General features: G+C 47.7%; 3 protein-coding genes across 3 annotated transcripts in view; 2 read left to right on the forward strand and 1 right to left on the reverse strand.

Annotated features, from left to right (window-relative positions):
* PDE6H (phosphodiesterase 6H) overlaps window positions 1-911 on the reverse strand; it is a gene marked incomplete at both ends in the record, with an annotated part of 2,279 nt that extends 1,368 nt beyond the window's left edge. The window contains one exon of the mRNA XM_081997926.1: window positions 772-911. Within this exon, the coding sequence (XP_081854052.1) occupies window positions 772-911 (140 nt within the window). The remainder of the gene's footprint in view (window positions 1-771) is intronic.
* Window positions 912-20,701: 19,790 nt separating this feature from the next.
* On the forward strand, window positions 20,702-25,110 carry ARHGDIB (Rho GDP dissociation inhibitor beta; the record flags this gene model as incomplete). The annotated part of the gene is made up of 5 exons (XM_082014442.1): window positions 20,702-20,879; window positions 21,456-21,539; window positions 22,366-22,442; window positions 23,919-23,982; window positions 24,911-25,110. 5 exons carry the CDS (start codon window positions 20,702-20,704, stop codon window positions 25,108-25,110), a joined length of 603 nt encoding a protein of 200 aa, XP_081870568.1.
* A 1,087-nt stretch (window positions 25,111-26,197) lies between these two features.
* ERP27 (endoplasmic reticulum protein 27) lies at window positions 26,198-44,510 on the forward strand (the record flags this gene model as incomplete). Its single annotated transcript, XM_082013985.1, has 7 exons — window positions 26,198-26,549; window positions 26,763-26,863; window positions 29,705-29,842; window positions 33,306-33,419; window positions 36,431-36,556; window positions 43,561-43,758; window positions 44,466-44,510. The coding sequence occupies 7 exons, from the start codon at window positions 26,198-26,200 to the stop codon at window positions 44,508-44,510; spliced, it is 1,074 nt and encodes a 357-aa protein (XP_081870111.1).
* Window positions 44,511-70,768: the final 26,258 nt, after the last annotated feature.

Genomic DNA, 70,768 nt, shown 5'->3' on the forward strand with positions numbered 1-70,768 from the left:
AAGGTAACACTATCAAATCCACCCCTCAACTGTGTCCCTAAGCGTCTATACGTCTTCTAAATACCTCCAGGGATGGTGACTCAAGCCCTGCCCTGGGCAACCTGTTCCAGTGCTTGGTAACCCTTTCAGTGAAGAAATATTTCCCAATATCCAATCTAAACCTCCCTTGGCACAACTTGAGGCCGTTTCCTCTTGTCCTATCACTTGCTACTTGGGAAAAGAGACCCACACCCAATTCTGCTACAACCTCCTTTCAGGTAGTTGTAGAGAGCAATAAGGTCTCCCCTCAGCTTCCTTTTCTCCAGACTAAACAAGCCCAGTTCCCTCAAACACTCCTCATAGCACTCGTTCTCTAGATCCTTCACCAGCTTTGTTGCCCTCCTTTGGACGCGCTCCACCATCTCAATGTCTTGCAGTGAGGGGCCCCAAACTGAACACAGTATTCAAGGTGTGGCCTTTACAGTGCCGAGTACAGGGGCACGATCACCTCCCTACTCCTGCTGGCCATGCTATTTCTGATACAGGCCAGGATGCTGTTGGCCTTCTTGGCCACCTGGGCACACTGCTGGCTCATATTCAGCTGGCTGTCAACCAGCACCCCCAGGTCCTTTTCTACGGGGCAGTTCTCCAGTCATTCCTGCCCAAGCCTGTAGCGTTGCATGGGGTTGTTGTGACCCAAGTGCAGGACCCGGCACTTGGCCTTGTTGAACTTCATACAATTGTCCTTGGTTTCTTTTGGCATGGTTTCTTTCCTTTCCAAAATGACCTTACCCTTTTACTCCTTTTTTAGGAGGCTTGCTCTTGAACTGCCTTGTCTGTCTTTGCTTGAACTTGGGAGGCCCCTTGCGTGGTGTAGTGGGACCACTTGGAGTATCTCCAGTGTTGAGGGTGGTGGCTGGTTTCTCACTCATGGCTGGGCTGCTGTGTGTGGCAGGCGCACGCCTCTCTCAGATCCCTCTGTCTGCAAGATAATGGCAAGGACTGATGCAACACTCTGATTATCATTTCTAGGTAACAGTAGTCAGGTGACAGAATTATGGAAAGTATAATTATTAAAGATAAAGATGTTAAAGATAAATAAAGATTGGAATGCATACAAAGTAAGCAGGATAGCACCACCTTTCATCTGGCATGCTTGAATTAGGATGCCAAACAAGGGATATTTGAGCTAAGGACTGGTTCAGGATATGACTGCTAGGAGCCATAAAGACACACTTAGGGCTCAAAGAAATATCCTATCCTTGGGAATCATCATGATATACTTCACCTGTTCTTATACTTGTGCCTAAGCAGTACCTTTTGGGCACTGATGGAAGTGGGATGCTGTGCTAGGCAGGCCCTTAGTCAGGGTGCAGCTGCAACTAGGGCCTCGTGTTTGTCAATATCAACCTTAAGGGAAATAGCACAGTATCTTTAAAAGATTGTAAAGAAGGCTAAGGCAAAGCATTGGAGACTGTATTTTAGACAGAAGTTGATTTCTCAGGATTTAGGAAAGCAAAGCGTGTAACTTTCCCCAGGATATATCCATTTTGGTATTTTTGAGTATTCTATTACACGCATTGACCTCCTCTGCACCACACTGCACATGAGCCAAGCTCCGTTTCACAGGGGCTAAATAGTTATCAGGGACCAATTCTTGTGTGGGAGACACCTCTCCTGCCTCAGACGGCAGAACTTCTGCACTTAGAGCCCTTTGCTTCCTTCCCAGAGAGGACAGCAATAGCTCTCACCAGTTCCCAGGGGGGAGCTTCCAACCCTTCATCAAATTTTGTGCTAATTAGTATGCTAGAATGATCTGACCAAGTGCATATATGGAACATAAATAACTGCCAACTTTTTCTCCCCTCCTTGAAATCACGTTCTTCCCCATGACTATTACATAACTCCTGTCTCCAGGTGTTCGTCCATGTGCAGCCAGGCTGATGGAATTCAAGATTTGGTACTAAAGACTAATCCCATTATGTCACCATAGTGCTCTGGCCTAATCCCCAACATCACCTCCAATGACACTCTGGACTTTTAATCTCAGGATTATAAATGCCATCAAAGATGGGTATTTAATTTCTTAGTCTGAAGACAGCTCATGTCTTCGACAGTCCTGAAATAGCCAGAGAAATTGCTGGAAAGCAAAGCCTGAGATGCAAGGAGAAAGACCATCCAAGCAATCCTCCTGTGTCCCTTGCACATCAGTGCAAGGCAAAGAGCTGTGTTTCTGTATCTGTGGCAATCTGGGAATACTGCACCCCTGACATCTTTCCATCTGTGCTGGCAGTAGGATGGATCCTAATGGTAGCACCTAGAGGCATGCAAGTTCTTCTGTTGCTTGCGGTCGGGCTCCTGTCTCAGCTGTAATATCCCAAGCAGAAGACTGGACGGGTTCCAGCAGCCCCAAATGGAGCAGCAGATGGTTGTGTCTGCAGCTGAAATACGCACAGATGCTGTTCCCCCGCCTGTAACACAATGCTTCCTAAGCACACACTGTGCCTACAAACACAGGGATCAGCTCACATTGTAGAAGTTACTTATTTGGCTGCCATCTCTGAAGCACCTGAACACTAACCCAGTATTTACAGTTTTATCCTCACAGTGCGGTGGCAGGACAGACAAACACTGTCACCTGCATCTTTTACAGAATGGAAATGGAAGTGCAGTGATCCGTATGACCTGGACTGCACAGCTGGGAGGAATGAAAAAATTTTTTGACTCTCAATTTTTTAGGGCCAAACTGAGAGGTGAAGGCAGTTTGGCTCCAAACCAGAGAGAGAATTTGGTGCCTTACTGGTCCTCAGGACCAGTGAGGAATTCAGATGGTACTACCCTACAGCAAAATGCTTTGCATTGGAAAACTGCTCCATGTCATATTTGATAATGCCTCAAAATATAGTATCATGCCTCCAACTCAGGAGCAGTTCTCATCAGTAAGGTGTCTATCTCAATGCTAGGTACCCCTCTTGAACTGCGAGAGACACACATCCACTTCTAAGCACCTTCAATTCATCTGACGTGCAGAGATACTTGGCACCCCTCTCACAGGTTACCCCCAGAAGTACAACAGAAGAAACAAACCAGCTAACAGATTTCCAACCCTTTGTCTTGACATCCAAAACATGTAAGAGGCAGCTGAGCTCTGTCTCCAAGTGAGTTCCCAGCATGGTACCTTAACCACAAAAACATATTTGAGTGTCAACTCCTCTTAGTTCCTTGAGTCCATGCCTTGTCGCTGTCCTTCACTCAATAGAGAAATAGCTAATGGGAAGACTCAGTCCTTGGAGTTTCCCTTTCCCCCAGTCTGAAGTATTTATATCCACCTGCCAGCTACTTGATACCTGGGATTTGGTAGGAAAAAGAATCTGCCCAAATCACCATTCATCTTCTTTCTCACCTGCATTAATTCAAGAAAGGGCACTCAATGAAACTAAAAGGGACAAATTCTAACCTCTTCTTTACCAACCTCCCTCTACCTATTCGCCCACACATCACCAAAAGAAAGGGCAGAGGATGGAAAGCAACCTTAATGTCAGAGAACAGCCTCTGTCTTGCAGGAGGAATCAAGCTGTCCTCCCACCAGTTTGTTGGTGGGACTCACCTGCTATCACATGCAAGAAAAGATGTCTCCATTCATGCTGGAGAGGGTCCTGCCCCACAGCAAGAGAGCTGCCCCAGTCCCCACGCCTCGAGAACCAGCTGCCCCTGCACACAGCCAGATATGGGTGGGCAGGCAGACCGACGATCACAGATGCAAAAGAAACACCCATGGCAGCTTCCCAGAGGAATTTCCCAGCATTTTGCCTCCCCGTACCTGGGTACTTGGATCGTCCTTGGGACCACACCAAACAGATAGCTTGGCAAACGCTCGGTGCGACTGGGTTTCCTTCTCTAGCTCTCTGCAAGTGCTGTGCTGCCTCACCCCAGTGCTTCCCAGGCTGCCAGAGCTCTTCTGCTGCCGCCGGCACTGGGATGCAGCTGCTGGGCGAGAGCTGATGGCTGTGGATGCAAAGGCTGTTGAGGAACAAGATGTTCTTCCATGCACTTCCTCTGCCCCCTCCTCTGATAGGGTGTTTCCTAATTGTCCCTGACAGCATTTCTGCTCAGTCCAGGGTTTAATCCTCTGGGTAAGAGCTTTGCTTGCGTCCAAATGCTAATTATACCTAATACGCGGTAATGGGCTTAGCTCAGTTGCGTCAGATATCTCACCTCTGGTTTGCTGACGAGTTTAATCATCTTTCTTTTAGTTTTCTTTGAACTTAAAGAGGCTTGAATACTACTGACAAAGGCTGATTCTTTAATCTGCCCCCTCCTTAATCTCTGGGTCTCTATGGAAAATTTCCCTGACAGATAATGCAGGTGCCTCACTTGACCTCTTCAGACAGGTTCAGTGTAGGATCTCACCTTCCCCTGTCTGAAACCGTCAAAAGTACAGACTTCTCCGTGTGCACTTGTCTTCATGGTGCCTCAGGGGTGTCAGACACAGAACCCCCATGGGCCGTGGCCCTCCACGCAGTGATAAGCTGGGAGAAGACATCATCCAGGAGGAAATACCCTTGTTTTTACATTCCTTTTGGTGGGGTTATTGCATGCTCAGCTTTTGACCTCATGAGAGCCACTAGCATTATCCTTGCAGCCAGGCTTTTGTCAGGGAATATTGTATCCAGTGTAAGATGCCTGTGAGGAGTCTCACAGCACCAGTCTCAGTTGCTTGAGCTGGCTAATCACAGCAATAGAAAAAGTCCACACAGGTTCAGCCCTTCCTAGTCCTGTGTTTTACACAGGTTCTCACACCCTGTGTTCTAGCAGCAGTTTTAAGACCACCAACAAATGAAAGACGATGCACTCTAAAAGGCAGAAACTCTTTTCAAGTAGAACTATATTCCCACAACTGCTTCCTGGATGGGGATCATTGCAAAGACTATCCCAGTTGAAAGAAGGGATTCAGTAACACCGGAGGTACAGCATCACACAGTATAAACTCCCCACCAACGTGTCCTGCATGTACGGCTCGGCACCGGAGCAGGAACGACCACATGCCTGTCCCGACCGCTCCTCCGGAGGCCCCCGGCGCTGCTCACATGCCGGCTTGGCCAGCTGAGGACACAAGCCAAGAGGGTGCCAGGGAGCCCCGACCAAGCGGTGCCCGGCGTGAGAAACCGAGCGGCCCCGCGGAGGGCAGAGCTGCGCGCACAGCCGGGGAGCTTAGAGACAAACCTCTGCTGCAGCACTTGCCCTAATGTTAGAGGAAAAAGAAAACAACCACCCAAGAACCACAATTCCCTCTCTGAGCTACTAAGTCTGCTCACATTCTCCAAGCACAAACATCCGAATTTTTCCCTCATGGGATTCCGTCAGGACTTTTCCCTCCTCTGGGTTTTGCAGCCAGTTCCTCGTTCATCCCCCTGCCACCCTCGCTACTGCTTTGAGCTCCTGGGAAATACTTACAGTGCCAAGGGCTCTTCTTGCAAATCATTCAACTCCCGTCCTCCAGCCTGCGTAGAAAGGGTCTCGAGGTGTCCTTTCTCCTCCAGATATACCCTGCCACCAGGTGACATCAGGGCGCCGATGGTGGGCGGGCCCCCGCAGGGCGGGGGGGATGTGTGGGGAGCGCTGTGACCCCTGTGCTCTGCAGGCACAGCTCCAGCGAGGCCTGGGGGAGCAGCAGAGCCTTGACACGCTCCTGAGGGGTGACGTGACCCTTCTTGCAAGAAGAGGTTGTGACTTCTCTGGAGCTCCTGCGGGGTGATGTCTGGAGAAGCAAAAAGGAATAAGGAAATCACCTGCCCTTTGGGCATTGCCACTGCTTGTGAACACACACACACACACACACATGCCTGCACATACAGGGAAGGGAGGAGTTGGTCCTAATCACCCCCGGTCCCTCCCCTGTGCTGGTGAACACATGGAGAGGCTTCCAGCAAACTTCTAAGCTGTGCCGCAGGGGTCAAGACGCACCTGACAGAGCAGTGCACATGGTCAGCCTCGTGCCGAGAGGGCTCAGTGCGCTCCAGGGAGTCATAGGGAACGCTGCTGAGATGCTGCTCAGGGCCCTGGTGAATATTTAACTGCATCCAGCAGATGGGATGGCAGGGGAAGAAGGGGGAACCTTTGTGTTGCACATGGGTGGCCAGCTAGAAGGGTGGCCTGTCACCTCCGAGACCCAAGGTGTTGGGCTAACGGTAACAGCTAGGTCACATCTGGGTACCAGTAGCACTGCTACTGTGAGGGGCTGTCTAAGAAACGGAAGAGCTGGTGCCTCAGCCCAAATTCCATCCTAACAAAACTCCGTGGATAGTAATGCACACTGTTTTGTCAGATGCTTTGTATCTCCGATGCATTTTAAGAGCCCGTTGTGACTGCCTGGGAGATCAGTGTCAGAGATGTGGAAAAAGTGGGAGGAGTGGCAGGATGAAAAGAGAAGGTCCAGGGCCCTGCTAGAAGGTGCTGGAAGATCATCCTCACCCTCAGCTGCAGCAGCACCTCAGTCATGGACTGTAGCTGTCTGGCTTGAGGCATAACCACAGGGTTGACAATCCTCTGGGGTCTGTTGGCTCTGGTGAAGCACCACTCACTTACCCTTGTTGGGCGTCCAGCTCACAACATGAGATAAGGGCTGGCAGGGCCGAAAATGGTCCCAGAGAAAGGAGCTGTGCTAGGAGCATCAGAGCAGCACAGGGGCAGAAGGAAACCAACGAGTGGGTTTGTGTAGTGATGGATGGGCTTCATCTTTGGGTGAGGCTGGAGGAGGGGATTTTGGAGCAGCCATGCCAGCCAGGGGTGTGACTGCACGTGACTGAGGAAGGACAGGCTCCCTCTGACATGACAGACCCTGGCAGTGGGGACCAGTCCAGCACTGCTCAGGTGCTGAGAAAGAGCCCCACAGCCGAGGCCTCTGGCCTTTCAGATGGACGAAGTTAGATAAGTCCCTCAGCGAGACTCTTAGCTTACATTTAAAAAATCTATAAGGTCCTAGCCCTTGAGTGGGCACAGAGAAGCTGGGAAGTAAATCCTAGATGCAGCTGAGAGGCTTTCAATCTAGCAGAGAAGCAGCAAACACACTTAGCAGTCCCATGTGTTTGAGGGCGATCACACAGCTTTCAGAGGCTTGTGTGATAATTTCTGGGCACAGGAAAGAGGACGGGGGCAGAATCGTGTTGGCATCGTCTCTTCCCTGTGATGACTAGAGCTTGTACACCGATGCGCGGAGATTGATTGCGCTCAGCAGCTCCTGACAGCAGAAGTGATTACTGTGGGTAGGGACCTGCTTGTGTAGATATAAAGAGGTGCAGCCTTCTGGCAGCAGACTCCGCTCCCATCCCCGCTGCTCATTCCCATGCCTCCATCTGCTGCAGGCAGGTTTCCGGGGGCTCCCCCTCCCCTCCTGCCTTCTTCTATGTAGGTAGAGTTGCTGGGGAAATCAGCTCTACAGCCCCCCTACTCCTCTTTTCTGAATCTTAAAATTTTACTTTTTTTTCCAGGCTGTCTGTTTTCAAAACACCCCCTTTGTTTTCCTGTTTCCCCAATGAAATCTGGCTCATTTCTCTTTAACAAAAGTGGACAGGTGGGAAAAAAATATCCATGGTGTCACATGAAGCTATTTTTTGGCTGTGAGGAAAAATGGCAGAAACTCCCTAAATGGCCCTGCTTATCATGTTCTTTCTTATCTCCCATGATTATCAGGCCATTTCCCCTCTCCTCCTCTCTTTCCATCCATCCTCTCTTTCTCACTTCCCCTCAAAAAGCGGGTAGCATTTGCTTTGCAGTGATGCAGGTGCAGGGCTCCTTTGCAGAGCAACAGGCACCAGCTTTGTGTCAGTGCCCGGCTGCCACCCCGCATGGATGATGGGTTCTACCCATGGACCGAATACCTGATCCGTGTCCCTCCTTGCCCTTGCCCAGCCTCTTCCTCCCCCAGCCCCGGGAAAGCCTTTCAGGCCACATCAGTTGGCACCCAATCCAGACCAGAGCTGCACCAGAAGCCGTGGGGTCCAAGTGGCAGCAGAAGTGCAGTCCCTGTGGCCCCAAAGGAAAACCCATGAGCTTTGTTACTCCTGGCCAGATTATTCTTTATTCCTTATTCCAAGGAATCACTTAAAAAACATATCCAAGGTTTCTGACCCTGTTTATGAGCTGGTGTAGCCATGGTAACTGTGGTTATACCAGAAATAGCGGCTCACTTGAACGACAAAGAAAGCACAAGTTTAGAAGACAGTGGCTTTTCCAGGGGCTGGCTGAGCTCATGGGACTGCGGGAGGAAATCCCAGCCGATGCGCAGGCTCGGGGATGCAGCGGGTGAGGGCTGTGGCTGGCGTGGGCCACAATAACTCTTTTGAAACATATCTCTCCAAGCTCGTGCCAGGTGCTTGGGAGACTTTGTGCTTTATTGATAGAGCTTTATCACTTGCCACAGAGACATATCTGACTGGAAACGAGCAGGGAGTTTCCCAGGCATCTGCAGTTAAACCTCAGTTTCCCTCCTGCAGACAGGCAGCCTACCAAGTGCCTCTGCATTCCTGGCGAAAGGAGGACAGTGGCAGGACCTGGATTTGGAATGAGATTGTCTATTTGTCTTGTAGAAGGTCAGTGAGGTTGCTATGTCAACAGCATTTTGGTGAGAAACTCAGTGTACCAAGGTGCCTGCAAAAGAAGATTCGCATGCTGTAACCCTCCTTTCCCAAAGTCCATCATGTTCCTAAGCTGCCTGTCGTTTGTGCTAGTGAAAAAAGAAAAACACATACAGAGGATTGGGCTTTGCCTGGCACAGATATTTAGCTGTTTGAATACATGCAAATCAGTCCATCAAAGGTGCAGAGAAGAAGGCATCCTTATGGAGAGCTTTATTGCTCTTACTTCAGGAAATCAGGCACCACTATTGTGGTGTCAGGATTAAGCATCTGTAACAGCCTGCAATAAAACAGGTGTACTGACTTTAGGAATCTGCACCTGCTGCCGGATACAAAAATTACGTTGAGTGTGTCTGAGCTCAGCTTGCAAAAGAGCCTGGTCTTGACTCTCATTTCCACTCATGCCCTGGAGGCTGCTTTGCCTATGGGGCAGACATTAAAGACGCTGAGGTCTCTTTTTGACTGCCAGGGCTCTAGAGAGAGATTTCCATGGTCAGTCTGGAGAAAACGGTCCTTTGAGGAAACATAAATCAAGCTGATTTATGTAAATTTTAGCTGAGCTATCAGCAGTGGCCCTGTCTGTGTTAGAAACTAGGCAGCGCTGGGGACATGACTAAGTCCACAAGCCAAATGGCCATTGCCAAGGCTTCTTCAGGAAAAATAAAGTCTCTGCTTTTCTCATTCAGTCTAGGGTGCTCTATTTGTGCATGTCAGAACATCATTACAGTCCCCAGGCTTTCAGGCACCAATGCTTTAGAACATCCTGGGGCTTTTTATAGCAGATGACATAAACCCCATGTAGCCTGTCATACACTTAGTTACCAGAGAGTTACGTTTTCTTCTGAGCAGTGAGTCTGGCCTTTCTTGGAACAGATAACCAAGTCTTACCATCTAATACCACAAGACTGTTACACTGGTATGATTTTATTACAAACTTTTCCCTGATTGGCATAAAGTAAAGGAAAACCAGAATGAACCCTCTCTTTTTTAGATAGCACTTTTCACCCACAGAACTCAAAACACAGAGCTAAATCTTCATCATCCCTATTTGTAAATAAGGAAACTGATGTACAGAAAGTTCATAGACCTGCGGATGAGACGCAGCCATCTGCTGTGGGGACTTATGTGCTTGGCCATGCAGCACAAAAAGTTCAGTACTTCATAACTGCTTTGTGATTCATCGTTTAAGAGCATCCCCCTGATCATTGCAGAGTTGTCCCACGAGAAAGCAGTAACATTAGTGAGTGTCCTTTCCCTGCTCTAACTTTGCTTAATGTCTGCATCCAGGCTGTTGATAGTGCTGCAATGGGATTGAGTTTGTTAGATCATTTTAAAAAGCTTTTTCTCTTTCCTGTTTTCATACTGCCCACAATTAAAATATCTGTTTTTTCTTTTATGAGATTATTTTTCTCCTGAATGCCATTTACAGAACATGCTCAACATTAATATAGTGAACCATGACCTAACTTTTTTTCGCTTTTTTTGATCAAACGCAGGTAGTTAATCTTGGTATCTGTGTGACTGCCAGAAAGCAGAGTGTGTGGTTGCTCTTAAAAATGTACCTGAATAACACAGTTTTCATAGTATTGTCTCAAGATTTTCTTTTTCCATAATTGATTCCTTCTCTATGAATTACATGCCATATACCTGTGAACAGTGATTAAATGATCCACCAGCACTCACTAAAATGATCACACGTTGAACTAAACAGAGAAGTAATATTGCCTTGTTTAAAAAAAAAAGACTGCAAGAGGGTGTTTTTATTTAAATGGAAATCAGATAACTCCAGAGCTTTATTCAGTTTAAAACAGTGAAGGAAATGATTCAGTGTCACTGGGCTAAGAAGAAGAAACTGTACACAAGTCAGCTCCAGATGTCTTCTTTCCTGACAGCTCTTTTTCTCATCTTCTTTCTGAACGATCAATTCTTTCTCCTTGGCAACCAGCAGCCCAATAAAGAAAAGCTCTTCTAAAACATTTTGGTAAAATGTTTCTTTCTTCTTAAGGGGACACATCTCTTCCTATGGCTTTCACACCATGCTACAGACATACTCTTCTTTCCTCCGCCTACCAGATAAAAGCACCGCTGTGCAATCTCATTCAGTTCATCTCTTTGCCACCATTGTTAAGATTTTTTTCATGTAACAGCTGAGGCTTTCAAACAGACGTGATTGCTTCTGGGGAGCATCTTGCACTCTCCTTGGGAACATTCAGCTAATGGGCAGAGGAGGCAGCTCTTTCTGCTTCATTATCTTGTCTCTTGGGTGGCTGCTCACCTCCCAGACACATGGATGCTAAATGCCCTGGCTGCCATGAGATAGCAGATCCCTGGTGGAAATAAATGGGGAAGGAGAAAAGCCAGGGGATGAAAAAGTGAATTTTTTTGGTAATTTAAATTTTCTCCTTTTATGCTCAGGTATATTGCCAGGTACTAAGCCTTCTGTTCTGCCCTCAGGATCTTGCAAATGCACAGGGCTTAATGTTTTAATGTTTTATTTTTATGGCCTTTCACTGACAGATTCCAACCTTTCTTTTAATTTAGAGCCTCTACACTCTTGCTTTCCAGTGGAGGTACACACCTCTACAAAGTGAGTTAGAGCCTCCTACTGGGACGCCCTTAAGGATATTTCTGTGCCAAGAACCTGGAACTGCAGCCCACTTCTGGGGTCCAGTCAAGCATCATAAACACATCATAGACTAAGTGAACTGGGTAGGAGCCATGGTTCTGTGCTGGGCGAATGTGTGTTGCCCAAAGGATGTTCTGACAGTTTCATATACGCAAAGATTTATTTGTGGGGTCCGTAGCTGATGGCATAGTTTGACTGTAATGGTGAAAGTTATTTCTAGAGAAAAATGAAAATAAAGGAAAAGGAGAGAGAGAGAAAAAGGGGAAATTTTCCCCAGTGGCCAGCTGAGAAGGGCAATGATGGGGTCCCACAGGAGCATCCTCCGCTGAGGGATTTCTCCAGTGCAGCAAGTGATGACAATGAAAATGATGAAGAGGATGATTTCTCACTGTTCTTTCCCATGGTATTATATACTTCTCCTATATACAGGACCCACTTAAATTTCCTGTTGGTTATTCCTGGTAGTGATTCTGTTAGCTCTGGGAGGAGAACGCTCATCACATGCAAATGTTGAATGTTCATTGCTTGTTAATCTTCTGTGAATATATATTACTGGATAATATTTATTGAGAATTTAAATAGCTGTTACCTGCTTTGCTGAGCACCACATTTGTTTTTCACTTCTATGTACTAAAGTCTACAAAGCAAGAGATAAAGAAGGAGAGGGAGAAGGGGCAATTCTCACATTGCTGCTTTCCACAAGAATCCGCCACAATAACGCTGTGGGGGTTTGCAGAGGTAGGGCTGTGAGAGCAATAGTATGGGAATAGCACAAGTGCAATAAAGGAAAAATGTTGCCAGAGAGACGCTGATAATTACTGTCTCATGGCTTTGGAGGGAGGCTGTGTAGCTGCAAGCAGCATGCCCTGAGCCCTGCTAAAGCTAAAGCACCAAGGCACATAAGGCACCTAACAGCTAGCGGGAGCCTGGACACAGCCTGACACGGAGCCATGAATTCCAGTATAAAATCAAGGTCTCTGTTGAGGGGAGTTTAGCACAGGCAGGGCAGGGTGAAGCTGGCAAGGGAGATTTTTCTAAGGCCAGCAGAGGAGGAGAGGATGGCACAGCTCTCCTCTGAATTTAGTCCCAGCTTCAGCTCTGGCTGTTTTGGAGGAAAGTCACTACACAAGGAGGAGTGCTTGGATAAATGTCTCCTAACCCTGCCTGGTGAGCGGCTTAGGGCTGAGATTTCATTACACTTGGTGAGGTTTGACCTTACATAGCCACGTGTTTTCTAAAAAGTCCTAAAATAATCCAGTGCTCTTTCAAACCCATCTCTGCTGGGTGACTTCCCTAGGACACTTTCCCCTGCAAGACACCACAACATCTACTGAGAGGGATGGAGGGCAAAAGCTGCTTTCCTGCATGCTGGGCTCTGGAGCACAGTGGGTGCAGAGAAGAGACCCCTGCCCCACGGTGGCAGGGACCTTCTCCCCCCCCCGCCCAGCTCTGTCCTTTCACTCTCCCCCTTCTACCCGCATAGCTCTCCTTCTCCTTTACGGGGCTGCTCTGTCCATCCTCAGCCTTTCTCAGGTTAGCCAGCGGAGGAAACTGTCTCCATTTTGCCCCTACTCTCTCATCCCCAACCAAATCCTTTTTGTCTCTCTGTCTTGCTGTTCTACTTACTCCCCCAGGGTAGTCAAGTCACCCAGAAGTGACATGTGAAGTCTTGGTGCACCTTCAGGCTGGAGATGGGGGTTATGGGATTAGCATGTTAACCAGCCTAAAAGCTGCTTAGACAAGCATTAAATCTCCAATCTTCTCTCCATCTTTCAAGGAAATCTCTTTTGGAGGAGCTGGAGAGATAGAGCACCCAGTCACGTTTTCTGGGTTCAGCTCTCCCATCTGAGAGCCCTCAAGTCCTGTGGCCAGGTGCTTTGAAGGGATTGCCATGGAATCGGGGGGTGGGAAACTCTATGGCTGCACCCCAAAGTGCCTTCTTCCTCTTTGCTCTCCATGCTGAATATTGGCTCCCTTGTCTGGCACCGTGTCCAGCCCCCATCCCTTTCCTCCCTTCCCGCCCCATCGTCTGCGCACTCCCTTGCAGCATTTTAGGAGGGCTGAGCGTCACCGAGTCGGAAGAAGACAGGCACCACGTGTGCTAGGCACAACAGCACCAATCTTAGGATGCTGCCTTTTAAAACAAACCCTGGGACACCTTGTGCCTGCGTTTTATTCACGTGGAATCGATCCATGCTTCTTTGCCTGCATCCCCCCGCCCCGTTCATCCCGCTTAACTGGGAGGCGGAGGAGGCAGCGCTGGGTTTACCGAGGAGTTGGGTGGTGCCTCGTGATGCGGTGAGCACCCTCTCATATGTCAGGGAAAGGCCTCGTGTCTGAGCTCCCTGACCTGTCACCTTCCCCCATGCTCATCACCTCGTGACTGCCTCAGGCCCGGATTACCCCCTCCCATCCCCGGAGGAGAAAGGGTCTCTGCACGCAATGAGGGACACCCCCCGGAGACACCCACTGTGGGGGACGGCCACGGCCAAAACTGATGCTCGCCTTGCAGCAGCTGCTGACACGAATTTGCTGAGATTGCCTTCCCAGCGTATCCCTGTAGTCTTCCTGGAGACTGCGAAAAGCTTGACAGGGAGGCAAAGTGACAGTGACAGGATCCGGCAACATTATTCATTAGACAGTAATGTAAGTTAATAACACTATGTTCTCAGTTCAGTGCGAATGCAAATGAGCAGCTCCAAAACAAACCACTTTACAAGAGCAGTAGAAAAAAAAAATATACTATTGGGCCTCTTACAATTGAAAAAATGGATTCCCTGCCCAGAATAAAATTTCTCTTTATTTTTCCCCCTCAGAGCTTCCAGCCTGTGAAATTTCATCTCCAAATTAGAAAGTTCTGGAATTAAAGAGTAGGTGAAAGTATAGGATTCTAACAGGTGAAGGTTTCCTGAATTAGTCACTTCTAAAGGCCATGAAATAGGTCCTTTCCTCAAATGCAGCCACCTCTTTTGCAGAAGGTGGAGATGACATTTAGCAGCATGCAGCACCAATGTGCCACCAATCTAGAAAATTCAAACCCAAAAATGCTGGACACCTTATGGCAGCAAATAGAAAAAAAATGCCGTGCTCTTTTTTTTTTAAATCTTACAATTTTTAAGAAATCTCAAGATTTGTTGGGTCCAACAAGGTGCTATAGAAGGCATATGACTGTTGAGAGTAAAGCTTGTGTAGCTGAAGGATATCCATTTTAAATTTGCATAAGCTTTTGGCTATTTACTTGAAATAAATTTAGACAGTAGCAGTTGAGCACATGCTTTAAATGTGGTCAATTAATTGTACAACGTGGGGACAAAGTAAATAAGACCTCATAATAATATTTTACATGTTTGAAATATTACCGTTTCTTTTGCAATAAAGCAGATACACTCTAGCTGTTGTCTTTGCCTCCTTCTGTCACAGACATAAGAATTGGCTGGGGTTGGACAAAGTCTGCCAAGAGATGAGCTTCATTGCATGGCATCAGTTTGTCAGATATGAAATACTCAGTGATAGGGATTTGCTTTCAGTGATGTTCTGCTCCAACGCAGTTCAAAACCTGCCTTTCTTCCAGCAGATTAGTGACGTCGTTCCCCAGCGGGAAGGGATGACCCAAAGGATGGTGCCTGGCTTCTAAGCTCCCATCTGCTCGGCATGGTGCGTATCCAACGTCTGCAGCTCCTTCTCACCCCTCTTATCAATAGGAAGATGAAGCATAGAGCAATGACATTTGCCCACGATTACATACTGGCTAACTTCTAATCTAGGAGTAAAATCTGTCTCTCCTGCATGCTAGGCAGATGTGCCAATATAGGCTGAGTGTACATACCTATGATGGCACACAGCTATACATCCCTATATATCTATGCACATTTGTGGATATACTGGCTGATGTATGCTCACAGATATTTACAAATAGTGTGCAAATAGCTGCACAGAGACACAGGAAGTCTGGTATCTATCTCCAATGGAAAAAAAAAAAAAGAGACAAAGCTAAACCCAAACATCCTCCAGCAAAAATTATCATAATAATGCTAGACTTATAATTGCACTGGTCTCTCTGTAAACAGCTACTAAAACCAAGGCAATCTCAAGCCAAACCATGAGCGAACGGTAACCTCAACCCACACACCCTCCCAGCCAAAAGGGTGTTCTGGTCTCCCAGTACAAATTAGGAAGTCTACTGAAATCAGAGAGTTAGTCCAGACAGCACAGGAACCAAGACTAGAAGTTGATACACAAGATGCAGGGGCTGCTTAAGAAGATCATTTCCTCAAAGCACCCCATAGTTAATACATCCAACTTTTCATACCTTTCCCAGGCCAGGACTGGGAACATGTTACATGAACAGTTTAAGCCACTATAACTTGGCACTGTCATTGAAAGAATTTGCTCTGTCCTTTCTCCTTCCCTATCCCACACAGCTCCTTCCCTTGTGCTGGCACAAGGGTTTAGCCACATTTGGCCATCATGAACAAGGATCAGGAAACCCACTGGGTTTAAAACTCACTGGGTATATACATATGCATTTTGCTTACATATTTTTGCCAGGTACGTTTTAAACTCAGCTCAGTTCTCTTGTGCAGGCCCACGGGGAGGGTTAGCATAGGAGTGAAAAAGAGCAGCAGCGAATAAAATAATTTCTCTTGGTGGTGAAGCTCATTCATGGAGGCTTAAAATGTTTCTGAGGCTACAGCCCCTGCTAAATGGAAATCCACTGCCAGCCAGACATATGCTCTGTTTGTCCCTTGAAATGCATGAGGTCAGAATCAAAGTGCTACTCGTAGCCTAAATGAAAGCAATGGTAGGCTGGGAAAATCAGTCCCTCTCTTCTGAGATCTGTCTGTCCCTGAAGGAGAGCCCTCTTATCCAGTTGTTTGCAACTTTTAAAAATTTGTGTATAGTAAACATTTTCTAATGGACATGTAGATGTGGGGCAGTGAATTTAAGCCCGTGGACAATAAATTTGCTTTGCTTATTTTGCTTCTGCAAATGCATAAAGAGCAGTCTATCAGTCATTGCAGATCTAGATTTATTGTTTGCAAACCAATGTTCTAATTTGTTCTTAAATTCTGCACCGAGGATTGTGTGTGTGAAGATTATGTGACTAAAGAACTAAGTGGGCACTCCATGAGTAGAAAAGAATGAGAAAATCTGCTGATATTTCAGAGAGGAGATGATGTAAAAATATTTCTGAGCATCTAAGCATACCTGAAAAATGAGAGTTTGTTCTTCCTGAGGTAGCTGGTATTTGAAACTGCTTGTGTGAAAATGGCTGGGAGTTGGGAACAATTAGCTGATTAAGTGCAGCAGGTAGCATCTGTTAACCAGGAAAAATGAGGTTCATCTACAACGACCTCCGTTTGCGCGCACCCCTCCATGCATACAGGAATGGCGTAAATCAGGGCCAGCTTTTGAAATCGACCGTAATTACACCAAGAAAATAAACAAAATAAAAACCCGAGATGAAAACCACCCCACCCCCCGCGCTCGCAGGCACAGCAGCGCGTACCGAGAGCCCGGAGCCGCGCACGGGTGAGCTGCTCCCGCGTCCCCAGCCGGGCTCAGCCCCGCAGACAAAGCCCCGCGCACCTCTGCGCAAAAAGAGCGCAGCGCCGGGCGGGCGGGCGCGCAGACAAAGCGGGGCCGGCAGCCGGCGGAGCGCTACAGCATGCGGAGCCGCGCAGGGCTTCCTCTGCGAGTGGGCTGGTGGCGGCTGGGTTGGGGTTTTTTTTTGTGTGTGTGAGCGTTATTTTTTTTTTTTTTTCTCTCTTCACCAACTTCCTTCCTGCTCCAACTGCCAAAGCTCAAAGCTGAGCGCTGAGAGAAGAGGAGGACCCCGGCCGCAGGCGCCGCTCAGCCGGTGAGTACGAGCCGGCCCAGGGGGGCAGAGCCGGGCCAGGGGGGCAGAGCAGGGCAGGGGGGCAGAGCCGGCTCCCCCTCGCCCCCCGCCCGCTCTCCCCTGGCGCCGCGCAACTTTGCGCCTTTGTTCCCGGCGGCTGGCTCCGCTGCCCAGCCTTGCTCGGGGAGAGGGGCAGGCCCCTGCCTGCATCCGAGGGGGAAGTCGGACTCCGCGCTGTGATGGGGTGGAGGGGCAGAGAAAGGGGAGGCAGCCCCCCCGCTCCCCCCCGCCCCCGGGCCCACAGCGGGGGACGGCGGGTGTATCCCTGCGGAGTGGTACCCGGCGGGTCCCCGGCGGATGACTGGGCAATGGGGTCCCTTTCTGCTCTCGCACCTCGGGGGGTGGGATGGGGAGGCCAGGGCCGGGGGCGCTGGTGGGGCTGGTGTTTTTTTTCTTCCCCATCATGGAAAATTGTTTCCTCCCTGCCAAACCCGCTTTCTGGAGATAAGCTCTCCATCAGGGGGTGGTTTGGGGCGTGAATTTGATGCACAGAGGGAGGACAAATAAAATGATGACCCTGTGACATCGCTCTTTGTGCCCCTTGGCATCATGGCGGGGGGCAAGGAGGTGCCACCACACATCTGGCTCCCCCCTCTGCAGCTGCAAGGGCAGCCACACACCCCCGGCACAGGCAGAGCCCAGCTGAGAGACCCTGGCATCCCTCGGCAGGGCATGATTCCTCCTTTGCCTCCTGCAGCCATCTCTTTCTGGCGGGGGGTCCCTAGCACTGCCCCTGCCTCTCTCCCCACTACTTTGAGGGTGCTGCCTGGCCTTAGAGGTGCAGGTGATAGATGACTGCAGGCTGGGGCTGCAGGAAAGGAAGAGAAATGTGGCAGGACACAAATCACCCAAATTTCTCCTTGCATAGAGCATTTATAGGGTTAATTTTCTCATTTTTAATGAGGCTTGTGGCCTGAGGCCATGGGGGGTCTCCATCTTAGCCCAGCCCTTGGCCTGGGCAGTGATACTGGAGCTCATTGCACTCTGACAGTGGGATACCGACATGCTCGTTCTGGGGAAGCGCTGGTGCCTGAGCCCAGTAGCGTATCTCAGCTTGCAGAGCTGGAGCGAGTAGAGCAGGGACTGCTGAGATGTGAGCTTTCCTCTTGGTCACCTCCTGTCTGGGATTTTGGCAGGAAGGCGGGTCATGTACACAGCTTGGGGAGAAATGCCAGAATTGGGTCTGATTGGTGCCATCCTGAGGTGCGTGTGAGCCAGGGTTTGTTCAGCCCAGGCAGCGTGGCTGGTGCTGTTCCCCAGCAGGCTCTGGCTGTTGGCACAGCAGGCTGCCTGTCCACCTCTCCGGGAGGTTTTTGAAGCCTAAAAGCATCCCTCCCCTCAAGTGAGCCCCCTCATGGGCTGGCAGGGAAAGTGTCTGCAGCGTGTGTGATGCAAAGGGAGCGTTTGAGGGATGGGGAGCAACCAGCTGGTCTAGCTGTGATTCTCTGCGTGTGGCCGGAGATCGATCTCTCTCCATCTCCTGGGTCTCTCCCTCTCCTGCGATAAACCATAAAACCCCTCGTGGAGGATGGGGGCAGGCAGGCAGCTCCGCTTTGTGACTGTAGTAGAGGCCGATGCAGCCTAGCATCACGAGAGAGCTCGGGAGGGTGGAAATGACTCCGATCTGCAACTGGAGCCCAAGTGGGCTGCCACAACTCATCACATCCTCTTCCTGTGCCGGGTGTGGGATGGCACTGAGGGGATTGTGAGACTTTGTAAGGTGACTGCGCTGGGGCTGCAGAGCAGTGGGACATGAGCAATCATTGCTTGCATGAGGGAGCTTCTGGTTTCCTTCCTCATGAGGACAAGCTTAAGGGCCTTTCCCATGGTCTGTAGGTCCCTCACACTCCTAGGGCTAGGCATGAACTCAGCCAAGGTTATTCAGCTGCTGGGACGTGTTTTCTTTCCTTTCCATTTGAGTTGGGATTCCCTTTTATTTCCCAGCTCCTCACTCTGCATTAATTCCTGACGCACCACAAAATGCCATTGCAAAGTAGTCTTGCATCAGAGCCATTGCCCATTAGCATGCTGGACTGAGTTGTCTTGTTCCTGTGCTGCTCAGTTCTTCTCGGTCCCTTTGTAACATGCCGATACGCTGCTCCTTGATTATATTTTTTTTTCCACTGGAATTGCATTGGGAGGTCTGCATATTACTCATTGCTGCCTGATTCCACTTGCTGATTCACCCTGAACTGTTGCATATATATTTATTTCCTTTCTGTTTTAATGAGAAAAGTATCCTGCTAGCTCCCAATTTAACTTTTGGGAGCAGGGGCAAATGTTAAGGCCACAGCTGCAGAGAGGGATAAAGGACTTACCAGGGAAATTGCAAATAAGCAGGCAAAAGGGGAATTTTTAGCAGGAACAGCCTCTGAGAAGGAGTTAATATGAGGATAAGCTGAAGTGAACTGAATAATCTATATAGATTGACCAAATCCCTTTGCTGCCCAATGGCAAGGAACGGCTTGGCCACTTGCAACAACCACCACTGCCCTAGGGTGCTGCTCTGTGTTTCGGCCCTTCTCTGAAGAGTGGGAAGGTGGCTAGGACCATGCGCCTGGCTCCACGAGGCAGGCGGCTGACTAAGGGAGACCTGGCACAGCACTGCTCACCTCTCCTGCCTTTGTCTCCTCTTCCCCATTCCCTGCCCTCCGTCTGGCTGCCCGTCAGTCCATCTCTCCCCACTCTGGCTCCCGTTTGGGATGCCACCCAAGCAGCTTCGCTGCCCTCCTGCGTTCAGCAGCGTGTGGCCTGGCTGCGCTGGCTGCATGGCTGTGGGCTCCAGCCATCCTGCCTCTCCTCTCCGAGAAGACCCACCAATGCAGCACAGGTACGCAGGGCTGCTCTGCAGCCGGGCTGGATGCGGTCACCGTCGTGCCTCCTTCCTCAGTGGGAAGGAGACCTGATCGGTGTGTGAAGTGAGCTGTTCCTGGGAGCAAGCACCGGGGACGCCAGCAGATAGACTGTAGCGGGTTGTGTTTCCTTGGGGGCTTCAGCTAACTTGCTAATAAAAAGGAGTTGCTGTCAGGTATGTGATCTCTGTATGAAGTGCTGTCTGACCATGACTCTTAGCCCGTTACGAGAGGGTGAATGAAACCTCTGGCCTTGGCTTTATTCGTGTCCGTGTGTGGCAGTGGCTCTTTGTGCAAGATAGCTGGCGAGCGCTGAAACCTTGTACGGTGGCTCGTAATTGCAGGGTTGCCGGCCAGCAACTGCGCTGCAGAGTGGCTGTAAATCACTCCGATTTCAGCCTCCGCTCCCGCACCTCCTCCCCGGGAGGGAAAAATGGTGAAGGTCTGCGTGTGCGCATGGTGCCTGCAGGGAGCGGAGCGGGGGCAGCGGGGGGTTGTGTTCAAGCCAGAATATCAGCATGGCGGTGTCAGGATTGCAGCTGATCGCTGTCGCCATTTGCCTGTAACGATCCCTCTGCATTTGGCACTGGGTGGGTGCCTGCCTGGGGGACTGAACCACACTGTGCCCAGACTGAGTGTCCCCAGGGACACTACCCCCCTGCAGAGCAATCCCAATCACTGCCCCCTCCTCTGTTACCCAGACCAAGTGATCATGACTGAGAAGACCCAAGAACCTCATGTGGAGGAAGATGATGATGAGCTGGATGGGAAACTCAACTACAAACCTCCTCCCCAGAAAACACTGCAGGAGCTGCAAGAGTTGGACAAGGATGATGAAAGCCTCGCTAAGTACAAGAAGTCCCTGCTGGGAGATGGACCTGTGGTAGTAGGTAGGCTGAGGTGTCCTGATAGGAAGGGACTGGGGAGATGCATCGCAACAGTGCGCTGTGGGGATGGGGCAAGCTGACCTCAAAGAAGAGGGAGCTTGTTTGACCAGGCATATGCACTGCTTCTGCTGGAGGACTGGGGATGGGCAAGTGGAGAGGTGCATGTAAAGGAAGCACGGAAGATGGCTCTAGGCATTAGGTGTAAGGTTACTAGGGAGCGCTGGCATCCGGAATGGACTTGTGGTGGGAGGGCCTTGGAGGACTCCTGAGGGGTTAGAAACATGAGGGGACCAGCCTATGCTGGAAGGGGACCTTGCTGCTCAGAATAGTCTTAAGAGGGGAGTCTCCTGTAGTGGAAAGACCTCCTCTAGGTATTGGGATGGAGGCTGGAAGTATCCATGTTGAAGGACTAGGGTAGATGCATGGTCCTATTGTGCTAAGAGAAGCCTGGCATTACTGGGTGTTAATTAAAGTGGAGTTTCTGTGTGGGAAAGCATGCCTGTTTCTTCAGTGTCATTCCCCTCCCGCTACATTTAATTTCGCAAGCTGACAGCTTCGCCCTAAATTTCCTACCTGCAGACCCAACAGCTCCCAACGTGGTGGTCACCCGACTCACCCTGGTATGTGACTCTGCTCCAGGACCGATCACCATGGACCTTACAGGTAGGCAGAGACTCTGTCCTTGGGCATGAAGGGTATCAAGCCAAGGCCCTGGCATGCTGCAAATGGAAAGGGAGTTTGTCCTTGGGATGCTACAGTGGGTTACAGAGGGTCTCTGAGGGCATCTTAGCCTTGTTTCTTATTTTAAGGTATACAAGTATGAAAAAGAAAAGGAGTTGTAATTGAGGAGAGTGTCAAGGATCTACGAACTCCTAGGTTTCTCCTGCCTTCTCTTCCTTTCAGTGAGACCTCATGAGCACAAGGGATGTGTATGTGTTCGGGTAACAAGCTGTTTTTAAACTTCATAATTGAGCAGTACTGCAGTTCCGGCTCATGGGGGCATGGGGAGAGAACCAGGCTTCACCTTATATGGGCTTTTCTGCAGAGAGAGGAAGCTGGGCCCGGAGGAGCGGAGAGGCTTCCTGTTCCACCGAAACCATGCAGAGCCCAGGCAGCCTCACAGGCTGGGCTGGAGCTGCGAAACATGCTCCGCTCCCCCCAGCCTGGGGCTGGGCATGGATGGAGCATGCACACGCTCCTGCAGATGCCCAACAGCGAAGTCTGCACATAAATATATCTGTGTGTATGTGCCCAGACCTGTGTTTAGTCATTATCTTCATAGATGTGGACGCAGACACGTGATACACCCAGGCGTTTCTGTGTATGTGCTCTCACAGTGCAACTGCTTATACGGACCTCCATATACTCATTTTGCAGGTGCGCTGTCTTTCGAAGGGACACTCACCTCTGACACCCAGCCCCATCCTACTGTGTGTGGTTTCTTCTTGCTGTGACACCTCTAGCTAACAGCTGAATCCTCTCCTTGCAGGTGACCTTGAAGCACTCAAGAAAGAGACCTTCGTATTAAAGGAAGGAGTGGAATACAGAGTTAAGATCCACTTCAGAGTAAGCTGTTTTCCTTCTGGTTGCTTCTAATCAGTTGCTGCAGCCAGTCACCAGCAGTCTATCGGATAACTAGAGCCAGGCAGCATGCCTGCTCAAAAGCTGGGCCCTTGTAGAGCTCCCCTAGGTTCAGGTGGTGTTCTACTCAGCAAGGGACCTGGTATTTCCAGGGAATTGCTCCTGCTTGCTCACCCTTTGGAAGAAGTTGCTTTCTGTCTACTCACAGTGGTGAACAACAGGTGGTTTGGAAGCCAGGTGGGTAGTTTGGCTGAGTTTGGCTTGGCTTTTCAGCCACCAGAAAATATTTAAGTCATACAGAGTGGGAATGGACAGAGAGGAGAAGAGATAATGGCTTTCCATGAAGTACTGGTTCAGTCTGCATTGTTGAGCTTCATGTATGCATAAAAAAGATTTAATACTGTAGCATTTGGCTGGTGACATCTGAGTTCTTCTGGGTCATGATATACCCAAATGGGCTCATTTCTCTCCCTCTCCCGTTAACCAGTGTGTCAGGCGTTTCTTCTGCTTGCGGCTGAAAATGAAACTTGGCCGCACTACCGTGTGGCCCCCAGGACTGAAGTGATCATCTTGGCATGTTTGCTGCAGACAAAGCTGGCTTTGGCAGAGAAGGCAAAAAGGGATGGAGGATAGTTCTCCTGAAACAGAGGAGACAGTGTTAGTGTTGTGGGTTCTGTATGAAAGATTTCCCTTCTTCTCTGAGGCTTGCTCACTGTCTCAGAGATGACTTTGTCCCCAGAGACACCTCCAGCTCTCCTTTGTGCTATGAAATATTTCCATCTGTATCTGAGCCCTGTTGACAGGAGGTGCCTGGAGCCAGTCAAGTTATTCTAACTCCCTCCTTCAGTCCCAAGGCTGGTAAGAGCTGGCACCATGTGAATTCTCCCCTGGGATGTAAAAGGATCTGCCAGTCTTGTTTCCAGATTGAATAGTGCTGCAGTGGGGCAGTGTATGCTGGAGGGGGACAGCAAGGGATATATCCAAGATATCCATGGGAGATTTGAGGAAAGATTATGAACAAAACCGTGTCCCTCTGTCTCTTGAAGAGAAACTTGCCACCTCCCCATATAGCTTAGAGGGCAGCTGGGAGTGCCTAGCTAATCTTGCCCAACTGTGCTGGAGGGATGACCCATTTCTGGTTTTCAGTATGAAAATTGTTAACTGAGAACTCCCTGCCTCACTTTTCTTTGTCCTCATCAGCCTGTCTTGCAAAGCTGACTGATGTACTCCAGTCAACTTCAAAGTCAGGGAAAGGATGGGGATGTGCAGGAGATGCACAGAGGATGCTGTAGGTGCCTATGGAGGAGTCATGTTAGGGCTCCCCACAATGTGTCCTGTGCTGAGCCTTGGAGAGCAGTGGTGTAGGGAGCCAGGATGGGTATGTCTCTAAGGAGAGAGAAAACCAGCAGATACAGAACCAAAACCCTTCCGTTGACACTCACTTCTGGTCCCTTCTTGCAGGTAAACAGGGACATTGTGTCAGGACTGAAATATGTGCAGCACACCTACCGGACAGGGGTGAAGGGTGAGTAAGAGACCTTTGCGTCCTCCACACCAGTGCTCCTACCATGTTCTCACTGCTCAAAGTGTTCCTGCAGCTCTGGGCTGGGACAAAGCCTCCCTTGACTCCAAGGGTCCCCCCTGCACTGCCACACAGGAGGTGAAACTTCTCAGCAGAGTGCATTAGCCTGCACTCTGCATCACCCAGGCCAACTGTTTCCCATTCCTGTGCAAACTCAATACAAGCCAGCTCTGGTATCTGTATGCTACACCACTGTCTGCAGCAGCAAAGTCCCCAGAGGCACTGTTTAGACAGTACTTGCCACAGATTTCCTTTCCATAGAGCTCTTCACCTCCCCCCCAATACAGTGGCTCAGCATGTGTACAGCCTGGCTCAGCTTCCCACCCCCTGAAAGCTCTTCCAGATGCACTTGGTAAAATTCAGAGCTGCTCTACAAAGCTTCCTGCTGTCTGCAGAGCCCTGTTTGCCCATGACCTCTCCACTACTACCAGAGCTACCCTGTCTGGACAAAGCAGAGGGAAGTCCCATTTTGCACACAGACATCCCTTACGTGCTTTTTTGCATGCAACCATCTCTAAGGCTCCAGTGTTCTGTTCAGCACACGTAAGTGGTCTCTTTTCACCAGAGTAGTAGTGGGGGATCAAGAGAGATCTTAAGCCATATGCTGGGTGGACCCACTCCCTTCCAGCAGCACATACATGTGAGAGGGTGCAGATTGAGTTGCCTATCCATCCATTTATCCTTCCAGTTGTCCTTCTGCTTCGCTAACCCACTTCTTCCACTGATTCTGTTCCTCTTGCTGACATGGACTGTCCCTTTCTCTCCCCACTATCTCCTCTCTGTCTGTGATCTGTGTTCATGCTTGTGGCTTCTTCTTTACTTTATCATTTCCCACCTGAGGGGCTCATCCCTGTGGATTGTTTTCTCCTAGTGGACAAAGCCACATTCATGGTTGGCAGCTATGGGCCACGGCCAGAGGAGTACGAGTTCCTGACGCCTATTGAGGAGGCTCCTAAGGGTATGCTGGCTCGAGGCACCTATCACAACAAGTCCTTCTTCACGGATGATGACAAGCATGACCATCTCACCTGGGAGTGGAACCTGTCCATCAAGAAAGAATGGACAGAATGAGTTCACCCAGTTTGCCTTCCCCCTTCCCATCCCCTTGCCTCCTGCACCAGTCTCCAGGTGGGCCATGCCCACCACGCTGCTCCTTCCTGCCACCATGGCTGGCCACAGCCTTGGCAGCCCTTCCTGTGGGTACCGGGGTTCTGTGCCAGCCTCGGTTGATGCACAGGCCTGCAGGCAGCCTTTGCTGCTGCTTCTAATACACTGAAAATAACCTGCCCATTCTCACCACTGCCCCATCATGACACATAATGGGTTAAATTGGGAAGCATCTCCCTTCCTCTCTCCCAGTACTTCCTCCTGCTGCCTCCATTTCTCCTGTACCATCTCCGGTCCCAGAAGTGCCTTTTCTAGGAAACAAGATCACCTGGCAGGGCGGACTGGTCCCTGAAAAATCCCTATGTGAGTTACACTTGCCATGTGCTCTGACTCATTGTAAATGGTTACTTACCTCCCGTGATGGTCTCCTGGTCTGTGTCTGGTGCCCTACCCCATTAAAATCCATCCTTGTGCAGGCAAAACCAGTCAGGGGGAATGCAGCTAGATGCTGTAACAAGACTTCAGTGTCTCAAGAATAAAACCAGTTTCTTTCGTCTTTTCTGCATGAGTGTCACATTCTTTTCTGGGGTATGTTTTTCAGTGAGATGGGTGTGGAGAATGCATTATAGGAAGGCTTAAGAGCATGTTTCAGAAGGGGAAATAGCCCTCCTCCTTCAAAACATCAGCCTAACTCTATAGGCAAATTATTTTTTGCTGCTTCCTTCAGGGGTTTAATCAATCCTTCTTTGAAGCCCAAAGTCTGGCCCGTAATGGGGGTAGAGTCCAGGGGTAGACAGCCTTTACTTCTTATCCGGGGTGGCAGCTGAATGAGCCCAGGGAGCTGTAACATGGCCTCCTCATGCTTAACACTTAACGTAGGCAGAGCCAATGCAAGAGCTGCATGTCCCCATGGCTGCCCCACTGGCGAAGCACAAGGGAACATCAGCCTCTCTGGGACCCAGCGCTGGGAGAAGTGCAGTGGCTCCTTCTGCATAGAGGGATGTTCTTACCCAGCTGGGGCATCTGGTCACACAGGTGGAGAGTAGCTGAGATGTTCAGTGCTGTGGGTGTGGGCACGCTGCTCGCAGTGTTGGTGAGGCTCTCCAGGGCTGGTGGTGTCTGCACAGCCCGCAGGGGCTCTATCCCAGCCAGGTGGTTATCTTGGGAGCTGAAGGCTTCACCCTGGGCCAGCTGCTCCCTTCCCACTGCCCCCGGGAGTGACTGCGGGGCCCTGCAGCTGCTGACGTGTCTCTTGCTGAGGAGAAGACCGGTGCAGGGTGGCCTGGTGAGGAGAGAGCAAGCTGGCACCATGGGCACCTCTCTCTTCCCGTGCCTCTTCGTTATCCTGCTCACCGAGGGCTCCCCAGCGGGGTGCGCTGGAGACAGCAGCTCTGCATCCCACAGTAAGTGAGCTTTCCTCCTAGGAGGATGGGTCTGCCGTGGGGAGTCCTCCTTATGCTGGGTCTCCTTACCCAGAGTGTGCTGTGCAAGCATGTTGAGCTTGCAGGAGAGGTGTGTGGGTGAGCATGTAAGGGGTGGGATGCTTGCATGCGTGTTGGGGGAGCCTCAGCTGCTCTTTGTGTACCCTCTGTCTGACCCTGACCTCTCCTTTTCAGGCACAGCTGGCACTGCAAAGAAACCTGTCCTGTTGAACGATGTCACGGGTGCCGAAGCCTTCATCAGTGGTGCGGAGGTGGCAGTTATTGGATTCTTCCAGGTGTGTTCATAGCACCTCCCCTCCACCATCCATGAGCTCTATCCCGCTCTGACGGGAGCCTGAGGCTGGATATGGTGTAAACACCTTCCAAAGGCAACTCCTGCCCCACGAGGTGTGGGGACTGTGACAGGCCACAAGGCGAATGCAGGGAATTCGGTCTGTATGTGGAAGGGGAGGTGGAGCAGGGGAGGAAGGTGGAGGAGGTCATAGGAGCCCTGGAGCAGAAGAGAGGGAAATGCTGCAGGGGAAGCATAACGGGAACGTGGGCGGCAGAGAAACAGTGCTGGCGAGGGGTGAGTGGGAACGTCAGTTCTTTGCTTTAGTCAGCAAAGGCAGAGCAAGGCACTGCCTGCATGGTGGGGCTGAGGAAGGCAGGTCTCGGGGAGCAGTGCTGGTGCGGGTCCTCTGAAGTCCAAGAGGCTTTGGGCTCAAGCTGCAGCCTCCTCCCAGGGAGGGTGTAGGCACGGTCTCTCTGTCTCACTGCTTTGTTCCCCAGATACCCTTGGGATCTCTCCACTCTGTGTCTAAACTCAACTGAAATCAGCCAGAGGTGTTAGCGTGACTGATGGGTATGAGTCCCTTGTCCCCAAAATGGCATGAATATTTTTCCATAGGAAACAAGAAAAAAATATTTATTGATTAATTAAATTAGAGCACCATAAAACAGAGGCCCCTGATAGGATCCTCATTACTTTTAAGGTCCCCAGGTTGCACCTTTTCCCCTTTTTCCTTGAGCTCTGCCCTGGTCTTCTGTGGCCCATACACTGCCTCATGGCTTCTGTCCAAGAAGATTTCAGCCTTTCAAAAATAACTCCTTTCCGCATGTTCCTTCCTCCTCCTGCCCTGTGCTTGGGGCCACAGGACAACCTAGGGAGGGCATCATGCTGTTCAGACAACGGCACCTCGCAGCCCACCACAGAGCGAGGACTGACGGTGCTGCCTGGGCAGCGCGGGCAGCGGCAAGTGTGCGAGCGCTGGAAGTCTTATGCCCCAGGGGCCGTGCTAAGCACTGATCACAGATCACCTTCAGCGCCTGCAGGCACTCAGAGCTCTTCAGGGGTTGCTCTTGCAGCGCTACAGTCCTGCAAACCAGCGAGGCAATCTGCACACGCAGAACGAGAGGGCTCAGAGGCCTCCTTTCCCCGGGGTAGCTGGCCGAGCTTGTGGCAGGGCTGTACCCGGGCGCAGAGCCTCGTGCCAAGCTGCGGCAGGGACCGTGGCTTCTTGCTGGGCGAAGCAACGCGCTGGCGTTTTGTGCCACCGCGGCCTCCCTCCCGCTGCAGGGTTTCATTCCTTGGGGTCGACGGGAGGCTGCTCCCATGCGGCACGCGGGGTCCCGGGGCACAGAGGGGTGGCTGTGTGGTCCTGCAGTGAGGGGACAGCCCCAGCTGCCAGGAGCACCAGCGACGTGTTGGGCATTCAATGCCTGAAGCACGGCAGGGCTGCATTTAAACAGTAGATAAAGACGTATGTGTGCCATGAGGGCTTGTCTTGGCCCTCTGCCTGAGAGTATATTCATCCAAATAATGCCCATGTTCTCTGTTCGCCATGAATTATTTCTCTGCTGCAGCCTTTCAATTCACTGCAGAACGTGGCTCGGCAAGCTCCCTGTATAATGAGCACGGCCTCCCTGACTGGGAACAGCATGCCATGATGGAAAAACAGCACATTGCTCCAGAAACCTGTGTGTGCGCGAGGAAGGGCCATGCTTGGCCTGATTAAACCCCAGCTTTCTTAGCAATGCTCCAAAACTTATTGAGCTTATTCCCACCCCAGGCTTTAGCACTCTCACCAGAGCCATGTCGATGTGCTGGCATTTCCAAAACAGGTCACGAGAGTTGTTTTTCTTTTGAATGAAGAAGGAATTTTGTTTTCCATTCTCTCTGGGCTCACAAACAGCTGAGCTGACGGTTCAAACCAAAAAGAAAAACAAACCAATTTCCAAGCGGAGACTGTGTCTTGAGAAGTTGAATCCAATAAGTAGAAGTATCAAAAGTACATCACAAAAGAAAAGTTGGGAACGGGAATAGCAAGAGAGGCTTTAATATGGGCTAAGGCTGTAGCTAACGCTCTACTGCAAAAAAGAGACCAGACCTCAAATTACTGAGAAACTGCACATTTCTATCCTTCAATGTACCTGCATTAGCTACTTTTTAAGGGACATGTTTAAGACATCATTTTAAAGGGAACCAGGATACTGCTAATGCAAGGTGTTTACAAATTGCAAACCCCTGGCTCCAGAATCAAGGTTATCTTAAAAATTATGTTTTTATGTATTTATTATACACATATATACATACATACATGCACATATACATATATACGTGTGTGTATATGTATATTTAAGCATGCTACATCCAGATTCTGGGTTCCTTCCCTCTTTTTTAAGAGCTCTAGGGCTTTGCATCATCACCGCGTTACCTTGTTAGCGTGGGAGTAAGAAGAGAGGTTTAAGAGAAATGGAAGGTGAGGGTCTCAGGGCGCCGCAGCCGCCCGCGCGCCGTGGCCCTTAGACCCGCCACAGACATCGCCGCCGTGTGACCTCCCCGATTTTGGGAGGAGGGCTGGCTGGGCGAGGCGAGGCGAGGCGAGGCGAGGCGGAGGGGGAGGGGGGCGCGGGGACGGATATCTGCGGCATCCCGGCCACGCCGGCCAGGTGAGAACAGGAGAGCCAGGCGCCTACCCCCGCGCCCCCCGGGGCCTCCCCCGCCCTTCGGCTGCCTCCGCCTCCCGGCCTCACGCTCTGCCGGGCGGCCGCTAGGTGTCGCCCTCGCCTCGGGGAGTGCCGGGGGGGCGCTCCGCGCTCCTCACCCCGCCACACACGCGCTCTCTCCCCCGCAGGAACCGGAGAGCCCCGCAGCGTCCCAGTTTCGCCTGGCGGCCGGCCGGATCCCGGAGGTGCCCTTCGGCCTCAGCACCAGCCCCGCGGTCCTGGTCCACTACGGCGTCGCGGCCAACACCGTCACGCTGTTCCGCAGGGTGCGTGGGCCCTCGGCGTGGGGTTTGGAGGGGGGGCGGTACCCACGGCGCCGTTGCCGTGGCCGGAGGACCCGAGGAGCCAGGCGGGGCGAGCCGCGGCTGACCCCGAGCAGCTCCTCCCGGGTGCACACGACGCCGTGCGAAAGGCGCTACCTGCAACACCGACGCCCCGGTTTCGGAGTTCCCCTGCCCGCTGGTCCTGGTGAGAGGGGCGACTCGGGCAACGGCTTAAAAACTGCCCACAGCCACGGTACAGAAGTGACATCTCCGGGTAGTAGTGATAAAGAAGAAGATTGAAGCAGCTCATCTTTCCTTAGAGCAAGCCAAAAAAAAAGCTTTTCATTGACAGTCACTGCCTGCCCACCTAAAAGCACATCTGTAGAGCTGCCCGTCCCAAAGAGGTATTTCTTGCTTTTCACTTGCAGAGAGCCCATCGCTGAGACATGCAACATTTATTACACCTGATGAGATTCTCCATTTTAAGAAACACTTAAAATGCCCTATGGATCTGGTCCAGCACCCAGTGCTTTGCAAAGAACGATGTCTGTGTTTCCAAGTGACCTGCCTGGAGCTCAGTGTTACTTGGATGGGGTTTCTGTGGTTTTGGAAAGGCTCCTGAGACACATGAAAAGCATCTAGAGGCCATGTTACAATGGATCAACACAGCAGGCTTGATACCAAATCTTGCCAAGTGTCACTTCAGGCAGGCAAAGCTGTCTCCCTGGGCGCACAACTCTTTGGTCGTGACTGCAACCAGATCCAGGCCAGGTCTCTCCAGTTACAGATACTCCGCCACCAAGAGGAATCCCAAACACTCTCTTCTGTTTTAGGTCCTACACTGTGGTTTGCAGAATTACTCCCTAAGTAGGCCTTGGGCGTGGACCCATTAAAAATGTTACTTTGCAGTTTCTTAGGGATGGATGTGGTGCAAGCTCAAATCTTTGTTGGCTCCAGCCGTTAAGTGCTGGTGCCTCTCTCTGAATCTGAAGCTATGCTTGCTGAAGTTTAAGACGACAATATTGGGAGAGGCCGTGTACTTGCTTAAAGAGTACCAACAAAAGCTAAGAGCAAGTATTCTACCAGTTATATCAATTTCCTCGTGTTGCCCCTTCTCACACAAGTATGGCACTTGAAAACTGGGGAGAGAGGTGTATCTGAGGAAGAGAGGGGCCCTAGGTAGTACAAGATGTCCTAAAAGCCAGTGAAGTGTTGTGTCACCAGAGCTCTAAGCACATGGGGTGACTACATGCACTAGAGAAACTAAATGCTGCAGCTTGGCCAAGTTCTAGGTCCAGGCTGTACAAGGATTGAACAAAGCCAGTTTGTTCCCCTTTTTTTCCTCATCATTTCCTGCACTGTGTTTACCACTGGCATTATCCAAATAATTCAAGGTGAATGATCTAAGAGTGAGCAATAGGTAGGCAGGTCCTTTTATTTAACCTTTTATTTGCTATGCGCAGATGTACCAACACCCATCTCAGTTTTGGTTCTTAGTCATGGTGGTTTTCTTCCAAAAATATTGAAAAGATCCTTTGTTTTTGTGCTGTGGCAGATAGTGAGGATGACTGCATTGGAAGGATGTTTGATAAAAGAAAGTGTCTGGATTCTTGGAATTTGGATTATATTGAATCTTCTTTGTTCGCAGTCCAGTTTTTGCAGCTGAATTCCTGTTTAATAGGAAAAAAAAAAAGCATGAAACAAATACCCTAGTCAGGTTCAAATGTGGTTGACAATTCCCTTGTCTAATTATCAGTTTTTCTTAAATTATTCAGACACCTTATTTTTCCTTTTATTCTGTGCTGAATACTGTGTAGGAGTAAGGGGTCAGAGCTAAAAAGGAAAAGAAAAAAGAACTGAGATAGGAGTTGGAATCAAATGCTCATTTGAAGAATGCAAAGATGCGTGACCAGGACAGCAGTGAATCAGAGGCATAAACTCATTTTCCTTTACTTTTGCAGAGTATGAAACACATATAATGCTTAAAAGTTTAAACCATAATTACAGCAGTAGGAGGGGCTGCTGTCAACTGGTGAGACTTCTTTGCATATAGTGGAGGAAAACTGGTTTATTCTAGTGAGGAATCTGGCCTGATAGACCTAAAAAGAACATAATTAACAGACGCTAATCTAATTATGTGGAGTGATGAAGACACTCTGATCAGAGCTTCAGCTATTAGATGCAGGATATTTTTCAGCCTTACTTTCCTGAAATCATAAATGTTGAGTGCAGATTTAGGATATTATTATCCCAAAATGGAAATCAGGTATTTCCAGAAGCCCATGAAAGACAAGAACAGACTTTGTGTGGAGTCTGGGCTGCTTTAGATTGGCCTGTCTGATCTCACCCGCCCAGGTGTTGCACTGCCCTGATTCCGTTTACTTGGGTAGAGCTGCCCTTTCATTTTATGCAAGAGCAAATCTGTGAGAGGAATCAGGCTGCACAGCCTGAAAAGCACCAGTTTGGGTTGCCAGACAGGGCGCTGTGGCTCCCTACCAGATCAAAGACCTTGCCAATGACCACAGAACAGCAAAAAGGGCTTTAGATGTCTGTACACCACTGGAAAAAATAACACCAGCTCTTTCAGAGGTTGTACAGATGCAGAGAATAAAATCTAGGGTGTGCATGTGGACCTTTCCTCAGCCCCGAGAACCTCATTCAACATATGTATCAAAGGCCTTCAAATCCCAAACTTTGATCCTACTGCATGTCAGAGCCCAGTGTCACCATGGCTCAACTCAGTCACATCCTATGGTGGTTACTGCACAGCAACTCTGCCCTTTTGGGTGGTTTAGCTATTATTCAATGGTTGCCTGCTTTTTCTCTGTTTACTAGGTCATGAAAACCTCAATAAAATCACACCATTTGGGTGGGGGGATGTGTGGCAGGGTGGATTTTCCTTTAAAGTTAAAATGTGCTGGGCTTGATTTTTTTTTAACTTTTTCTGCGGTACTGGGAAAAAAATCCTCTTTTTATTGGAGTGATTTCCTGCTTGCACAATGTTTCCAGGAAATCCATATAAGCTCATGCCAATGTTTATTACTGGTAGAAGAAACAGAATAAGCAGATGAAGATTTTAAAAAGGGATGTAAAGCCAAAATCGATGTGAGGAGATAGGCTTAATGATCTCTCCCCACAATATCTAGAATATTTTATCAGCGAATACTCCCTGTTTCCAGTGCACCGGGAGCTGATACTGTAGCGATGTCTGGGTGCTCAGTGATTTCTGTTATGCTTTGAGTTTGCCTTGTCCTTGGGAGACTGAAGGAGGGTGGAAGATCCTTATCTCAAAGAGCAGGCTGGTATCTGTAGGTTCTGGACCTACAGAAGTGGAGATTATGTGGTGGTGGGGAGAGGATGGCAGTGTCCCTGGGGGTGGGTGTCTCCGTGACTGCATGCCATCAGCGCCTCTGGAGGAGGTGCTGAGAGGAGAGCTGTGACTGTAGGTGTCTTTGCATGTCTTCAGGTAGACAATGACCGGAGGGATCTGGATATGAACAGCAAAGATGTTGATGCTGAGAAGATGACTCGTTTCATTCAGATGAACAAGCTCCACCTGGTGACAGAGTACAACCCTGTGGTAATAATCAGCTTCCTGCAGCCCTCACCCTGGCACTTGGCCTCCTTTTCATGGGCGTCCTCTGGCCCAAGAGTTTGCACACCCAGATGTGTGCAAGGGTCGTGGCAATGGTGTGGATGGGGTTGAGGAAGCCACGCAGCACTTTGCCACTGCTCCATACAGGGACTGGAAGCAGATGCTGTGCTGGGGCATGCGAGTGGGCTGGGGAGAGGAAGGGGGGCACAGCAGTTCCTCTGGCCTTCCAGTAAATTTGGGGTGTTGATGGGCAGAGTGCTCCATTTCTTACCACTCCTGCCCAGCAGTGCCACTTCCTCCCAATTCCTGTGGGTATTTCCTGTGTCATACCATGCCTGCAGACCCTGCTCAGCCATGATCCCCTCTCTTTGGCTGAGAAGCCTTGAGAAACATGGAAACTTGAGTGACCTACTTCCAGAAGGCAGGCTTTTCTTCATCACCCAGCACATAGGGCGTGACATAAGCCTGGCTATTTGAAGGCATATTCAAGAGCCGGTTGGAAACTTCCCAAATAAAATTTTTCCCATCCTCTCCAGAATTCATCAGAAAAATCAGACATAGGATGCTTCCATATTGGCCATCTTCATTAGCTCAGTCACCTGACTGGCAGTCACAGTTCCCAGTGCTCCTCTCCCCTACAGAGGATGAGCACAGATTTAGGCTCCCCTGAAATCTCAGCAGTTCACTGTGCTTGTTGCTGTGGAGCCCATGGGTCTTGGAGGCCCTGATGGCTGCAAGGCTGAGACTTTATCATTGCTGATGGGCTCTTTTGTGGGCTTCTGAATAGCTACAGCAGCACTGACCAGACTCAATTTAATCAAAGGAGAATGCCCCAAACTGTTTCAAAGTTATACCTTTTCAAACCAAAGCCAAAGATCAACTAAGAGGGCCGACACATTCCCCAGCTCAGGTGCAGCCTGCCAGTAGAGAAAGCATTTTGTTTTGGAAGCACAACATTTTGTTTCCAGAGCAAAATACTGTAGAAGTTCTCAATTTTTCTTTTTTTTTTCTTTTTTTTAATTTAAAAAAAGAAAGTGGATTTGTTTTTTCATCTTGATAAGGAATGTGAAAAATACATTTCAAAATCACAGAATATTTCTGCGGACAGAAAAGTTATATCCTGCCCCACTGTCCCTATAAGCCCTTTGAGAACACCCAAATCACGTCTGTGGGGATGTTCCTGTTACAAAGAAATATATATAAGCGTTTATACATAAAACGTTTATATATAAATGCTCAGGCCTTCTGAACCCTTTGAGCCTCCGCTGCATCTTTTGGCGATTCATTAGATCGTGTCTCTTTCTTCATGTGTTTCTGCTGGTGCCCTGGGCTCTCGCTCCATGGCGTCCTGTTCGGCACCCAGGCTGTCCCCCTGACCGAGAAGTCCTGAGCTGTTCACCCTGGCTGGCAATACACATGTTGTTCCAGTACTTTTTTCCAGACACGCTGGAGTCCTATCAAGGTGCTGCAATTAGCAGTGCCTCCTGCAGTACCTGGCCCAAAGCCCTCCCAGCTCTGCTAACGTAGCTTGTTTTTTTGTAAATATTTATTCCCAGTGCTATATGCTGTTTACACCTAAGAATGCTGGGGTCACGCGGATCACGCCGAGTGCTGCCAAGAGTTTCTCTCCCCATCCTGGGACCCTTACTGTTTCTCCCACATCCTTTAGGCATTTTTAGGCAATGCCTACCCTGTAGGCTTTCCAGGAGAGTCAGATGGGACCCGGCCACGTCGATGAGCGCTGCTGCTCACTCTTGCACAAGGTCGTGTGGGCAGGCACACCTCTGTGTGGAGCTGCGGCAGGAACTGCTGCTCCAGCCCAGCCCGCCCTTGGCCCAGCCTCGTCGCGGCCCTCGGTGCTGGCTTCACCCTCACCTTCAGCCCCATCCTCAACCATGAGGTCTTCTAACGCTCTCCAGCCTTGGTTTGCATCCCCTCTGCTCTCCTCTGCCCCATCCGCATGCCAGCAGGGAAGTTTGGGGTGTTGGTGGGCAGAGGATACAAAATGTCTGATAAACTTTCGGATAAATGTCAGAGTCCCAAAAACTAGTTGCTTTGTGGTGCGTGGCCCTTGCCGGCGTGCACTCCCTGACCCCTTGCGTGTTACTCCGGGAGCATGTGGAAACTTTCTTCTCCCGCTGGCGGGGAGCTGCACAGTCTGCGTGGTTTCGGTGGCACGGGGCGGGGGGGCGGGCAGCAGGTCTGGCCCTGCTGCTGTTTCGCTTGAGGGAGAGGCTGCAGGAAGCGGGTGAGAGGTGAAGCGAGATGAGGAGCGAGCGAGTGAGCGGGAGCCTGGAGATGGTGCAGCAGCTTTTGGGCAGTGCCAGCCCCCTCTCCTCACAGAGGGCCGGTGGGTGCTGCCCGCTTGGCCCCTGCTCAGGGGACAGGGACAGCCGGCTCTGGCTCTTCTCCCGCTGCAGGACTGCAGAGGCAATTTTAACCCTCAGCACTCTGGAATGCCCACAGGCCATGGGGCTGCTGAAATGGGGCTCTGGGCTCATCCCCATCCTATACACAGCTTAACACTAAAGAAAGGAAACAAGGGGAGACACCAACCCTAACACGACAAATCCTTCCCACTTTCTTGCTCCCATTTTGGCCCGGTGCTGGACCTCAGTGATTCAGGGCACCCTCATGTTCAGTGTTTGTGCCTTCCCTCTCCATTTCCTTGCCCCTCTAGACTCCCAGGCAGTCCCCCTGCCTAGTCACTGACTACCCTGAGGCGAGGGATGAACCCTTGCGGTCTTCAGACTCTCGCCTCGGCGATAAGCAAAGCCAGGAGTTTAAGCGCTTCCACATCCAACAAGAACCCAGATTGGATCCCTCCTGCTTTAAAGAAAGCTGTCCTCCTTGTGAGGCTGATTTGCAAAGAAATCTCAGCTGAGACATGAGGGTTGCTGCCCCTCTGGCAGTGCGTCCAACGCGGATTGAATGTTCTCAGTCTCCTCGTCCACGTGTGTTTCTCTCTCTGTCTGTGGTGGCCATGTTTTTGGCAGACAGCAATAGGTGTGATGCAGAGTGCGCTCCAGCTTCACCTCCTCCTGATCACAGACAAGATGTCCCCAAAGCATCCTGAGCGAATGCGCAGGTACCGGGCAGCAGCGGAGCTCTTCAAGGGGAAGGTAAGTCCAAACAGAGAGGAAGGGGAGCCGTTGGGGAGCAAAAAGGGAGAATGGTGATTTCTTCCGTGGATGGAAAGGGCATAATCTCCTTCTCTGTGCATTAGGGGAGCAAAGGACAAGTGGCAGGAAAACAGGATTAGCTGGATAATTAAGTGGAGGGGTTGGATCTGTTCACCTTTTCCAGTTTGCCTCCTTGTGGGGAAAATATCCTCCATATCCTGCTCCTCTGCTCCCTCAGTGGGACATTATGTACTTCCTCGCTTCTGGTCCAGTTTTATTCCCTTGCACTGGGAGATGACAAACAGCTGCTGCACTTCAGCCTGGTGATGGTTGCATTCCACTGGTATGAGAGGTGATTTTGTAAATACAGCCTGCAAGATGCCAAGGAGCATTATATAAGTGACCAGACAGCTGTTAATGTTGTGGTGCTTCTTAACCCTTAGCCTTCTGGTTGGATCCTGGGAAAATAGCTATTTTAAAGGAGTTGCAGATGGGTTTGTCAGATTTCCCACACTAAGGTGATGGGATAGATGGGGTCCTTATGAGAAATTTCACCTGGTTCCCACCCCTCTGTGGGCAGAGCTCCCCAGATAGTGAATATTCCCATGGCTGATTTTCTGCCAGCCGCTGGATTACCGGGGAATTTGTGTCCGGGGAACAGAAGAAGAAACTGGCAAGCAAAGGAGGATTGGGAGCAACAGGAAGGCATTTGGAGCAAGAGAGAATGGCAGATGGGAGGGGGCAGAGGATCACAGCAGCAGAGAAGGCTAAGCTGAGAGCCAGTGGAAGAGATCTTCCTGGAAAAAGAGTGGAACTGGAAAGAGTTGAGGTTTAAGGACAAGAACATCTGCATGCATCTGTTTGTGGTACTGAAGGATCAGATTAAAATAATCAAGTATATCCTCATCTTCAAATGGAGGGGCCACCTCAGAACCGTGCACCCTCAGAAGTCTTGAGATTCATTTATGGCAGAACTACTTTGGACCTTGACATCTGTTCCACTCATTGGCAAGAGACCAAGCAGAAACCATGCATCAAATTCAAAAAGTCTCTTCAAAAGTGTTTTGCTTTGATGAATACATAGCGATAAAAGAAAATTAATTTATCTGAAAGATTCAAGCCATCTCATGTGAGATGTGTGTTATAGTGACACCGTTATTACTGTCCTCATGAGCAGCAGAGTCTGATACAGGTCTCCCCCAGGCAGCTAGTTCTTCTAACACAGAGCATTGCTGATTAGAATCACTATCCTTTGCTGATGTGGCTGCAGCCAGTTTTCTCTTCATGTGACATGCCCAGATTTGAGCAAATGTGAATAATTTTCCTAGAAATACTTCACAAAGCATTGGATAAAATGTTGTACTGAAGTCCAGATAATTTATGAATTGCCAGCAAGCCAAATCTAACTTTTTTTTATTCATGCAGGCTAGTTTCCCACTGAATCAGTCTAGGAAAAGTTTGCCAGAGTAAAATAGAGAGATTAAAGATGTGGAGGTTTGACTAATTATTCCCACTTTACTCAGTAGTACTGCAGGACACATAGATGAAGGGACTTGGAGTCTAGTAAGTTGTTTTTTCCAAAAGAGTGACACTCTGAGGAGTAAATTGTGATTTGGACTGCCCTTTTACAAAGCAGTAAGAGAGAGCTAGGATCCTGCTGTTTGTATGGTAGATCTGGATACTAAGGAGTAAGCAGAGCGATATGCCCACTTAGATTTGTCTCCGTTGCTCTGTAATGTAGAAAGACATGAATTAGTTAACTTAGGTTTACTTCAAAACAAGTAAAGTATTGAGTTGATTTGGCCTTTTTGCGGCTTGCAGATTGTCTGTGAATAAATGCAAGATTCTTGACTTTAATTTTATCCAAGATTACCAGTGAATAATTCATAGCCTGTGGGCTGGCGGTGAAAGGCTTGTCTGTGCTGTGGGGTTAGTACTGTCAGTGGTTCGAGCAAGGAATCATCGCTGTGCAGTGGAGAGGTGTTCAGGCTCCTTGTGAACACGTACCACTGCGTCCAGCAGTGCTTTACAGTGATTGCAGAGTGCCAAAACAGGGTGGGGAGACTCAGTGTGTCTTGCAACTTCTCTACAAGCCAGTGCAGAAGACAAACAGAGAGGGTTCCCAAGCAGAAGAAGGGGTACTGATGCTTCCACACGTCTCTGCTGTGCTCTGAGAAGTCATTGTTGTCACCAGCTGGAGGGAGAAGAGAAACTTGTGTCTTGGATTGATGGAGAGATGAAGAGGAACTGCTGCTGCTGAGTGGCTGACCCCAAAGAGTGAAGAAAATCATAGAATCATAGAATCATTTAGGTTGGAAAAGACCCTTAAATCATTTGAGTCCAACTGTTAATGAATCATGAGGAAGTGATTCACCTGCCAGTTCCCGGATTATGGTCCCTTCATCTCTGGTTTACGATCTTTTAATTTTTGCCTGAGAGGAAGCTGGTATTTTCAGGAGGAGGACCCATGAGACTGTACGGCAAGGACTGCTATTTGAAAACAGCCTGAACTGCACCCTGAGCAGCAGTGAGTGTCTGAAGGCAGTCTAGATTCCTCTAAATTTTATTGTGGAACCTGGGGGCTATGAAATGCTGGAAAGGAAAGCGCAAATGTTAGATGATGCTAAGCCAGCAAGAGCTGACAAGAATAAGAAGAAATATGGTACTTTTCTAGCAGATTTTGAGAAACAATTGTGGGTGGGTAACAGTGAACAGACAGAGCTCAGAGGACTGCAGCTGCAGGAGTGAATCCACCAGCCTTCTTGGAAGGATCCCACTGCAATCAAATATGTTCTTATTTGAGAAAGTACTGCCAAGAGTCCAGGCTTTCTACTGGAAAGGAAATGTCAGGGTTTGTGTTGCTGAGCCAAACTAGCATAAGCATATTCAGTTTTCTTTCCACAGTATCAGAGCATAACATGACAGTCACAGCTGGTGTACCTCATGGGTGTTTGCAGAAGTTTCAATAAGGTGATGTTGGGAATAACAAAAGCAGCTTTTACTGCAACTGCTATAACTGGTTTACAATGTCAGAATGACTTGGGTAGAAATGTTTGCAAAGTCCCTTTTAATTTATATGTAGGCCCATTTAGAAATGGGTTCTCAGAAACTCCTGAGAGTCCTTCAGAAGTTCTTCCATGGAAATGAAAGGACGGTGCCCTTTCTCTTGCAGACAGTCATTCATAGACTTTTTATTTTTGTTGTCAGACACTGATAGCTCCAGTACAGAGAGAGATAATATTTAGAGATGCCTCTTTTAGCCATAAACAGGGGAACCTGTAAATATGGATTGTCTATGTCACTTAACAGATACTTGCAGTAAAGTTGTTTTTATAGCTTGCTTTTTTTTTTAAATTCATAACTGATGTTTTCATTTTGCTTTGATGTACTATGTAAGCTATATAAGAAATTACTCAAACTTCAGAATTTGACCTTTTTGCTTATACAGTCTGCTCAAAGAATGAAGGTTGCAGCTCCATGAAGTTCAAAGTCAAACACTGGATATGAGACTTGGTCATCCTTCCTGTTTGTCTTCGTTAGAGGAAAAACTAAGCAACCTCAAATTGCTTTCTACCATTGCAGTACTATTTTCAATTAACTTTAATTCCTTGGGCAATAACATCATCTCATATCTTAGTATTTACCAGGAACTTGATGTTCTAAAAGCACTGGGCTAGGAATCAAGTTGTCAGGACACCAAGACAGCACCAGTGTACAAAATTTTCTGACAGAGAGCTTATTGCAGGTGACAGTGCACAGACAGTATCATGTGTGGATGGAATAATTTGTGTCAGGAGTTCCTCATCCATGCAGGAGATCCTTCGCTGCCTGTAGTGGCAGAGCTCTGAACACAGGCAAGAAGATTGCTGCAAAATGAAACCATTTCAAGGAAATAATTTCAGAATAAAAAACAGCGATTGTACAGGATAGTATGAAATAGAAAATTAACCTTCTGTTTGGGATGGAATTACCTGGTTTCTAGTGGTGATGTGAGAGTTGGCATCATAAGTGGGATTTGTTTTGGTGCATTATAGCTTTGGCAAGTTGTCTGAGCAAAGGCTTTAGTCTCTTTTCAGCACTGCTAGAGAAGGATAGGCATGTCCTTCCTTTCCTTCTAAAACAGGTGGAATAAAGTGCCTGTTGCCATTTATTGTAGAGATTACCTAGATGACTGGCCAAGACAACGAAGATCTAGACGGCAGAAGTTAGGCAAGGTGAATCTTGTCTCATGGTCAGTATAATTTTCCATGGTCGCTGCATTCATTCTTTATGATTAGAACTGGATGGGAATCTCTGAACAAAATAAATTCCTTGTGAGAAAATGACAGTTCCACCAGGTGGCATCCATCATGGATATGTCCCCATTGAGAAACCTGTTTGGTTTCCAGCTGCTGAGGAGACCAGGCTTCCAGTGCTTATGGCCTCAGTACTAACACACCTTACAGACTGCCTCAAAGGTGTGACTTTGAGGCCACACAGGCCTTGGCAGGACCCCCGGAGCTCATCCAGCATAGGATGCATGGCCTGACCTTTTGCTGAAGGAGGGTTTATGCCACATCACAGCATCTACTAGGGATGAGTCATTCTAAAACGCATGTGATAGGCATTAAGGTGTTTTCTTTCAAGTGGCAAATGCAATCGCCGTCTCTCCTGTATTTTTGGAATATAGAAGGGGAGGGAAACTTTTGCTGTACTTTGGTACCCTGTAACTCTGAGAGCCAAATGTGAGTCATTAGAGAGATCCAAGTCAGGAACTGTGAATGATGATATCTCAGCCTTTCTAGTTGACGGGCCAGTTGTTTTTGTGTTTTTGTTTTCTTCTGTAAGGAAGAAGGTGTTTGGAGTTCTAAACCCCAACCCTTTTACTGTTTTATTCTTATCCTATTCTCTGTATTCATGGATAAAATACATACAGCTTTTTAGTTTTGGGATTTTTAACAAAGGCTGGAAGCTTGATAAAGTGAAGAATGTTGACTAACATTTATTTACCATTATTTATGTTACCATTTTAAAATGCTCTCCATCTGTTTTAAAGGTAGAGGAGATTTTGTATAGAAAGTGACAACATTTAACAACCTATGTATTCTAAATGCTTTCTTTTTATTAACTTCATGTTTAACATTTGATTAAAAAAGCATTGTTGTGTAGTGAATCTTTCATAGAGCAAACCAAAAACTGGTGAATGAACTAACTAACTGGTGAAAATGTGATACCATTTCCTGTACCAAGCCTCTGAAAGTGCTTCCCTCCCGCATTGGCCTCTCTTTCCAGCTTTCTAGTTGGAAGTATTGGTGCTCCAGCTCACAGCCTCTTAAAGCAGGTCCTTAGATCTGTGACCCTTCGATTTTTGACCCTTCTCTAGCTTGGTGTTTTATCACAGAAGGATGAATTTAGCACTCTGGGAGAAGTTCCCCACAACCTGTCTGCTCGCTAGCTTGTTGCCCTTGGGGCACAGTTGACTTTTGGAAGAGAAATTGCAAGTGGTAAATATCACATATCCAGTGAAAGTGTTCCTGTTTCTATATCACAGTGTTTAACTGCAGTTAAACCTTACACTAGCCTAACTACCCCTCCTTCCCATAGGCTGTTGCCTAGGAATGTTTCCAGATATATTTGGTTTTTTATAGAACATAAATTTAATGAAGTAAAGAATTTGAGATTTACCAAGTTTATTTTTAGAGAATAAAAAGTTTTAAACTAACTTGAGTGTTCTTGATTGAAAAGAAAGAAAAACATGAGTCACAGCCTGGGAACTGGGCACATCATCTTCACATTGCTTTACTTTTTTTCAACTCCTCTTATTTTCTTGTATAAGTTAAGTCATATCCATGTCTATAGGTACACTGAATGTGCTAGGCCTAGTAGACAGCACAGGATAAAGAGAAGATAAAATGATGCATGTTAGCTGGTTGTTTGTTTCATTGACTTGGATGTCACCTGCCAAGGGATTCTATTTAATCAGGTCACTGATTAAATTGTTCAATTGCTATAGTTATTTTCTTTTATAAAATTTATAGATAATGTTTGCATTTAGTATTACCAAATAATTTAAAAAATATTTTTAAGATAGCTGTATATTTTACTGATAATCTTTCAGACTCCAAAATTTTAAATTTGTACCAGTTCCTATGGTACCTGTAAGATCTCAGTTGAAACCTACTCTTAAAATAAAATCATGGAGTTGGTCACCAATTCTGACAAATCTGTACCATTGAATCATCCCAGCAGAATCCTAATCCTTGGCTTGATCTTGCTCTCTGAGACTATCTAGGAGCCCAGGAAACTGTAGGTCATTCTCATCCTGGTTTATTCATTGTTGGGCCTCTCTCCCCAGGTCTGAACAACCCTCCACTGAGCTGGGCTGTACAGACATTGGTCTCTTGCCAACAACTCCTGTTTCCTAAATGATTGCATCTTCATTTCTATTCACTGCAACTCATTTAAATACGTCCTTTGCGTTGGGTACTCTCATGTTCTTATCCTTGCAGGCTCCTGCTGCCCTAGACTTCATTCCCACATTCTTGCAACTGAGTTGGACTCTCCACACACCAAAACACCTTTTTAGTCTACCACTTTGGGTCTTGCATGGATGTGAGAATCTTCTCCAAATAACATGCAAGTAGAGTAGTCAGCTTCTTTTACATGTGCCACTAAGGTAAAAGACCTCTTGTTTCCTCATCAATTAAGAGAATAGAAGTGGAGACTGCCTTCCTACCATATAGTAGATATATTTTTAAAGAAGGCAAAACAAGACATTTTGCTTGATAGTGTAAGTCTGGACTTGATAAAATACAGAAAAATGCACTGCATGGAGCAGTTAGATAGTGGCAGAGGAAAGTGTTGTCCTAACACTTTCTAACTGTCCTAACACTACCTAAGGGTGCGGTAGGTTTTCTCTAAGTCTTTATAAAGATATCACTGTTAATCTATATATGATCACTGTTTGCGGATCTGTTCTCTCAGTTTCTGTTTTGCTCACATTTCCTCTCTTGTTTCCATCACAGATTCTCTTTATCCTGGTGGACAGCAATTTGAAGAGCAATGAACGAATAGTGTCATTCTTCAAACTGAAGAAGTCCCAGCTACCAGCTCTGGCTATATTCCATGCACCAGATGAGGAGCAGGATGTATTGACTCTGGATGAAGTCTCTGTTGACCATGTACAGGACTTCTGTAATCGTTTCTTACAAAGAATGCAGAAGGTAAAGGGGAACTCCTGTACAGTCTACAGGAAGCTGGGATCTTGTAGGACAATGCTGTTTCTCACAAGTCTCTGGAAGAAGATTACTTCAGTTCCTTGAACTCCTCCCCATCCCTGCCACCTCTTCTTTCATTTTCATTTGCACCTGAATATTGGAAAAGCATTAGATCTAGAGCAGAGCAGAGATGGATGTCTTTGTAGAATCTCTTTCTTCATTGACCTCTGCCTTCTAGTCTACAGCAAGAAGACTTTACTGACCATTCCAACTGTATAAAGGCCTCAGTGAAGCATCTATTTTCTGGGAACAGCAGCTGGGGAGACAGAGTGAAGGGTGCTTTTGGACACTGAGAATGGGAGTGGTGGATGAGAGAGGTTCAGAGAGACAGTGGCATGAATAGGAAGGAAATCTATCAAGAAGGCCACAGAACTGAATATACAGACAAAGGCTCAGGACTCTACCAGAGGTCTCTGCTGGGAGAGGGACAATTTAATCTCCATGTTCATTCAGTGTTAAGAGTTCTCTCTGTGTCAAAGCTCATCTTCCTATAGCACAGAGGCTTTGTGTGTCAGGACCCTGTGTTGTGCAATTGAAATGGGATAGGCAGGGCAGTGGCATAGACAGTAGAGGAAGGAATTTAAATTGGTTTGTTTCTATGCTGAGAAACTGAGCAACATCAAAATTGATTTCATGCCTTTAATGTGTTTTAGAAAGAAGATGAACCTGAGGAGAAGGCCCTCAATGAGGAACTCTGATACTTTCTCAGCCAACAGGATGACTGTGCTCAGAGTCATCTGTTTCTGGTGTATGAAGACTTCACTGAGCCCCGCAGCTCAGGAATTTCTGGGATAGTAGGATTAAGGGGCCAAGTCAGTGAAGGATTCCCATCTCCATGCTATGTACATATATGCTGTCTGTCCTCTCTAGGAATCTCTTCTCCCTTTTCATTTGTTGGCTCCAGCTCTCTTTTCTTAGTACTCCAGGAGCTCTGGTTCTGCCTTATACTGTGTCTTTCCATGCCACCTCTGTTGGAGCAAAGGGTAATACAGCCAAATGGCAATATCAGGGATAAAGCTTGTAGTTCTGAGGGATCTGTTTCCCTCATTTGCTTTGCTTTTGGTGCCATGCTGGGATCCACTGTCAGACTCTCCTGACACTTGGAACAGATTGGTTGCTTGATGTCACATGAACTTTTCCATTTATTTTACTAAATAAAGCAGAAAGTGAATAGCCTGAATTTTTATGCAAATGTGTGATTTTCCACTCCCCATGTCTTTCACTTAAGGACAAAGTCTGTGTATTTCTGAGTGAGTAAGCTCAAAAATCTCCTTTCTCTAAATTTAACCAGGCTTGCAATGCCTAACCAGTCAGATTGGTTGCTAAGAATCATTCCCCATGGAACTGGACCCATCATCAGCCGATATTTCCACCAGGATGAGAGATTTCTGTGAAAGTTTGGGATCAGAACAGCGCTGGGTACAGCAGGTCTGAGCTGATGCAGCAAATAAATAACCCTAAAATGTAGTCTGTGGCTAAGAGGAATGGGAGCTGTGGCAGAAGGGCAGTAGAAAGTTGCATTGCAAGATAAGGGATATCTCCACACTGCATTAGAGGGAAAGGCTAATGTCTGTCTATTGACCTCAGACATCCCTCGGAAGTCCTGGTGCTGGCATACAGGGGATGGGGTCTTTGCAGGCGAGGCGTATGAGCCATCCCTGTTCTGCTGTACTAGATACATGCAGTAGGCTTGCCTCATACTTGGCTCAGCATCCTTCAGCATGAAGTATGGATACTCCTGTCAAACAGTGACTGCATTGTCTCTCAGAGCTTGAGAGAATTGGCTTGGGACAGGGAGCCTAAGAGGCATAGAGCTGAGAAACCTCAATCCTTTCCCAGAGATTAGCCCAAGGTGAAGAACTGGGAATAGAAAGAAGTTGTTTTTGCAGGTGGGGCAAAGAGAGGTGCCCACCACAGAGCGAGAAGTCAGGAGATGGAAGGGATGCAAAGGAACTGCCAGCCACCATGATGAGGGCCACAGCAGGGAAGCTCTCAGTACAATACAGAGGCAGGTGCCAGCCCTCCGTTAGCTCTTGCCTCTTTGACGTGGATCAAGCTGATGTCTATCATCTCCCTAAGGCTCTGTCTCCCATGCAGCTGGACTTATCTCCTTTAGTGCTCTATCCTCCTGTCTCCTCTGCTTACCTAAAGCAAGCCCAATGCTGTAATAGTTGGTATGGGAAATAAAAATTGCTGCACATTTCCAAGGAAGAGTGATATGATCAAACAGTATTCAGGATTGTACCTTATGTTGGCAAGGCCAGGAAACTGTCTCCTTGCACAGGGAGCTCTCCCCTAAAAGGCAGGGCAGTGGGCAATATGGGGTCTCAGAAGCTCCATGGTCAACACAATAGAGGAAACCATCTCTGGCTATTTAGTTCTCCCACTGTCACAGCTGAGTGCTCCCTAACCTTCGGTTTGCATGTGGTCTATGAGAACCTGTGGTATTGCTTCTGGACACAGCTAGATAATAACACTGAAGATGTCAAGGGAGAGGTTAGTTTGGAGTATTACGTGCTGCATGTTTCTTTCTTTAGGTGAAAGTGGAGGCACCTGCCCTCAGCCCATAAAACTGTTTTACTCAGGTGTCCTCTCTCCTGAGCTGCCATTTCACAGTGATCTTCCGCCATGAGCATGTGGTCCCAGAAGTGGAGATGTCACTGTCATCAGCTGGTGCCTACAAGGTCATAAGGTTTGGCCCATGGGTATAGCATTTGTATAACAGCTGGAGTGAGCCATCTCTGCAGACCTCTTAAGTATCTTTTTCTCTGAAGGGTGAGACTATTCAGGGTGGGTCACATACTTGCCACTGTGTTTGGTGCATTGGATTTACACGCTAGTCCTGGAGCTGCAAGTGAAGGCTGCTTCTTGGTGGCACTCCTTGGCATGGGGGGCCTCGCCTGGTAGCATCATGTGGCTGCGCTGCAGCCTCTCTCCGGCTCAGTGAGCTTACCCAGGAGAAGCTGTTGGTGAGCAGAGCAAAGCATGCCCTCACCATTGGTAGGACCAGGGAAGAGAACTGTCTGCACCAGATGATCTGTTGAATGACCGTGTGTCTAGTTGCAATATATATGCCTGAATCCTGCTGGGTGCTTTTTTGGCTTTTGTGCATTGAAGAAGGGCTGCAGAAGTACAGGAAAAATGCTGAGAGCAGGAGGTTGAGCCCCAAAGAGAGGGGAAGGGTCTAAGGTGTCAGAATGTCTCACCGGTTTTGGCTGGTGGCTCAGCCCCTGTGTGTGGGCAGAGGTTGCAGTGCTGGACTGGAAGACCACGAATGAAGTCTCAACTTTGGCGTTGGAATTCCCTGTGCAATGCATGAGGCTTGCCAGGCCTGCGTGTGCCCTGTACAAGGGACGTGATGGAGGGAGGATCAGTTGTCTCTGACCCTAGGGCCGTGTGAGGGTGTGAGCACAGGGCTCAGCCCCTTGGAAGCACTGGGTCTCATCCCAGACTCTGTCACAAACTACAGCTTTGAGGATCAGAGATGGCTGACCTCACACTGGCCCAGAGCCCAGACAGAGCAAACTCACACCTGCCTTTTGTGTCCATCCCCATGTCAGTGGTGTGTGATGGTTTTGGACTACTGGTTTTATACCAGTCCTAGAACATGCAGGGCTGTATCTCCTAGCAAGAGCCCTGCTTGCTTTCCCTCAATGGGAAAATTGGTCCTTTTTATGGCTATAGCTGGTTCCTCCCTAGGAAGGGTTGTACTGCTTTGTCTGCAGTAAGGTAAAGTGGGAAGGTCTTCTGCGGAGACATCTGCGAGGAGCCTTGGTGTCGTAGATGTTTCCAGTGTCACGCACCTCTGTGGTCCAGACCAAACAGTGTGGGGGGAGCGGGCCTGCTGCATGGGTGTCTGAGGTTTGTGTCTTGGCCCTGTGGGGACACAACAGCTGCAGGAATTAGGCACAGCGACGTGCTCTTCCTCAGTGCTGGAGGGAAACAAAACAGGACATGAATGAGGCTCTGGTTCTGCAAATAAGCCTGGGAGCAAAAGCAGTGTCCCTGGTGACCGCGTTCACTGTGTACACAGCTAATTATAGGGACAGTTTTTCAGGAGCTTCATTATGTACAGTGGGGGGTTTAATGCCCTCTGCACCTTCCAGAGCTCGGCACCTAACCAACAACCTTGCGACCCACAAAGTAGCCACAGGAAAAGCCTCCTCCTTCTCCAGCTGCTCTGCGGTGCCCTCCAGGACTTGTGCAGCAGGGCCAGCCCCGGAGTGCTGCACTCGGGATGCCCCGGGCGCAGCCGGCAGTGGAGCCAGCGCGTCTGCCTTCATCCCTGCGCTCAAAAGCTTCTGCAATGCAGCTTTGGTGGGCTTAGCCACTGCAATGGGGCGTCCGAGGTAGAAAACCGGAGGCAGAGTCTTGTGGAGGGGCAAAACTCTTGTTTGTTGTTTTATTTCGGGTTTTGTCTCCCGTTGAGTTATCTCTGACTTGAATTTGTGATGTGAGCTGGTGGGGGGAGGCTGGACTTGTTTTCAGGGAGAGGAGGTGCTGGATGGGAACTGACAGCGGGCAGGATGAGGGGGTTCCCTTGCCCCTCAGGACCGTAGAGATACTATGGTGTGACAGCCCCTGCTCTGCAGCAGTGCCTGAACTCAAGGGATATTCAAAATAGCTACGATAGCAGCTGAGCCCGCCTGGCAGCAAAGCGAGGCTGCGGAGGCGTGCCTGAGCTGCCGTTTTACCCCAGGGAACAGGGAATTGGGTTGCACTATGGAAGATGCAAATTTTGCATTCACCCTTGGTGAGAAAGGATTTGAACGCCTCCAGAAGCAGAATATTACAAAGACCTGGAGGTTCAGCAAGGGGACTAACATTTTTGTGTTCTGCCCCCCGCGCAAATTGCTGCATGTGGCATAAAATCAGTAAATGTTCCTTAGCGGTGAGGGCTGGGTCACAGGAGTGCTCCCCACATACCCTACCCGGGCAGAAACCAGCAGCCAGGTCCTAGTGGCACCATTCAGCTCTCTTGGGCACTTACCTCTGATACTTGAGAGTGCTCTGGGGATGCAGAGGTTTATGTTACAGCCCTTTCCTCAGCATTTCCTACTGGTTGGCAGTGTGTCTCCCCATGCAGTGTCAGCTTTCATCAGCACCTTTCCTGGGTACACACATCCCTCAGGAGTCTGACTCTGGGTTAGGGATGCCATCAGGCAGCAAGAGACCTGAGGGATGAGTTGGTGCTGAGAGTTGCTGCTCTTCTGTCCTGAGGTCCACAGGGTTGGACCAAGGCTCAGCTCTCTGTTGCTTTCATTCCCCTCTTTTCCAGCAGCTGATACAGTGTCATATTCCTGTAAATTATACTGAATACCAACTTGGGCAAGGCTGTTTGGGGAAGGGAGAGTTCAACATGGTATATGTGGTGTATCAACTCTTGGGGCTGCCATCTCTGCTCACTTCTGTCCTTGAGCACAGAATTTGTTTCCTCCCTTTTGCATAGTGTGGCCCCGAACCAACGTCTGAATGCAAGGATGGATCGGATGCAAGGGAATTAGACCTCTGAACTAGCCCCAGTCTGCTGTAGGCTGAACCAAGACTTTCAATACGAACGCCTCTGCACCTCATCTTTGTAGCTCCAGTCTCCCTGCACACAGAGTGCTGGGTCTGACCAAGCCACAGGGAGTCTGGCTGGCAGGAGAAGGACCAGAACGACGTTTGCACCTGCCCTGAAGAAGAGGAGCAAGCCCTGGCCTCTGTGTGTGAGTCTGTCTGGTCAGGATTGCTCCTGCTCTCAGCAGTGCCTGGGAGATGCTGATGTGTGCAGAGAAGCAGGACAGCCACCAGTGCAGTGAGGCTGCCTGGCTTGCTCCCCGGGCAGGACTGAACCTCCTGTCTTTCTTCCAGGGACCATGCTAGACACCAGAGCTCTGCCAAATTTGGGGGAAAAAAAAAATTAAATCTCTCTGTTTTATACCAGAATAGCTGTCACAGGATGAACTTTACGGTACTCAGGTCAGATCCCATCTCACGCACAGAAGTCCAACACTGAGCTGGGCCTCAGTTCCCAGGACAGGGAGGAGATAGTGAAGATTCAGCATAAGATGTGGTGGGAACTGTAGGAACTGTTGTCCTCCTTGTAATAAAAGGAGGAAGGGCACAGCTGTCTGACAGCTCTGTTCGTCCGAAAGGAAGCTGAATCAATACATCCAGGCAGCAACGGCAGGTGCAAACTCTCTGTTGCGGGTGGACAGACCACAGGGCTTAGTCACTCTGTGCCTCTGCACAGGATGGTTTCCCCTCAGTACCACTATGGCAGCCCACCGGCTGGCAAAGAGGTGGGGGCAGTTGGCACAGGAGGGGGAAATATTGTCTGAAGGTTGCAACCGGGGAAGTGGTTTGCAAGAGTGTGAAAGAGGAGGGCAGGGAGAGCCAGAACCTGGTCTGGGAGGAGGAAAGGACTTGCCCAGAGGGTGATGTGGCCAGGACAGGCAAGGGTCAGTGAGGGAAGGTGCTGGGTCAGTACCGCAAGGAACTGATAATGATGGAGAGGAGAACATAGCTGTGTTTTTACCCGGGCTGTGCATCAAGTACCTATTTGACCCATTTTATTTCAGTCACTAAAAGGAGACTTCAGAGGAATATTCTCAGTGGAAAAACCTCAGTGGCCTTGCAAAGCCAAAAGATGCATGCTGAAGAAGAAAGTACTAGTTCTCCCCGTTGAATTTCTCTCTTCTCTGCTAATGTACCTACAAATCCAGGCAGGCATGAGCTGCAAAGCAGCACATTTCTCCAGGTTAGAGGAAAAGCCCATAGATAACTTCCTCCGTGCCTGCACCAGGCCTCCAAGTATGGCAGCTCTGCAGAGTTGCCTTCCATATCATGGCTGCAACTCCTCCCCACACGCTCAACCAGGGCTGAAGCCGTTGAATCCTCCAGGCATCACAAGCAGCCCCTGGAGCCCACCGCACCCTGTCCATGTGCAGGGTGAAAAGCCAGACCCATCCACTTTTGAGCCTAAACTCATGGGCTGTGTGTGCACTCCGGGTGTCTCCCTATCCCTGTGTTATGAGTACTTATACCCTTCATCTCTCCCACCTCCCTCTCTTCCTAGGACAGAGTCCGCATTTCATCATCTTGTTAGGGGCTTTGCGCAACTCTATACCACTCATGTCATGTGGTTTGTATAATGCCTATATCACCAGCATTATTTCTTGACTTTCATCTAACAGCTGAGGCATTAGTAAGTATTGCTATCTGTAATTTTCTTAGACAGGACTGAGATAGCATGTCATTGCTTCCATAGGTACCAGAAGACATAGTTAGCATTGGTGCAGTCCACTTCTGGCTCCTTGATCTGTGGGCAACTACAAAGAAATATCAAGTCCTTGGGTCTGCTAATCAGCTATCAGGGGAGTAGGATAGGATCTTGCTGTTTTCCTGGTTTTTGTTTTGTTTCTATTAATCACTGGAGTCAATGGAATAAGAAAAACTCTTCATCTGTTTTGTTATCCACTGGATAATACAGAGCTGTGTGCCCAAAAGGTTGTGTTTTAAAATAAAGATGAGATACTTTCAGTATAAATCTGTTGTGCTCTGAGTGTTCTTTGGCATTTTGGAATTCAACGTGGGTGTTGACCCTAGGCTATTTCATGACTTCCCATTGTAATCAAGATTTTATTTTCCTTGGCCAATTATTTCTGTTCTTTGGCTGAGAAACAGAAGAGACAGACAGTAACTTACCCCAGATTGTTGAGGAAGCCTGTGGACAGAGCTGGAGAGAGAACCCAGATCTCCTGCATCCAGATGTCCTGAGCCTTAGCCACACGGCCACACTTTATCTTCACCCTCCATCTCCCCGTGACTCCCAATGGCTTTTTTTTTTTAAGTTGAAATGGCAGGTTTTTGCCATGAATCAAAGGCTGCCTTGTTTGGTTGCTCTAGTTTGGCACAGTTGAAGCTGAACAGTTCTGGATCACTGCTTTCTCCCGCCACCTCTCCCTCCTTGCCAGTGAGAGCCTTCCTCCTGGACTGCCTTATCCTTGTGGAGGGCAATGGGGAATGTGCTCCCTTGGCATGTGGCTTTTCCTATACAGTCACAGTGCGCTCTCAGCTTCCTGGGCATCCTGTATTTCAGACCCCATCTTGTAGCAATATTTTCAGGTTTTCTCCCCTGTTGAGATTCTTGCAGTAAAGAAAATGTTTTATTAGGAAGATATCTTTACATATTGAATATTGTAATAATTAATAATTTTTAAAATATTATTTTATTTTAAATATTTTATTAAGAATATATCTTTGTATATTAAAAGATATATAAAGATCTATGGCAGGTTAGAGGAAAATGTAAATGGACCCCTCCTTCGTTTTGTCCTTCGTTAGTTTTGGCAGGACAGTAGCACTGCAGAAAGGAAAGATTTTTAAGGTGAAAGGAAAATAGATTATGGCTATTTCTGATGCTATAACTGAGACAGCATGTTTGTATGAAAGGATCAACCATCTGTAAATGGTCACCAGTCTTCTTTTTACGTGTCTGTTCTGTCATCCAGGAGTCTGCGTTCTGAAGCAGTTAATGGGTCTTCCAACTGCTTCCATCCTGCAGTTCCCTAGGATGGAAACAGCATGTCGTTGGTGTCTCTCCTGTGACCTGATAACTCACCACCATTGCACAGAGGTGCAAAGCACCTGGAAAGGTGCAGTTCTCCCACAGAGAAGCAGACAGGAGTAGGGTGACCTAAGAGTCATCCCATTAAGGTTGTCCTCAGTATCCCAAACGAGGGTCTCTTCTTTTTGCCTTGCTGTCTGTTCAGCAGCGTGGGGACTTTCAAGGGAACAAAACACTCCACGTGGCCCCTCTCAGACTCCGGGATAGGGCTGGCTCTAACTGCACCCTCCTCCTCCCCGCTGGCTCCCTGTGTGAGTGACAGGCTCTCTGACCCTTGCTATGATTTTTTTCTCTTTTTGCCCACCCCATGCTCTGGAGGCAGTTCTGTCCCAAGCATAACCCTGCTGCTCCCAAGGGAAGGTGCCTGCCACGTTGCATGTGCCCCAGGCACTCCCTTTTAAGAAGAACAAATATCCCCGACAAAGGGGGAACAAAGAGGACCCACCAGGCACCCTCCTTCAGAGTGGTGATGAAGCAAGACTTTAGCAACACAAGGGAAAGGATTAGTATTAGTTGCCTTGCCCCGGGGGCCCTGTTCACCCAAAGGTTCCTGTTTGATCTCTGAGCCCTGCAACTGGTATTTCAGTGGAGTCCTCCTTGGCAGGTCTGGCTCTGTGATCTAGGACAAGGAACCCCTCCTTCTTTTAATAATAAAGATAACTGTATCCAGGATATGTAGAACTTGAGAAAACTGCTTTACCAGCATTTCATATGATAGGGCGGGATTATTTCTGTGGCTCTTCCTATGGAAATGAGGCGGGTTTGTGGTCTTCAAACTGAAACATCCTGGAAAAGATTCAGACGAGGATGTAAATCATATGCACCTATGTTATAAGGCAGCCAGGAGTTAATCTGTATATGTGTAAACGTTGACGTAGCTGAGGTACGTTCTTTGCCGGGGAACAAGCTGGGTGTCCTTGAGTTAGTCCGGACTGGATACTGAAGGAATTTCTAATCTCAATTTTGCCTCAAATTTGTCCTTCAAGGCAGGAACATCTTGAAGCATGCAGCCAAAAGCGTGATTAAAACTGAACTGTAAGTGAACTTCCCCTATTAACGTCTAATTAACTAATAATTGGCATAATAGAAACCTGCCCCTGGGTGGGGAAAGCCCCCAACTCACAAAAGTCCCTTCCTCACTGAGCGTGCGTAGTAAAAAGGAAGGAAGCTGCGACTTTAAGTGGAGATGAGGCTTGCGAGAATCAATGGGAACAAGGGTAACTGAGCCAGTTTTTCAGAATACTGATAACTGTTGCTAGAAATTTATAAATATTATCTGTGTGTTAACCAAGGTGTGCTAGCTTTGTGGGCCTACCACCTAGCACCCAACTCAGCGCAGACTTGGAATAAACCGGTATCTTGTCTCTGTGTGTGAAATTGGTTTATTGCACACCAGGTAACAAATCCACCTTTTCGACAACAGGTTTTGGTGACCCAGGTGGGACTTTGCCGAGCAGCCTTGCCCAGATTGTCTTGCCGTAACCAGCGGGGAGGGCGGATCGAGTGGACTCCAGCGCACACCGACTTTTGATCGGGGACTCCATCGGCAACTCTCACTGGCTGAGTGGTAAGCGACTCAAAAGGTGCAATGCTAAAATCGAGATATTGAATGTTTTAGGTTTTGTATCTGTCCTAGGACTTGTATTTGATTTTGATTTGTATTTGGTTTGATTTTTCTCCCTATGTAAGTCGCTCCATTAAGGACCACAGTAGGAGATTGTAATGGTGCACGCAGTCTTGAATTAAGAAGTTTTTCCTAGGAAATAGTGATATGGGTTCTCGTGTATCTACCAAAATATCCCCTTGTAACCCCCTTAGGATGCATCCTTAAGTATTGGAATAAGTTTGGTGGGGATCCCCTTACAAAAGAAAAATTAAGAATGTACAGTACTCATTGATGGCTGATGTATAAGTTGGATGATGGTGAAGTGTGGCCTGAGAATGGAACGTTAAGTTATAAAACTGTGTTACAGCTAATGTCCTTTAGTTGACGGCAAGAGAAATGGGATTAAATGCTGTATGTTGATTTGTTTTTCTCTTTGTGAAATAATTATGAGAGAAGAAAGAAATGTAAGTAAGTAAAGTAAGTCAGGGACCAGAATGGGATATACGTGTTAGCGGATAAGCAGAAAAAGAAAATAAAATGTTGTGAAGCATTTGAAATAAGGAAAAGTTGTATTAGGAAAAGCCATGAAGAGGAAGATGTACAGTTACTGGTGGGACCAGAGAAAAGATCTGTGCCTCCTGATACAGGCTGGACAAGTAATGGCTGCAACTCCCCCGAGCATTTCAGTCCTGTATCAGGAAGAACTAGAGCACAACACCCTCTAATACAGGCTCCTTTGAGGTGAGCAGTAGGACCTGAAGGATTACCTGTGTTTGTGCAGGTACCTTTTTCTACCTCAGATCTATTAAACTGGAAGGAGTTGGTAGATCATATAGGGAAAATTCAGAAAAAAAGGCATAGAGAGGTGCAGGCTATGATTCTAAATCATAATCCCACATGGGGAGACATGCAAACCCTGCTGAATTCCTTCTTTACTCTTGAAGAAAAAGGATTAGTGTTAGACAAGGCCCAGGAGCAAAATGCATGATGAAATCAGGATGATCCTGAGCCATTTCTACCTAAAACAGAACAAACTGGGACCCTAATAGGTCAGGGGGTCATGCAATGATAAAACACTATCAGGAATTGATTTTGTATGGAATTCAGCACAGAGTACCAAAACAAAGAAATATATCGAAACTATATGAGGACCTTACTGAAAACCCCTCAGCTTTCTATGAGAGATTGTGTGAAACTACTGGAAAACAGACAGATTTGAACCTGGAAGATGAGAACAGCAAATTAATGTTTAATATGTTATTCATTGGATGATCCGCTCCCGATACAAGGGAAAAGTTGCAGAAAATGGAAGGGGCTGGAGGCATGTCAGCCTCACAATTAGTTGAGATCGCCTGTAAGGTATATAATAACAGAGAAGAAACAAAACAAAGAAAGGAACAAAAAGGAAAGGTTAGGGATCAAGCAAGACAAGCAACCCTACTAGCAGTAGCCTTATCAGGGGCAATGAACAGAGGCAGCGGAAAGAGGCAATTGGGTCTTGAACGAAAGGAGGATATGCCAATTGTTGGAGTAACAGGAAAGGAAGAAGTAAGGCCTTTCTTGAAACTGATGGAGTGCACTATTGGCAAAAAAACAGTAATGCATTAATTTTTATATGTGCCTGAATGTCTGGTACCTCTCCTAGGTCAAGACTTGCTAAATAAGTTGCAAGCCCAAGTTATATTTTCTGAAAATTTGATCCCATTGTGTATTCTAAAGAATAATGTTTGGAGACCCAAGATTTGTTTATTACAGAGACCAGTAAAGGAGGAACCCAGTATTTCAGAAGAGATTTTAAATGCTGTGATTCCCCTGGTGTGGTCAACCAGAATTCCTGGAAAAGCTAGAGTTAAGGCAATCAAGGTAGAACTGAAACCTGACACGAGGCCAGTAAGAAAAAGACAGTACCCTATGAAATTAGAAGCTAAACTGGGTTTGGAGGAGTTAATAAATAAGTTTTTACAGTATGGACTTTTACAAGAATGTCAATCTGAATAGAATACTCTAATTTTGTCTGTTAAGAAGCCTCATTCTTCTGACTATCGTCTGGTGCAGGATTTGTGAGCTATTAAGCAGATCGTGGTTGATGTACATCCAGTGGTACCTAACACTTATGCCTTGTTGACTAATATTGCAGCAGAAGATGCTTATTTTACAGTTTTGGACCTAAAAGATGCTTTCTTTTGCATCCCATTGGAATCTAGAAGTCAAGAACTTTTTGCATTTGAGTGGGTAAGTCTGACTACAGGAAGAAAGATGCAACTGTGCTGGACGGTGCTTCCTCAAGGATTTAAGAATAGTCCAGTGTTGTTCGGTAAGGTACTTGCCGAAGAATTGGAGATATGGCAAGATAAGAATCTGGAGACAAGCATTCTACAATATGTTCATGATAGAGATATGGCAAGGTAAGAATCCAGAGACAAGCCTTCTACAATATGTTGATGATATTTTATTGGGAGCAAATACTGCAGATCAGTGCAAAAGTGCCACTAGAAGCTTACTGAACTTTTTGGGATCAGCTGGGTATGGAGTTTCACAACAAAAAGCCCAGCTGGTTCAAGTAACAGTAAATTATTTGGGCTATGAAATCTCTAAAGGAAAGAGGAGTGGGAGTCAAAGGAGATTTCTCCAATGAAACTGAGGATATGAAGAAAAGTCGAATGAATCATACATGGACTACTTATCTTTATGACAAACAACATCTAAATTTTGGGGAATAAAATGGAATTTACGTACCCCCTGGAGACCTCAATCAATCAAGTGGAATAGTAGAAAGAACGAATCAGATGATTAAGGGACATTTAGCAAAATTATGCCAAGAAATTTTAAGTGGATAGATGTTTTACCTGCAGCATTAATGAGGGTCAGGATTACCCCAAGGACAAGAGAAAAAGTGAGTCCTTTTGAGATACTGTATGGCAGACCTTATTTTGTTAATCTGACAGGAAAAGCAGATCAAATGCATATTACCATTGGTAAAATGTTGACTGAATATCTGTTATCTGTGGCAAAATCTTTCTCTACACAGATATCTCCAAGAAAGGTTACCTATACCTTTGGAGGTACCTGTTCATTGATTTCAGCCTGGAGATTTGGTCTTCTTATGAACCTGGAAGACGAACCACTGTAGGAATGGTGGAAAGGACCTTATTTAGTGCTGCTTATGACCAATACAGCAGTGAAGCTTAGTGGAATAGACTCCTGGATATGTTATACTAGAGTGAAAAAAGCCCTGAAAGAGGAGTGGGAGTCAAAGGAAATTTCTCCAGCGAAACTGAGGATGTGAAGGGAAGTTGAATGATTTGTACATGGACTACTTTAGAATCTTATCTTTATGTTGAATGTAAACAGAATCGTCTATTATTAGGCCTAGGAATCATAGTAACTTTTTGTTTCTTTTGTAGGTATTTGTATAACCATGTATTGTTTAATCCCGAGGTTGTGGTTGTTAAGTGGTATAAAATTAGTAATGACTTGGATAACTCAGGAAGATCCATGGACCTAGAATGTACACTTTATGGTGGTACAAAAGGCAACGAATGCAGCCAACAGGTCTGACTGTTGGGTGTGTACTCACTTCCCTAAGAATTTGAACAAAGGGATACCTACTATGGGAATACCAGTCCCTTTTAATACGTCTTGGAATAACTTGTGGATAAATCCAAAGTTCACAAAGAAAAATGAAACTGATCTGCAGGTTTGGGAAATATGGAATCCAAAAGGTCCAAATGTTAAATGTGTAACAACAAAAAGGACTAGGGTGTCAGGTAATGTTTCAGTAGAGGTTTATCCCTATTGTGATTGGCTTATGCAATTACAAAAACAAGGAAAAATGGATGGAAATTGGAATGTTCCAAAAGGGAGTGGTTGGTATTGGTTATGTGGAAATAAGGCCAGACAAGCTTTACCCCCAAATTGTAAAGGAACCTGTACTCTGGGAGCTTTGATTCCTAACATCACTGTAAGGAATTGACTAGATAAGAATTTTTGAGTCACGTCTTATATGAAAATACATAAAGGAAACCATCCATTGATAGAAAGACCAACGGGGTTTCATTCCTTTGTTAGATGGTTTATCCCTTGGTTGGGAGTTAGTGAATTGGAGAAAGCAATCGTAAATATTTCATCTGAATTAGCAATTATGGCCTTACAGGAAGAAGTCTCACAAATAAGTGAAATAGCTCTACAAAATAGAACAGCCTTGGATACGTTATTAGCATCATAAGGAGGGGTATGCACAGTAATAAACACTAGCTGTTGTGTTTATGTTGATTAGTCCAGGAGAATTACTACAGACTTACAAGAGCTTTGGAAACATACCCAAATTTTACATCAAATACAAAAGGATGATACTGCTTATGGCTTTCAGGAGATTTGGTCTTGGATAACGTCCGGGATTCCTGATTTGTCATTATGCATCAAGAAGTTAATAGTGGCAGGAATTTTGGTTGTAATATCCTTTGTATGTATATTTGTGATTTTACAATGTCTATCAAGTGTTGTACTTCAATAGTAGGTAAGACAACAAAGTAAGGTAGGACTTAATTAAATAAAATTAAATAAGTCCCAAAGGGGGGAATTGTTGTGCTAGCTTTGTGGGCCTACCACCTAGCACCCAACTCTGTGCAGATTTGGAATAAACTGATACCTCGTCTCTATGTGTGAAATTGGCTTATTGCACACCGGGTAACAAATCCAGCTTTTCGTACAACAGTTTGTGCATCTGCTTGTCCTGTCCCCTCTTCCAAATGCTCAGACATACCTGACAGCAGGGCAGTGGTCTCTAAGGTATTATGGTGCTACTGGTTTTGTAAGACTAGGTGTTGGGCAGAGGAGGAAAGTCCCAAAAGCAACATCATTAGCTTTGTTATGCCAGGGGTACTGTAGTCCAGGTCATAACATGCCCTCACATCCTTTGCTGGGGCCCTCAACCCCTCCAGGACGAGCTGCTTGGGAGTTGCTCCTTGCTCCTTGCCCATTGCCTTGAATGGCATCGATGTTCTCCGACTCACCTCCATGCCCCCTTCTTGAAAATCCAGGTGGGAGTGTTTTCTTTGATTTGAGCTGGGATTAGCTGAATGACTGTCCTTGTGCTGGGAATCCATAGAGCGTGCAAACTCAAAAGCCCTGAAGTGGCTGGCTTCTATTTCTAGCTGTGACGATCAGCCAAAGGCTTGGCGCGGGTTTGCTTATGCTCAAGATAGTAAATCTGTCTCTGCAAATTTCTCTGTGATAGACAGACATGCCACGGATGGGTGGCATGAGTAGGAGGGGGCTCTGTTTCCAGACAAGCACCCTCCTCCTCTGCTTCTCCCCCAGTCCCACCACCCACTTAGTGGATTCCCAGGGACCCCTGTTCCCCAGCTCACTGGCAAAAGCAGCAAAGGCTCCCACTAACAACAAGGAGGAAGGGCCTGGGAGGAATGGCAAGGTTATCTGCCCCAAAACAGAGAGCAGGGTCCTGAGATGGGCCCCAGGGTATCAAGACCTCAGTTTGCTTCCTTGTCGGTTATGCTGCTGCTGATGGCAACTGCTTTGCTCTGTCATGCGGGCTTGGTTGTGCATGTTCCCCCTGCCCCTCTCCCCAGCAGCTGGGGCCCCTCTCCATGATGCTCCCCTGGCTGTGGCACCCTCCCGCAGGCTCTTCCCCAGGGCCAAACAGGGCCTGGAGCCGGTGGGAGGTGGCAGTGCCATATCTGTGGTGGAAGGGACAGACAGCCTGGAGAAGGGGACAAGGCTGGTGCCATGGTGTGCCCCACTGGCCAAGTAGGGCAAGGATGGAGAGGAGAGGAAGCAGAGTGGGACAGGGGGAGCGGAAGCTGGCTGCGGACTGTGTTTTATAGCTGCTGTTGTTCAGCCCCATGGAGCATGGTGGGGAGGCGCAGAGTGAGGAGCCTGACCCCTCTCCTGCGTGGGGCTGCTGTTCCCCTGTCACACTGCAGCTTCCTGCAGCGCTGGCAGCCCAGTCCTGGAGCCAGCACCAGCCATAGGCTCAATTTCACCATGATCATCAGCAACCCGAAAGACAGAAAAGGGCTGGAGGTACACTCTGGTTGTCCTTCTGCCTTTTGATTCAGTTTCTGGGCAGCAAGGCAGATCGGGTAAAAGAAATGCATGCTCAGGAGGACACACAGACATGCAGCTATTGCGGGAGAAGCTGGGGTGCTCGAGTGAGCCGTGAAGGGGGCTCAGGGAACCAGCGATGTGGCAGGCAGGGCAGGCACCCACAGACCCTACAGCCGAAGGCAGCTCATGGGCCCATCTGTTCTGCAGGCTGGGGTGGGTGAGTTGGCCCTTGTGGCTGGCGATAGCACCCTTGCCTCACCCAGAGCTGCTGATCTGGACATTCACCTTGTTTTGTATCTGCTGTAAACACAAGGTCACTGCTGGATCTGTCCTTCTTCCTTCCACCCTGGGGATGCAGCCGCTCTTAGCCTGGGGAATGGCCCTGCAGCCCTCAGTGTCCTGCTTGCAGCTCCTTTCCCTCTGATGCTTTGGAGACCCTGATATGGGGATTTAGATCTAGCTAGCTAACTGGAATCTGTGTCTTCTGCTACCTGTTCAGGCCCACAAGGATATTTTATTACTTCATTCTTATTTAGCAATTTAGTTTCCCAACAAAATCAAAGCCTGCTGAAATCAAGTGGAGTTCAGACACATATATGTGAGTTAGCTCACAGTGCTCATCCCGACTTGTGGCTGTCAAGAAAGTCCCTGTGCCCTTTTCCCTTGTCTCCTGAGCCACTTTTCTCCACTGCAACTGCTGGACATTGGCTCAGGTGATGGGGTTTCATGTCACCACAGGAGCAGCTGCAGGCTAGCAGCACAGAAGAAACCCTTTTTTGGGCCCAGTGGCTTTTCAGGGAGCTCACAGGACTCAGCAGATTACAGGCACGAAGGACAGCAGGCACCAGGCAGGCAGGGATGGGTAGGAAACAGCCTCAGCAGCAAGCCAGCAGAAGCCTTTTTCTCAGGAGCAGCTTGAGGTCAGCTTTGTGCCTCAGTGCTAAGTGCTGTTTGGGGGAGGCTGAACCCCGACCAAGGCAATCCCAGGTGCTTGCTTTCAGGCAGGACAGAAGGAGCTAAAGCCAAGCTCTACAGCTGTCACTCCAGCCTTGCAGATCTCTCTCTTCAGTGGCTACACAGAGCTCCTCATAACTCTCCTGCTGCTGTTTTACTGATGGTGCCCCTCCCTGGAAGCACAAACCCACTGTGATAAATTATTTTCCTATTTCTTACTACCTCAAGATCTTCCCAGCTAAGGTATAACGACAGCAGATTTCTGTTTAGCAGCCCAGTACCTGCAATAGTTGCTGGGGGTCAGCACAGGTTATCGTTAGCGATAGCACAGAGGAGGCCAGAGAGATCAGATAATGCAGAAGAGCTCCAGGGGCTGAAAAAGAGGGTGAACTTGATGTCCAAGCCTTTGAGACAGCTGTGTATCATCTGTCATCACCAAGCCCCAGGCTTGGGGAGTCCAGGCAGTGATAAGGGGGTCCTTGGCTGAGGAAAGTGCTCCTGCCAGACAGGCCTCCTCCTATGGAGGGGCAAAGACAGGCACGTAACCACACGTCTCTCCCTTCTGGGGCTTGTACAGCACTGGGCACAAATGGGACCATACTCTAACGAGGTCCCTGGGGGACTGTAATGAAATTACTGTCCTGACTGCAGTCCTTACTGGAGTTAGCTGTTCATTTCAGGTGTACGCTCAGGTCTCAAAATAGACAAGGGTCTTTTTAGGAGCTAGTGAGTATGTTTTATTTATTGGGTAGTGTTGATATTTCATTTATTGGGTCCTCCATCAGGTTCACTAGTGAAATGACCATCAAGAAAGACAAGTGCCTACCTCAAAGAGCTGAAGTGACAGGCAGATGGTTGGCTAAGTAACACAGGGGAAGTCTTCTTCTACAAATGTGTACAGATGCTTGGTAAATAATATATGCACAGCAGAGATTCTCATACAATGTCTACTTTAGGAAAATGTATGGTATTAAAAAATGTCCTCATTAATCTTAGGCTTAGCCAGCCAGCAGGATTGTAAATGCTTGTGTACCCAACATATGACTCATGCAGTGTATTTTGCTGATAAATGTATAGCAACATTTTCCAGTACAGGCATGGTTGTAGGTGGGAGACAGTGAAAAGAGAAATCCCAAATAATTTAGCCCAATTGGTGCCAGGAAGTATTGTAAATAGAAAGGAAAAAACATCAGTTAAAGCCCAGGAAGAACAAAAGTGTCTTTGTTGGCAAGAGTCTTTAAAGAAAGGTCCTGCTATAGAAAAAGCTCTATGCAACTTTTAGGACTGATATATGCTATAAGTCATATGTGTGATTTTATGTGATTTTTGGCACCTGTATTGAGTCTTAAAATGCCATCCTTTATCATGTATGAAGAGAAAAAAGAGCAGATAGTTTCAGCACCACAGACCCCAACCAACGCTGACCAAACCAAGTGAGGGAGGATGTTGAACCCAAGAATCCTCATGCCTGCGGCACTGGTGCCTTGCTCTTTTTCTCGTGCATCTGTCCTGGGTTTCCTCCCAGTGTTTGGCTAAAAGAACGATGAGCCAAAGTGGAAAGAGCTCTGAAAGAGCTGCATAATGATGTGGGATGGTTTTGGATGAAGACTTTTCCTTGCTGAGGATATCTTAAAAAGTCTTCATGTTACATTTTGATACTTCATTTTGTAGTAAATACTGTTGCAGTGCTAGAGTAACAGAGGTCAATGTGAGACACTATGGAAAGGGAAGGTTATTTTATTTTAAGCCACACTGATTTCACTCACTCAGACTAACAGTCTCATAACCACATACTCACAAGCACCAAGATGCATTTGTTCACACTATTTGGTTTTCTTGCAATCACACAGAAGATTCAAAGCACAGGCTTTGAACTCCTCATCATGTCTCCTGGGTTTCTTTTAGTTTGACCACCATATGTTCATTTTAGATGCATCTTTTGCATCCTTCAAGAGCTGGCAGTGACTGTGGTCTTCTGTCTCTCCATCTTTTCCCACCTCTAAGTATCATTAGGTCTCATCTTCTGTCTCCTCATTTAGGTGTCTTATGGCTTAATCTTGTTCTTTATTTTAGCACCATCTCTAATGGTTTGAATTTTTCCTTTTATTAGTCTTAGGTGTACTCTGTCCCTTGTTTTAGGACATATTTTACTTTAAACTGTGCTTTGTTTTTCCCAGTCTGGATGTCCAGAGAATCTGTGTGTCAATATGCTGGGATCTTAATGATCTGCTAATCTAGGTGCCATCAGTATATGCTGTTCTTGTACCCTTCTTATGCATTTCTTCCCAGTGCTTCCACACCCAAACCTCTCCTTTTGTTCTCCATTTATACTATCCTTATTGTTTCTTTCATAATTTAAAGGAAATCATGACCACAAATGACAAAGACATCCCTGGTAAAGTGGTGACTTCTGGAGTCCAATGCCATTTCAGGAGGAAGGAAAAACTAATTGAAAAGTAATAAAAATTAATCAGATTTATCTTTCCTTCTCCTTTCAAAATTCTTTCTTGCTTTATGACAACAGGAAATTTCTTCATAAGAAAAATTAATTGTCAAATTTAATACAAATAAGCAATAAATATGTATCCAAAGAGCATATAATTAGTGTGTGAAATTCATTACTAAGGAAGGTCGTCAAGTTGAATGACTTAGCTAGCATGTGATGTTAGGAACATTAATATAATTTGTAGTTATGCACAGAAGGATAAGAGTAATCAGATTTCATGCTTCAAGGAATAAGAATGTCTGTCTTCTTGCCACAAACAAGCCATTTCACAATTAGCTGGATATCGTGCATTTCCCCCACCCTGTAGCCTTCCTTTGAACTCTATCAGATATTGACAACAGAGGGCAAGACCAGGGGCTTGGTGTGCCACAGAAAAATTTATTTACTTACTAAAGACAAAATTTATGATACTATAGATACTGAACCCAAGATAGAACAAAGAAACATATATAACACTACAGGGGTGCTTGTAAATATTTCAATTTTCCTGCATTCAAGACAGGCAGAATAGAAATGTTTCAGTCCAATCTTGGCTTCACAAGGACTGGCAGACTTTGGATCTAAGATGCTAGCTAAGTTTGTTATTGAAAAAAGAGGCTGCTCTTTTTTTTTTTTTTTTTTACCAGATGGTTGAGAAGAGTAAAACCAGATGCTTTCTTATCACTCTGCATGTCTGGACAGGAAATAAGACGGGTAAATCTTATCTGATCCCAAAGAATGAATCAGGTCAGGACATTTTTGTGCTCATATGGTGAAGCAAGGGGGATGGGGATAGAGAAGGGAGAGACATTTCTGCTCCCCTTTCTCTTAAGAGTGCAACCCAGAAGCATGCTCTGTTTTTATAGTCAGAATTCAAACTTTTGCTTGCTCAGTTTTTCATAGGATACTTGAAGTACAAGCAATTCTAGTTACTTATATGGATTATTTAATCCCTACACAGGAACCTCTACCAATTTTTTCAACATCCAAATAATATTAACATTATCCTCTCTCTTCCTTCCTTCCCAGACAGCAAGAGAAATAGGCTGATCAGTGTATGTGGACATGTGTGGGTGGTGGTGAAGCCAAAGGAAGGGACAGAGTTAGCTCTTAGCCCTGAATGCTTTGGTTGCTTTAGTCAGTGAATTAAATAACCTTGGTCCGGCTTCTGTGAAATTTTAGTCTTCTGTGCTCATGAACTTCCCGTTACCAGTAATCTTTTTTCATTGTTTCAGCCAAACACAGCTGTTCTGGGAAGTTCTGGCCAACAGAGAGAGTCAGTCTTTGAGGTAACTCAATGATATCCCATGGTGAGTGCTGAGTATGGGAGTCGAACGCTTGAGCCAGGCTCACTTTTTGCAGCAAACAGAAATGGAGAGCAATGAGTTCCCACTGAACTGTACTGCTGACCCCAAATGCTCCTGTATTTATATCCAGACTGAGATTTTTCCATGACTCCGGGCTTCATTTTGAAGTCTGATGGATTGCAAGGAGTAACTTCAAGGACCACAATTCCATAGACTGTGGCTGTGAGGTTGTGCCTGGCCACTAATCTCTGAATTGCAATAGTTTAAAGATTTTCCACCACCAACAGGATACAGCAGCTAAAAAAACCCCCAATCTACCAACCAACCAGCCAAACAAACCCCATAGCTCACCAGAGACCTCTCCTTATGGTAGTGGCTAATGTGGAGACAGGCCCACATTCCGTAGGACACTGCAGGTGGAAGAAGAATTATCCTCTCACCATCTAGATTTGGTCAGGGAGGCAGGATCTGGACCTTTTCATGGTGTTAAATTTCAGGCCTGCTCTTTGGCACTGGGATACTGAGCAACTAGTTGTCCCAGAGTCCAGAGTGACACTCCTGAGGTTGGACGTGCAGGTATGCTCCATATCCACGGGCAGGAGAAGGTCACTGGAAGTCATCACGTAGGATGGAAGGGGGAGTTTCTAAAATGCACCTTGGCACAAAATGATGGAGGAAGCAGGAAAAAAAAAATAGCTGTGAGCTGGCATGGGAACCTTCTTCCTCCACAGGGCACTGACACTATCTGTAAGCTTCAGATGGTGGTTTCTACAACACTCCGAAGACTATACATAGATTGACTTTGTTAGAAGAAGTTTCAATGAGAACCATTACATAGTTTCACACTAGAAACTTTTATTTTTGCACAAAGCTGTAATGCTGGGGTCAAAATTCTTCTCTGGGGAAAAGGTAGAAACAGATTTCAAAGATATGTGTTTAAATATTTGGGGGGGAAAAACACACTTATTTTTTAGGAAATTACTCTTTTCTCCCCACCCCACCACTGAAATGGAAATGAATCATTTCAGTTATTTTCAAGAAAATTCGTTTGATTGCTGTGAAACTAGATTTCTCCTGATTATGTGCTCCCCGCTTTCTTTTAATCTTTGGAACTTTTAAAATCTAGTTTTGAAATGTGTAAATCTGTGCTTTTCCCAGGTTGAACTAGCTTTTGAACTAGTTTTAGGGTTAATTTTGGGTAGCTGAATGAGTTTACTGCCAGACACACGTTCAGATATGTATATCAAGTTCCTTAAATGTCTGAAATATGTTCCATTTATTTTTATTTCATAGTCTTTTGACTAGCTCCTGTGTTTAAAAAACATTTCTCTTTCTAAAGCTTAGTGTCAGTATGTTAGTTTTCAGCACGATTTATTCCATGAGGTTGTTGACTTTAATTATATTGTGGATATTCAGACACTGTTACTTAGTGGCTCAATTATACTCACTTCTTGGATCAGTTCCTAGGTATTACTTAGGACTAAATGAAAAAGCAAAAATAAAGTCTTGTTTTCTCATGTGCTGTAGAACTAGTTGTTCCAAAAAGCACTTGTTTATCATGTTGAGAAATCGCTTCCTAAGCCATAGACCATGTGGTGGTTGACTAACTTACATCCTGAAACACAAGAGCAAGCTTGGAAAGGGCTGTCCAGATCAGTGAGTCCCATTACTTGATACTCTGGGCAACCTGGGTTTGGATATCTTGCTCTCTCACAGAGCTGATAGGGTTTATTCCCTTGCTGCAGTGCTCAGAGACTCTGCTGAAGCCTGCCTCCCTCTCCTGGCGAGGGACGCATGGATATAGATTATGGCCCTAAAGACACAGAGGCTGGAAATAGGACTTCTCCTAATCATGAGAGCTGTGGGCTCTGAAACAGCCCCTGGAGGAGTACTGGAGACAAAACCTAGTTGCTAGTCCATTGTCCTGCTGGAGAAGCCTTGTGGACAACACAAGGAAGGAGAAGCTTGGTGGCTCCTGTGGGAGCATGTAAGGGCTATGGTTAAAAGGTCTGTCATTTTGGGGTGACTGCAAATCACCTTGCCTTGTTAGTCCTCATCTACACCGCTTCCCACAGAAATCTTCTTCCATGAACATGGGTGACCTGGGCCATACAGAGGATTCCTGCTGAGGTCTCTCACTGGTATCTTATCTAGGAGCACTAACAGGTGCCCATCTCTGCTGGCACATTCTCAGTAGACATCTCAGAATCAGTCTTCCGTGGTCACCTTTATGATTGTTGGTTCATAGTTGTTCCTTTTGTTCCCCATTTCCTTCCAGTTTATGACCTCTTAATTTACAGAAGGATTCTTACTGCTAATCCTCATAGAAGACCTCGCCATCGTGCTATTGCATATTACTCTGTTTCTATTGCTCCAGCTTTCAAGGACATCCTTTTCCACCTGTATGAGCTTTGAGGCCTCCTTTCCACTGATGTTGCTTTCTTGCTCTGTGTTATCAACAAACTTCCTCAAGAAGTATTTCCTTTTTAAGCCAGTCATTAATGGAAATATTCAGGAAAACTAGTCCCAAGAGAAATTCAGTTAGCAATTTCTCAACATTTCTCCTTTCATTTCATTTCTCCAGCTTCTGCCCCATTCGTCTGGTTCCTTACCATCTCACAATTTTGACTTTAATGCCCATTTTCTCCAACTTAACTAAAAACTTGCCAGATAGCATTAGGGCCAAAGTTTTTCCAGTATCTAGGTAGATGAGGATGACCAGATCTTCTGGGTCCTGATTTCTTTCAGGGTTCAGCATGTCACAGGGCTGAATATTCAGCTGCCCCTGAATGGTGGTAGAAGAGGGCAAGAAACATCCTCCTCTTTGCACTGTTTTTTGAAGGTGGCTCATGACTATGTACGCTATGTCTTCAGGACAGCTCAAGGTTGCTGTTCTCAGGCTCTGAGGGCCAAGAGCTGCTTGTACAAGGACACCTGTAATATGGTACCTTGTTGCCACAGGTAGGTCTGAACTTTCCCCAAACTCATTGAGTGCTGTAGGAGCTAAAGATCCCACCCTTGGACAGGAGCACCTCACTGTTCTTTGCGAACCAGGCAAAAAAGTACATAGATCAAAAATGCATGTGTTGGCTGTAAGGTGACAAGGGTCCTACAAAAGTGCAGCAAACTTTTGTAGCAAAAAGCTACACTCACCAGCTGTTTGGTTAGTGAATAGATGTGATAGGTTTTCTTTCTTCACCTCCCGAGCCACTGCAGCTGGTCATCCCCTCCATCTCACCTCTGCTGAGTTCAGTCCCTCAGGCTGTGCCTACCCTTGCTGAAGGACTGGACCTGCCAGCACCCATTCTGAGCACGCACCAGGCCTGGATCTCTGCTGAGTGAGGGAGCACTGCTGCGGCTTGCTCGCCGCACGGGTTCAGCATCCCAGCATGGTGCACCCACCTCTTGGCTCAGCTGTAGGCAGGGACAGAAGCCCAACAGCCCAGTCCAGCCAGCACATGTCCTGGGGTTGTCTGATGTGTTGTCCATCACTGTTGTGGATCTGTGAGCAGTGAGGGTGCATCTCAGGGGCTTGGTTTTGCATAAGTCAGTTCTTTGCCTCATGGGGTTTGTCACTTTTGGAGGTTTCAGAGCTGCCTCCAAAAGCAGACACCTTTGTTATGTGAGTTTTCAGCCTGACATTAGCCTGTGATTTGGGAGCTGGGATCAGACAGTTGCAAAAGGAGCATGAAAAGAGATGGGAGAAGACTCCTGGCCTCCTGCTCTCCATGGAAGAACAAGTGCCCTGGCCAGCAGCACAGCTCTAGTTAGACCACGGCCAGGGAAGGAGGAGGTGGAACGGGGACAGGGGGGTACCTCAAGGAGGGATGCTGGAGCTTGTCCTCAGACCTCTGCTCACTCACTTCTTCAGGGGCAGAAAGCCAGCCTGGATGTAGCTGTGCCCCCACTGGCCCCCGGTGTCTGCTCTGGCTCTCTTCTCTCCCTCTTGGCTCAGTTCCGTGAGGCTGTTGGTTTCCTGGCTGTGGGCAGAAGGTGTTTTTGAGGGAGAAGGTGGGAGCCTGGGGGTGGATCGAGAATGGGAGACAGAAGAGGGGAGGAGTCACTGATCAATGCTAATAAATAAAAGGTCCTTCTTCTTCAGTCCAGGGTCCAGGACGCCAGGAGAGCTGCCCCTTCAGACAAGAGCTGCCGGCTGTCGGGGAAGGGACGGCTTAGTGAGTATGCAGGGACCGCCTTGCTTTTCCTGGACGGCTGCTTGTTATTAATGCCTTGCTGGTGCTTCACAGCTGCAAAATGTTAGGAGTGGTTGCTGTAGCGTGCATAACATTGTGCTTCTCCATTCCAGCAGGAGACAGGTCAGAGGGTTGCTTTTCTGATCTCCCACTTATTTGGGGAACTGTGGGCATTTGCGGGCAATTCATCTTAGCTCCTCTTTCTGTATTTCTAACTGCTGGGTACTGCTAGAAAGCAGGGGGATTGGGGTCACTGTGCTGCATGGGTTGTTACCTCTGGGGCAGACCACTGATGCTGGGGAGGGGAGGTGTGTGCTGGAGTAGTATGGAGTGCAGGGGGAGTAGGAAGGTGATGTACTTTTGCAAGGGAAAGTGTTCCCCGAAGGACATTTGTTAGTACAGGGCTGTGCAGCCAGCATGTTCATTCATCCCTTGGAAAATGCATTGCCTCTGTGGTGAAGAATGAAACGTTTGGGTTAAAGTGGTGTTTGTGGCTCTTCTCCTGTGGTTGATGGCCGGGGATGCTCCAGGCATTCTAGGATCAGAGTCCTCTGAAATGGGAGCAGTGTCTTCCAGGGAGCAGAGTGCTCTCTCCTGAGGGAAGACAGATAAATAAAGAGGGTTTGGCTGGAAAGCATGTTGGAGTTTCCCACTGTGCAGCCTCACCTTCATTCCAAAGTACTCCCAGCATCTTCCTCTCTGTGCCCCACTGCTTTCCCGCTGGGCTCTCTCCTCCAGCCTCCCTCCAGCCTCCCTTTCTTGGCAGCTCCCATGAGCTCCCAGAGTGTACAAGACATTCAGGAAACCTATAAAATCCACATACGACACTAACTCCAAAACCGTGGTCTCTAAGGAATGCAAACCATCCCAGAGCAGAGAATTCCCTTAAAGAGACTGGAGTGGCAGGACATGGAGGGACAGCAGAAAAGTCTCAGTTCTCCTCTGACCTCATGTCTATAGCAGACTTATGGCTTTTGCCTCAGCACAACCTAGTTTTCCTCCTTATCTTGGGGTGAGCACGGAATGGGCAGGATGTGGACTGTATGGGGGGGCATTGATGGTGCAGGACTAAGCTGCTCTCCACATGGGGTGGGATAACAGGGAAGAAAAGCAATTCTTTCTCTTTAGTCTGAAGTTGAAGGCCCTTAGTTTCTCTCCGAGAGACCACAGGCTTCAGGCAAAGGCCATGAGCTTGGCATTGAAAGGGTAAGTTGTAAAGCCCAGAGTAATCTTGTTCCACTGAAGTTTCACTCCACATTGGGGAAAGGTTAGGCTCTGGCTGGCTGTCCCTGTAGTTCTTGGCTGTGTCACCTGCAGCGTGGCTCCCCAGACCAGCCTCTGCAGGTGACAGTAGTGACAACACCACACTGGCTTGGGGGGAATGGTCTGCACCCAGAGTACACTCAGCCTGCACCCTGTCAGTGAGAAATGGCTGCATGTAGACATGGACAAAACAGGCGGTCACCACAGCTTCCCTCCCTGTCTTGCCTCTAGAAAACTACTCTCCTTTGCTTTTCAGCGAGTGGGGATAGCCATCTCTGCAACTCCTTTTTTCTTCTTTCACTCCCTCCTACTGTACCACAGAGCTGAAAAGAGGAACACCCCGTCTTTTGTCCATCGCTACTGTACATGACATTGATCCCAGACAAGCTTTTTGGACGCTAGAAGGTGAGGTAATGCTCCCAGAGACTGCTGGCCTGGGAGATTCATCCATGCATTCAACCATGCAGCTGA

This window comes from Phaethon aethereus (genome assembly GCF_964289735.1).
Source record: "Phaethon aethereus genome assembly, chromosome: 1".
Lineage (NCBI taxonomy): Eukaryota > Metazoa > Chordata > Aves > Phaethontiformes > Phaethontidae > Phaethon > Phaethon aethereus.